Below are 72,089 nucleotides of genomic sequence, written 5' to 3'. Positions count from 1 at the left end.
AGATCATCAATTAAATAGATTGTAATGTTCACATGAGTACTTGCCAAGCAGTGTGTCATACCTTTGTGCAGTGGCTGTGCTTGGTATCAATGTCACATGTGTGGGCTGACAATCTGGGCTGCAAAGTATAGATCAGATCCTATTCTTCTCCTATTTTGCAGACCTGCTTCAATGGCTCCTATTCATTTAATGAAACGGGCTTTGAAAAAACGGCCAATGCATAGACAACATACGGGTAACATCCTCATGCCCCCCGTGTGCCTCCCGTGCCTATAATTCACGTCCGGCGTGGATCTCCACCATTCTTTAATTGATTATTTATTCTAAGACTCAGTGGTTAGCGCCATTGCCTTGTAGAACTGGGAGCACAGGGTTTGAATCCAGCCAAGATCAATGTCTGCAATGTGTTTGTATGTTCACCCTGTGTCTGGGTGGGTTTCCACTGGTTTCCTCCCACATGTGAAAGACAGATAAATAAGGCATTTAGATTGTAAGCCCTACTCTGAAAGGGACTGCGGAATATGTTGGCGCTATATAACTAAGCAAAATAAATAATAATAGATAACATTTTAAATTCCTGGAAAACCCCTTTGAGCATTGCCCACTATGTGCTAGATATTCACACAGCAAGCCTCTTTATATTAAGTGTGCAAATGTGTGCTTATGTAAAGGTACATATACTCAAATTAGTGTGCAAATGTGTTTTCTGCATCTGCAATGATCTGCACAATTTGCTTATGAAAAGTAATTATCTTGCCTGTAAAGTTTTTCTTTCACCAGCAGGTGGCAGACAACACTACATCAATACTAACAATAGCTTGCGTGTGGAGGTAAATGATGAGGTGAGGGACCAAGTATAAGGTTTTATACCCATAACCTTAGCCCCATGTGCAGACCCCTGCTGAGAGGAATAGGGGAACAACAGATCACAGTTGGAAGCAATGGTAGAAGAGAGCTGTGACACATTGGTGAGCAGAACCCAGCAGACCACACAGTTAACATGCCCAGAGCCAAGGTAGCGCCACCTACTGGATCCACACCACACTAGGGAGAACCTACTTTAAACCACTCCATTCTAGAACCAACCTGGAAGGCCAGAAAATGAAGAACAAGTTAAAGCAAAAGTCCGCCTCAAATTCCTCTTCATTTTCCGATGTGTGATCCCAGTCTTATTGTCTCTCAGGGAATGGAAACTGGAGGTCAGTCTGTCTATCAAGCAGAAAAAAATTGTACTGAATCTAGCTGTGCATGGGATTCTCTGCTGAAGCATCATGGGACTGATAGCAAAGCACAGAGGAGGAGGTAGCAGGGTAAAGGCTAAAATTCAGTGGCTGTAATGCAAGAAGTACAGTGTGCATAAACAAGTGCAGAGTGTTATATAGAATATTTTGGGTGTGCAATGATAGAAAGTTGTGTTTCTGCTGGAGGTCTTCTACGATTCATAGCATTGAGAAGATTCCTTTATATTGCATTAACGAGACTACACATTAATATTATAATATAGATATATATATATATATATATATATATATATTTATATATATATATAGATATATATAGTATTATTATTATTTATTATTAATAATAATAATAATAATAATAATAATAATAATATTTTACTAGTAGCCTTTATAGCCTGCTGCCTAGGAGTTATAGTAAGGACTGAGACTGCAATGGATATATTAGGGACAGATCTGTTAGATGGTGGAAATAGTGGTAGTTCAGTCTTAGAGAGATCTAGTTTCATAAAGAGCGAAGGCATGATATTAGAGACAGCAGAGAGACAGTCACTGGTGTTCTGTATTAGTGCAGGGGTGACATCACAGGAAGATGTGTATAATTGGGTGTCATCAGCATAAAGGTGGTACCTGAAGCCAAATCTGGTGATGGCTTGTCCAATGGGGGCTGTGTAGAGAGAAAGAGCAGGGGGCCTAGGACCGAGCCCTGAGGAACCCCAACAGCAAGGGAAAGAGGGGAGGAAACAGTGCCCACAAATGATACACTGAAAGTGCGTTCTGAGAGATAAGAGGAGAACCAGGAGAGCGCAGTGTCGTTCATACCGAGCAGACCTACAGTCCTATGAAAAAGTTTGGGCACCCCTATTAATCTTAATCATTTTTAGTTCTAAATATTTTGGTGTTTGCAACAGCCATTTCAGTTTGATCTATCTAATAACTGATGGACACAGTAATATTTCAGGATTGAAATGAGGTTTATTGTACTAACAGAAAATGTGCAATATGCATTAAACCAAAATTTGACCGGTGCAAAAGTATGGGCACCTCAACAGAAAAGTGACATTAATATTTAGTAGATCCTCCTTTTACAAAGATAACAGCCTCTAGTCGCTTCCTGTAGCTTTTAATCAGTTCCTGGATCCTGGATGAAGGGATTTTGGACCATTCCTCTTTACAAAACAATTCAAGTTCAGTTAAGTTTGATGGTCGCCGAGCATGGACAGCCCGCTTCAAATCATCCCACAGATGTTCAATGATATTCAGGTCTGGGGATTGGGATGGCCATTCCAGAACATTGTAATTGTTCCTCTGCATGAATGCCTGAGTCGATTTGGAGCGGTGTTTTGGATCATTGTCTTGCTGAAATATCCATCCCCGGCGTAACTTCAACTTCGTCACTGATTCTTGAACATTATTCTCAAGAATCTGCTGATACTGAGTGGAATCCATGCGACCCTCAACTTTAACAAGATTCCCGGTGCCAGCATTGACCACACAGCCCCAAAGCATGATGGAACCTCCACCAAATTTTACAGTGGGTAGCAAGTGTTTTTCTTGGAATGCTGTTTTTTTGGACGCCATGCATAACGCCTTTTTGTATGACCAAACAACTCAATCTTTGTTTCATCAGTCCACAGGACCTTCATCTAAAATGAAGCTGGCTTGTCCAAATGTGCTTTTGCATACCTCAGGCGACTCTGTTTGTGGCGTGCTTGCAGAAACGGCTTCTTTCTCATCACTCTCCCATACAGCTTCTCCTTGTGCAAAGTGCGCTGTATTGTTGACCGATGCACAGTGACACCATCTGCAGCAAGATGATGCTGCAGCTCTTTGGAGGTGGTCTGTGGATTGTCCTTGACTGTTCTCACCATTCTTCTTCTCTGCCTTTCTGATATTTTCCTTGGCCTGCCACTTCTGGGCTTAGCAAGAACTGTCCCTGTGGTCTTCCATTTCCTTACTATGTTCCTCACAGTGGAAACTGACAGGTTAAATCTCTGAGACAACTTTTTGTATCCTTCCCCTGAACAACTATGTTGAACAATCTTTGTTTTCAGATCATTTGAGAGTTGTTTTGAGTAGCCCATGATGCCACTCTTCAGAGGAGATTCAAATAGGAGATCAACTTGCAATTGGCCACCTTAAATACCTTTTCTTATGATTGGATACATCTGGTTATGAAGTTCAAAGCTCACTGAGGTTACAAAACCAATTTTGTGCTTCAGTAAGTCAGTAAAAAGTAGTTAGGGGAATTCAAATCAATAAAATGATAAGGGTGCCCATACTTTTGCACCAGTCAAATTTTGGTTTAATGCATATTGCACATTTTCTGTTAGTACAATAAACCTCATTTCAATCCTGAAATATTACTGTGTCCATCAGTTATTAGATATATCAAACTGAAATGGCTGTTGCAAACACCAAACTATTTAGAACAAAAAATGATTAAGATTAATAGGGGTGCCCAAACTTTTTCATAGGACTGTATGACTGCCAAAGAGAATGAGAGTACATTACTCCACAGTCTAAGATTACGTGAATAGGATGAGCTGCAGTAATACTTGTAGACTCCTTTACACAGAAGCTGATGTGCCTGGTTAAGCGATGGTGGGAACAGGGCGCTCTCAACACATCCTCTTTAAAGTTAAGAATGGAATATCTATATGATCTACAGCTTTAGCAGAAGTGAATTTTTTATTTAAAGGGGAAGCGTAATAAAAAAATCAAAATGTTTGACTAAAGTTTATTTAGTTTTATTAAAAATCTGCAATCAGAAAAATAGATTTTATAAAGTATTATGTATTCACTGGGTGGATTTATATACTAAAATATAGGGGATTCTGTTCATTCCCTTTCACTCTTGTGGTTGTAGCATTTGAGTATCAGGATAACTACTGTGTCTGTAGCCAAGTGTATAAATTACAGAATTCGCACTGTGATACTAACTATGATAGAATGAATAAAATGCAATGGTGATACATAAAAAAATAAATAAAAGCAAAATAGGAAAACAACACTGTCACCTATGATATTACAAAGCATAGATAACCATGAACTAGATTAACGCCCCCTGTCCTGGTTTATATCTCTTACTTTCATCCGGTTTTTTTTTCTGTTTCAGAAACAGAATTAGGGTAAATCTTGACACTATTAATCCAATTCTTGTCACATCCAAAATAACCAAAGTTTAATGGAACAAATAATGTAATGGTATGCTTTATGATAAGCCTTATTGAAACCCTGCGCAGAAGCATCTGCTGGTGGACCGGATGCTGCAGATGATTTGCCATTGAGACATGTAAATGTTTTCATAAAGGCTTTATTTATATTGAATATTATGATGTCTGCTAGATGAGCACAGGATAATCCCGCTGTTTGTCTAAATTGGCAACTTATTGTATTTAAACAATTCTAGAATGTTTTTGGTGTTCACACTGCGCCATCTAGTGGGCAGTTGAATGTAGTAACAAATGATCTTATACATTGCAGAGTTCTAACTACATGGGTGTCCAGGCTCTGACACCGACTGATGAATGAGGGGATTCAGGCACACATTATCCAGCCAGATTAGAGAGTATATGGCCACTATTCAGCAAGAAGAAGTCCAACATAGTACAGCAACCCTGTGTTCAAGAAATAGATTGAAGCTGGGGGCACATGGGGACGATTTTCAAATCCCCTAGAGAATGACCCTATTTTAAAAACTGCACCCCTCAAAGAACTTGTCAAAGGGTGTAGTGGGCATTAGTATCCCAGACATGACTACACAGCAGATAGTGAAGTGGGAATAGGCAAGCTGTGCACAGGGTCGGCATTAGGGGGGGCAAACTGGGTAATTGCCCAGGGCCCTCGTCTCCTAAGGGGCCCCGGGTTCCACAGCACCAGATGTTTGGTCTGGTGACCTGGATTGAGGCAGCCTTAGTAAGGTGTCGGTGTGCATAGCATGCCGATACTATGAGCATCTATTCTAGAACAGGGAGCTATAAAGTCCCTGCGCCAACACAGCTGACAATGTAGAAGACAGGACTGGATGGGGGGCAATTACTTCACTATATCGCACCTCGTGCGCAGGGCCTACTCTGGAGCTACTAGCAGGGAGAGACCGCGGCTTCAGGATTCAGCGGGGGAGCATGGATAGGTGAGTAAAAGGTTTTATTATTTTATGAGCAATAAAAGGGAACTATAGCTAAAAAAAAGTGGAGCATATATTTATAATAGTTCCCCTACTACATTTACTATTAATAGTTCCTTTTTATAAATCCCTCTTTATATAATAGATCCCCTAGTATTATTAATAATAGTCGCTCCATATATATTTCTATCTATATGTATTTATAAGGAGAGACAATTATTAACAATGCTGGGGGATCTATTATATAGGATAGGCAGCACAGTGGCTCGCACTGAAGCCTTGCAGCTCTGGGGTTCTTGGTTCAAATCCTTCCAAGGACAACGTCTGCAAGGAGTTTGTATGTGCTCCCCATGTTTGCGTGGGTTTCCTCTGGGTACTCCAGTTTCCTCCCACACACCAAAGACATACTGATAGGGACTGTAGATTGTGAGCCCTATATGGGACAGTGACTGTCAATGTCTGTAAAGCGCTGCAGAATATGATGGTGCTATATAAGTAAGCATAATAAATAAATAGGAGGGGTATGTATAAAAAGGATCTATAATAGTACAGTAAATCTAGTGAGGGAACTATTATTAATGGGGGGGGGGGGGTAATAGGGGGCGTTCACACTACCGCTGCTGTCAGCCCAGGGGTTTCCATCCTACACCCCGGGGAAACTTGACAGGGGATGTCTTGCCAGAGGACAGCTTTAAACCCCAGCTATTTATAAGGGGGGACTATTAATAATAAAGCCCGTGGGGGGATTTTTATTAATGAGGCTGGGTAAACTATTATTTATAAGGTGGGGGGGATTTATAATAAGGAACTATTACTTATAAGGGAAAATAATTAGGGCCCCTTCACACATAGTATACGTGCGCTGATTCTGAACATGTAACACGTTCCGAATCAGTGGCGTTAAAACAGATCCCATTGCTTTCTATGGGAGCTGGCATACATGGGCTCCCCATAGAAATGAATGGGCTACTTTTTTCCCTATTGCTTTCAATGTGATACGCGCATATCACATTGTAAGCAATAGGGAAAAAAGTAGCCCATTCATTTCTATGGGGAGCCCATGTATGCCGGCTCCCATAGAAAGCAATAGGATCTGTTTTAACGCCACTGATTCAGAACGTGTTACACGTTCAGAATCAGCGAGCGTATACTCCATGTGAAGGGGCCCTTACTGATAAGGGGGTTATTATTTATAAGAAGTAACTTTTATTAGTAAGGGGGATTGATTTATTAGGGGGCAGTATAATAACTAATAAGACAATACAGAGGTGCTTTTCAGACACAAACTGATTTTTGATACTGATGATCTATCCACACGATAGGACATCAGTATGTGATCGGTTGGGGTCCGATCGCTCTAGCAGCCTCTGGGTGCTTATAGCTGGACAGCATGCAGCACTGCTACTATTCAAGTAATAGGAGTGGTACAGCAGCGCCATCCACTATATAGTGGTGGTTATGGGTAATTGCAGTGCTGTTCCTATTGCTTGAATAAAAGCGGTGCAGCTTCCTGTCCACAAGCAGTGTCTGGTACCCGGCAGCCGCTAATACAGCTGATCTGTGTGGGATTCAGGTGTCGAACCCTGACAGATTGCATACTGACATACCGATGAGCTGTCCTGTGGGTAGATTATCAGTATAAAAAATAGGTTAGGATAGAAATATGTGCAGTGCATGAAAACCTCATGGAGGCCATCACCGTGTGGAGGTAGTGTGATACCGAGGCCTAGTATAGAGGTATTGTTGGCCTATACATCACATGTTTTGTTTGGTAATTGTCTGTATAGTGGTAATAATTCTCCCCAGTATAGCAGTATACACATAGTGATGCACACATGATGGTTTCACAACTATATATATAGGTTTAAATTTTTTTTTCTTAATCTTTTAAGACTATATCAATGCCGCTGGAAGTGCAGCCCTGACTTCTGAAATGACTAACTGTGACAGTGTTGATATGTCAGGATTTGAGGCTCCGCTTTTAATTTTGCCCAGGGCCCCATTTTGTCTAAAACCTGCCCCAGCTGTGTGTTATCGTGGGGTGGGTGTCACTTCTGGTTTATTTTTGCATTGTAAGCTCTAAATCTGGGGTGTCCCCTAATATACGCTCACACAGCTTATACATTCACTTCCTGTCGCTGCCAGTTTTGTTCTAATTTGGGGGGTTTTGTCTTCACATTATATAAGCTATAGTTTTTTTGTATTTTTCTGGTGATGCGGCCATATGAGGGCTTGATGTTTGTGGTCCAAAAATACAAAAAAAAGCAGACAGCCCAAGTGCTGTGATTGAGTGGTTCACTTACATTTTCCAATGATGATGCAATGTAGGAGGTCCAGTTCTTCTGAGGTAGGAGTGGTATGGTGCACGGAAGAGTTCCCCCCGTCTGAAACTTGTATGTAGACACCAAAAAAGCTGATTCCTTCCAGCACAATGCCGAACTCCAAAATATATTAAAACTTAACTTTTATTCATGATAGAAACACGGTCCTTGAAACAGGATAAAGGCAGGGAGGGTATTCCTGAGCCTACACGTTTCGGAGTAATCCTGCTCCTTAATCATGGCTTAAAAACATAGAAATGAGAGTCTTACTTATATATAAACTAAAAACAATGAACAAGACATGGCCTCTCCCGTCTACATACTGACAGAATGCATCATTAACATAATTAATGCAATTGTATGAATACATCTGTGTATGTTAGGAAAAGAGACTACTAGGGTGATTCAACAGATATTAAAAATCACAGGAGGTTAAATATGTAATATGGGAATGCTGCAGAAAGTACGCTTTGTTCAACATATAAAAAGTATCAAAATGAGTATATATTGATTGTATCGGCATGATAGGACTACGGATCTATGTGTCGCTAGATGCCCTTATCAAAGATGGCGTTATATGTTTCCTGCGCATGAGATTTATATTTGCCCTGAGTAGGGTGTACATAACTTCAACTTTTGGGTGCCTATAACATATTGACTAACTTTTATTAACTCTTTCTGGGTGGATTTAAAAAATCCCCATCAATTCCGGTATTGTGTTTTACCTTTTAATTTTTTTCCACATAGCGTACAACATAAGTAACATGTTATCTTTATTCTGGGGGTCGGTACGATTACGGTGATACTTCACTTATATTGTTTTTTTTTATGTGTTGCTAGTTTTGCAGAACAAAAATGCATTTGAGAACATAAATCAATTATTTTTGCATCACCGTCTTCTGAGAGGTGTAACATTTTTACTTTTCGGTTGACAGAGTTGGTTGATGGCTTACTTTTTGGGAGGACAACCTGTGCTTTTTATTAGTACTATTTTGGGTACATGTGATGTATTGATCATTTTTAGAGCACATTTTGTAAGGTTAGATTGCGAAAAATCATTACTTCTGGCGTGATTTTTCTGTTTTGTTTTTTTCCCCCGATGTTCATTGTGTGCGTTAAATGATGTTTCAGTTTTATTGTACATGTTGTTGCCGCCATACCAAATATGTATTGTTTTGTATTAATTTTTAGGTTTTTGTTTTATATAACTCATAAAGGAAAAGGGAATTTGGGGGCTTTATTTATTTATTTCACAGACTTTATTAAAAAAAATTTGTACTTTTTTTTTACATTTTTTTATTTTTCCCATAAGGACACCTGAATCAGCAATCAGAGCATCGCTGTTTCACTATTATAGACTGCAATTCAGGTGTATTACAGTCTATGGCAAAAGTCTGCATAGGCTGATCTGGGGGCTAATAGCAGCCTGGGGTCACTGGCCAGACCCCGGGTTACAGAAGATACCAATGAACACCCCTCGATTTTCGCCCAGGGGGACATTAGAGATTGTGGAACTCCTTAGATGCCATGGTCATGTTTGACCGCGGCATCCAAGGGGTTAAAACCCCTGATCGGAACTTAGTTCCAACCAGAGGTTATGGAGTCGGGTGTTAGCTGTCAGATAAAGCTAACACCCACTCCCAATGCTGCCCGTGGGTGAGTGGCTGCTGATATGCAGTAACAAACTTTCCTTGATATGATTAGCACTGTGTTCACAGAGCCCCAATCCCCAACTTAGTAGGGTCCGTTTATAAACATTGGTGCTGCAAAAAAAAAACCAGCAAGTGCCAACATTTACATACCGTGAACGGTCAGGAGGAGGTTAAACCCATCTGCTTGAACTCTGTCATGGCTTCACAAGGGTGAAATGGTTATATAGGTGTCGATTATCAATCTCAACAAATGTGCCCTGTGATCATAGAGATGTAAGCACTAGATTACAGGATCACACATCTATGTGTGCACAGTTTACACAAGTGGAGCCATGGCATCATTATTAGAGATGAGCGAACAGTAAAATATTCAATATTCGTTACTCGTTTGGAATAGCCACTCAATATTCGACTATTTGATCAAATCGAACCCCATTATAGTCTATGGGGGAAAATGCTTCATTTCAGAGGAGCCATGGCATCAATATGCAATGGTTCCATAGAATTAGCCTATTAAGAATTGTCAATGTATTTTGTAACTGCTTTGTTATAAATAAAGGATTGATAAAAAAAAAAAAAGAATTGATGACATCGCAATGGCTTAGAACCCGGCTGATGATGTCACAATCAGCTCCTGCCTGTAAAACAGGAGAAGGACCTGACCACATTCTCTTTTCTCTTGTGTATCGTGAATGCTAGTTGTGTTGCAAAACTCTGCTAGAAAGCTACACGCGCGAGAATTCGAACGCCCTTTACTGGAGAACACGGTAAGTTTCAACCTATACTATTGATACGTCACAGTGATCAGAAGACAGTGATGGGATTGGGGGGGGGGATCCAAATGCTGAACAACTAAAAGTTTTAGGGTATCTAGCTGGGGTGGGGATACTGGAACCAGTAGTCTTAGGGTCCATTCACATGGAGTAAACGTGCGCTCATTTTGCCAAAATACACCTGTACACGTGTAAAAATAAGACTCCTATTAACTTCAAAGACATTTTTACACGTGTAAAAAATATGCCAAAAAACGCGACGTGTTTTTTCACGTGTTTTTTATACACATGAAAAAAATGTCATTGAAGTCAACGGGAGTCTTATTTTTACACGTGTATTATTTTACACGTGTATTTTGGCAAAATGAGCGCGCGTTTACTCCATGTGAAAGGACCCTAATATTGACTGAATGGCCACAGATTTCTGAGCGCTGCTGTGTGGTCATCTCCTGCAGCTCAGGGCCATGATGTGAATAATGGCATAGGTACAAATATATCATAAGGTAGTGAAATTCATAGGACCTGGTAGCTTCAGGAATCCTTTGGGAAGACAGCTCCATCAAAAACTGTAACATAAAGCAACGCCTTCTGATTTTCTGATAGCCCAGGTTATGTCGTGGTTCTGCTCTGGACTATCAGAATCTGCATTATGTGAAATAAACTAGATTAATAGGAATGAAATGTCGTCTAATCTTTTTCCATGTTGTGTCTCTCTAGTATTTATAGACTCAGGCCTGTAAATATGGCGTCTCTCCATGATGGCGAACCAACAACTCCATTGCTGATGGAGAATGTGGATGAGGAAAAACAAATCGGCACTCATTCACATCAAATGGATGAAGAAAAAGGCTATTGCTCTGAACCGCAGGACACTCATGCGCTGACTGGAGTCTCCTACATGCGCTCCGTCATCACCGTAGCGATTATGTCCTTCGTAAGCCTTATTCATTACATTGAACGCTTCAGCGCCTCAGGTATGTGGGGGAGGGGTAAACGGTATTACTTCTAGTGGTGAGATTTATCAGGCCCATAGCAATGTGGTGTCTAGAATAGGTCACCCCTGGCCTGGGATTCTTACCAAATGTAATGATCTTTGTGCCTGTTACTGTGCCCACCTATTAGCACAGATCTGTCATAGTGTATAATGATTGTCCTCTCTCTTTCCATGTGACAGGGGTGCTACCGGACCTTCAAAAAGCCTTCAATATGAGCGACAGTGTATCTGGCTTGTTACATACAGGTATATTTTACCATAGAATTATATTCTGTAAATCCCCTGGAAACCGCCATTGTCAGGACTAAACCAATATTCCAGAGTTGTCGGTCAATCTATTCACGGAATTCTTATGACATCACAGAAGAATAAGAATGTGAATATGGATCCCTATTGGTGTAGTTCAGAAAATGGCTGCCTGAAAATCTTTCTTGTTATCTGGACAGGAGGGATTAAATACAGGAGTTAATGTACTAACAATGTCCTTAAGCAATAACTTGTTCCGCTGACACATTGCCCTGACACTTCTTCTCCTTCTCTCCCCTTTAGTATTCATCGCCAGCTATATGCTGTTTGGTCCGGTCTTTGGCTATATGGGCGACCGCTGGAATAGGAAATACATAATGTGCGCAGGAACCTTATTCTGGTCCATTATGACCCTGAGCATCTCATTCGTTCCCAATCAGGTAAAGATATCTCAGCTACTATATCTCTCTATGACAAGGTACACTTGCCATGCAGGCACAAAAAAAAAAAATCACAAAAATTTACTAAATTTCTTTTTCTGTCCCATTTTAATTTTTATTTTTTACAGTATTTCCTGCTCCTCCTGGCAATGAGAGCATTGGTAGGAGTCGGAGAGGCAAGTTTCTCCACCGTTGCCCCCTCCGTTATTGCTGACCTCTTTGTGGCAGACCAGCGTAGTCGCATGTTTTCAATTTTCTACCTGACTATACCTGTAGGCTGGTGAGTATCCTGTGTAAATATACAGACTTTGTGGAGAACTTATGACCAGATGATCTAGAAATTATAAAGACTTCATTTCTCTTACAGTGGCCTCGGATATATTATCGGCTCCAAAGTAGTCAGTGCAGCAGGTGGTGACTGGCACTGGGCCTTCCGGGTAAGTAAAAGGCTATAATCTATTTCCTAAACTTGTCCCTGGTTACTTCCACTAGGTGATGATCCCGCTATTTATATCCTCTATCTATCTATCTATCTATCTATCTATCTATCTATCTATCTATCTATCTATCTATGTAACATACGATGTCTTCTTCCTCCACCACGCAGGTTACCCCTGGTCTGGGCGTCATTGCTGTCCTGCTACTACTTATCTTTGTGAAAGAACCGCCAAGAGGAGCCGCAGACGGGAAGAACAAAAACAAAGCCGTCAGCTCCAATAACTGGATTTCGGATGTGAAGAAACTATTCAAAAAGTAGGTGTTTTCTGTGTAGTGGATGTCGGCAGCGATCCTCCTTGTGTTTTTTATGATTATTAAATCCTTCTTTTTTTCCCTCTCTACAGTCGTAGTTTCTTGTTTTCCACTCTCGGATGTGCGACTGTAGCGTTTGTAGCCGGCGCCATAGGTCTCTGGGCTCCTTCTTTTTTGACACGTGCACGAAGCCTCTTACTAGAGAAGGAGCCTTGTCAGACTGGAACGTGCACCTATAATGACAGGTATGCATTTCTTCTTCCGGCGCTGTGGAATGACTTCTGTTTAATATCTTCCTTGAAGATACATTAGATGAAGCTTTCATCATACTGCGCCTTATTAAACAAGGTTGTCTTGCAGTTTCTTGAACTTTCTTTACTAACCTCTATAAACACTTTTCTTTGCAGTCTGATATTTGGCGTGCTTACAGTCATCTCCGGCATCCTGGGAGTTCTAGCAGGGGTGGAGATCAGCAAAAAATATAGAAAAACCAATCCCCGTGCAGACCCGTTGGTCTGTGCGTGTGGCCTGCTATGCTCCGCCCCTTTCCTGTTCTTGGCCCTGGTTCTGGCAGACATTAGTCTTGTGGCCACTTATGTAAGTACCTGAGGTATAGATTGTTGTCATCCACTTATTGGATTCTGGATCTATTTATTCCTTTGTACAGTATACTGGCTGTGGACAGGTGTAGTTTTGTACTTACACGTTCCAGCACTTGTATTGTGGCCTATATTAATTCCCCAAATGTTTCACTTCTGCAGGTCTTCATATTCATTGGAGAGACTTTCCTCACATTCAACTGGGCCCTTGTGGCAGAAATCCTCCTGGTGAGTTCTAACAAGCCATGAAATGATATTTTAGCCGTTCTTCTGTCTTCCCTCCGTTACCCATCAGATGCTCCTTCCCGGTAGATTGGGAGGTTTACTTTTTATGTTTTTAATATTTTGTCAGTATACTATGCGGTCACTTTGTACAATGGCTCTTGTTTTGGTTACAATGATTCCCTTCGGCCTACTCACAATATTCTTTTATTTCAGTCAGTGGTTCCTCCTACAAGAAGAGCTACAGCAGGGGCTGTGCAAGTTACTGTGGCCCACTTGCTGGGCGATGTCGGGAGCCCCTACCTCATTGGATTTGTAAGTAGTTGTTACATATTGTTTCCTGAATGTTGTATATACACATCACTATTACCGTATTTTTCGGACTATAAGACGCACCCAGGTTTTAGAGGAGAAAAATAGGGAAAAAAAATTTCAGGCAAAAAATGGTAAAATATTTAATATATGGGAGTTGTAGTTTTGTAACAGCTGCAAGGCCACATTGACAGGTGACCCTGCAGCTGTACGGGGATGTATAGGGCGTTTTTTTTGTGGGGCCAGGTGTACTTTTTAGTTATACCATTTTGGGAAATGTTTATTGCTTAGATCACCTTTTATTTAATTCAGAGGCAAAACAGAGAGAAAAACCCGGCAGTTTAGCACTTTTGATTTTGACGTTCACTGTACATAAAAATATTAGTAGACAGGGCATTTTCAGACACAGGGATACCTAATGTATATGTTTCACAGTAATGTTATACTTTTATATGTATTCTAGGGAAAGGAGGTGAACTTTTATTTATTTTATTTTTTATTATATTTTTTTAAGTGGTTTTTTTTTTTTTTTTTTTTTACTATTTTATTATCCCCCGCCTAGGGGGCTTGAACCTGCAATCATTTGATTGCAAGTCCCATAGACGGCAATACAAGTGTATTGCCGTCTATGGGAGATTCTATACATTACTATCGCGGAGGACCAGCCGCGATAGTAATATATATCTATGACAAGCCTCGGAGCCTTCATTAGGCTCCCGGCTGTCATCGGAACAGGTCGGCTCCTGCGGCCTCGCCGTGCAGGAGCCGGCCTGCATCACTAAGGTATGGGGCTGGTGGGGGGGGGGGCTAACTGACTGCCGGGACCTGTGGAGGAGGAGCGGATTTGCAGCATGGCCGCGCTACTGCCACCGCTGGTTTTCTTCAGCGGCAGTAGCGCGGCAATCTGCAGGCCCCGGCAGCTAAGACAGTCCCCGGCATCCGCTGGTCTATTACAGCAGATGCCGGGGACTGTCTTAGCTGCCGGGGCCTGCAGATTGCCGCGCTACTGCCGCTGAAGAAAACCAGTGGTGGCAGTAGCGCGGCCATGCTGCAAACCCACTCCTCTACCCACATTCAGACTATAAGACGCACCCTCATTTTCCTCCGAAATTTTGGGGGAAAAAAGTGCGTCTTATAGTCCGAAAAATACGGTACCTCACTGGTTCCCTGTGTAAGTATGAGGCCCAGGTTTCAGAAACACAGCTTTTTTGTTGCAGATTTTGCTGCTTTTTTTAGCCAAAGCCAAGACTGGCAATGAAAGGAATTGGAAATATATAGGAAGTAATTGTACTTTGTACTTTTGCTCAATCCACTCCTGGCTTTGTGTTTCCGTAATGTACGCCTTATCCTAAAGCTGAATTTTTCTACCTCCCTCCATGTTTACAGTGAGCACTCACAAAGTACACATATAGTACATGTACAGCATTGAAACAATAGTATACACACAGCACCTGTACAGCCCACATACAACACCCACACAGAATATACACATATAGAAATTATATTGAAACAAACTAGTTGTAACTTGCAAGTCTGACAGTAGAACACCAAAGACAAAACCTTCTGGTGCTATATATTAGATTATCTGCTCCAGGTGGATGCCGCACGTCTCCAGCTCCAGCCATTGTGTAATACTGGGGCTGCTCATAGTCTGTAGGATGGAAGCTCCTTCTCTATATACGGTGCAGCGCTTCTGCTACCACGTTTGTCTGGCCACCAGAGTTCCTAACAAGCACATAGCAGTTACTGTTGGAAAAAACCTTTTTGCTTTTTTTTGTATTTTTCCTCTTTACTAACTATACATGTATTATTAATCAAGTATGTATCACCTCTCATCCTCAGATATCTGACCTAATCCATGGAGCAGCGGTAGAAACAACTCTATCAAGGTACCGCAGCCTGAAATACGCCCTCCTGACATGTGCATTCATGGAAGCTATTGGAGGAGCCTTCTTTTTGGTCAACGCCCACTTTATTGAGAGGGACCGCAAGGAGGCAGAAACGGAGTCTGAAGGTGAGTACAGAATATCTCCATTGTCCTCTCAATTCTCCTGCAGAATTACAATAGAGCCCTGCCTTGGATTCTCATTGGTTCTATAGTCACAAATGTGAAATCCAGCATCTTTGTAATATCTGCAGAGCAGTCTGTGTCTTGCAAGATTTGCATGGCTCACTTCTGCTATGAATAACACACTGCCTCTGTGATAATGTTAATCCTCTTCTCTTCATCCCTTAGACTAGCTCCACCATCATGACTGCCACTAGAGGTGAAAACTCTCCTGCAAGACATGAAGGCCACCATATGAGGATTTGATCTGCGACATGGGCAAGCACGGTGGCTCAGTGCTTACTGCTTGCTTACAGAGCTGGAGTCCTGGGTGGGTGAGAATCCATCCAAGGGCAACACCTGCAGTGAGTTTGTATGTTCTCCCCGTGCTTGCGTGGGTTTTCTCCGGGTACTCCGGTTTCCTCCCACAAAAACTTGACTGAAGTTAATAAATAAGTCAGTCAGTCAGTCAAAAAAAAAAATTGTACCTGAGTCTTTCTATAATTCTTTACAGAACTTAATAGATCAAAGGATGAATAGACAATATATTATAAGGGTTTTCCTGGATTACAATAACCTGGCTGCTTTCTTTCAGAAATGGCACCACACCTGTCTATAGGAAGGGATGTGGGACAGCAGGTCACTTTCATTGATTGGAAGGGGCTGAGCTGCAATACCACACACAAACTGTGAACAGGTGTAACGCTAGAGGCTTAAGGTGTGGTCTTTGACTCTTAGGCTGGGGCCCCATGTGATGGAAACGTCACATGGAAATCTACGGCGTTTTACAGTAATGGCAAAGTGGATGGGATTCTAGCGAATTCCATGCCTACTTTGCGGTAAAAACCGTGGTTTGGACATGCTGCGATTTCCAAAACCAGTGCGGTTTTAGAAATCGCAGCGTGTCAATTATACCTACAGACTTCATTATGGTAAGTAGAAAATACCATAAAACAGGCTTAAGTGGGTTCCCAGTGATCAGACTTACATTGTATTCAGGGTATCTGACAACATACTTCCCCACCTTGAGTGAAGTTAATATAGACGTCAGTGAATAAAATAGCATTGTATCAGAAACTCTATAATTCTTCATAGACTTTTATAGCAATAGTAAAACATTTTGCAGAATAGCTGCAAAATCTTGTAGATATCTTTCCTAAAAGAGTGGAAGCTGTTTAAGTTGCAAAAGGGGCCAAGTCTATATTCATTCCCATGTATTTACAGTGAGAGCTTGTAAGGGGGGTCACGTGAGCTCCAGAAGAGGTGTGCATTAGTGGGAAGAATTGAGCTGCCCTGTTTCTCCAAAACTATGCCATACCCCGAAACTAAACCCTAGCTTGATTTTGCAGGATTTTTTAAGTAGACTTGAAATATAAGCCCTACTCCAAATATGAGCCCTAGTTATTACAGTTAGTACCTCCAGCGCTAGGTTATGTTATTGACGTCACTGAGACAGAGACTAAACTCACTGTAGCTCCCAACCTTCCAGGACAAGTGCCCTGATACCTCCTGCCATGGCAGTGCAAAATCTGTTCACCCATTCCCAAGTACTGCATCTTGCCTTCTGAATGCCATCTTCCAGGGCCCCCCGCCAGGGCCGCTACTATGCTGTGGGCTTCATTATCTAAATGACCAGATGTCAGGTGCCACTCCTGCTCACTCCCACAGATGCAGCCACTCCACTATAGCACATCCCTTTTAGCATAAAGGAGAGGAGATAGAGAGGGTACAGGGCCACTGCCACACAAACTTTTAGAAAGAGAGTGATAGTAAGTTTAAGACCCACTGACTCTGCAACTAGAGATGAGCGAACACTAAAATGTTCGAGGTTCGAAATTCGATTCGAACAGCCGCTCACTGTTCGAGTGTTCGAATGGGTTTCGAACCCCATTATAGTCTATGGGGAACATAAACTCGTTAAGGGGGAAACCCAAATTCGTGTCTGGAGGGTCACCAAGTCCACTATGACACCCCAGGAAATGATACCAACACCCTGGAATGACACTGGGACAGCAGGGGAAGCATGTCTGGGGGCATAAAAGTCACTTTATTTCATGGAAATCCCTGTCAGTTTGCGATTTTCGCAAGCTAACTTTTCCCCATAGAAATGCATTGGCCAGTGCTGATTGGCCAGAGTACGGAACTCGACCAATCAGCGCTGGCTCTGCTGGAGGAGGCGGAGTCTAAGATAGCTCCACACCAGTCTCCATTCAGGTCCGACCTTAGACTCCGCCTCCTCCGGCAGAGCCAGCGCTGATTGGCCGAAGGCTGGCCAATGCATTCCTATGCGAATGCAGACTTAGCAGTGCTGAGTCAGTTTTGCTCAACTACACATCTGATGCACACTCGGCACTGCTACATCAGATGTAGCAATCTGATGTAGCAGAGCCGAGGGTGCACTAGAACCCCTGTGCAAACTCAGTTCACGCTAATAGAATGCATTGGCCAGCGCTGATTGGCCAATGCATTCTATTAGCCCGATGAAGTAGAGCTGAATGTGTGTGCTAAGCACACACATTCAGCACTGCTTCATCAAGCCAATACAATGCATTAGCCAGTGCTGATTGGCCAGAGTACGGAATTCGGCCAATCAGCGCTGGCCAATGCATTCTATTAGCCCGATGAAGTAGAGCTGAATGTGTGTGCTAAGCACACACATTCAGCACTGCTTCATCAAGCCAATACAATGCATTAGCCAGTGCTGATTGGCCAGAGTACGGAATTCGGCCAATCAGCGCTGGCTCTGCTGGAGGAGGCGGAGTCTAAGATCGCTCCACACCAGTCTCCATTCAGGTCCGACCTTAGACTCCGCCTCCTCCGGCAGAGCCAGCGCTGATTGGCCGAAGGCTGGCCAATGCATTCCTATGCGAATGCAGACTTAGCAGTGCTGAGTCAGTTTTGCTCAACTACACATCTGATGCACACTCGGCACTGCTACATCAGATGTAGCAATCTGATGTAGCAGAGCCGAGGGTGCACTAGAACCCCTGTGCAAACTCAGTTCACGCTAATAGAATGCATTGGCCAGCGCTGATTGGCCAATGCATTCTATTAGCCCGATGAAGTAGAGCTGAATGTGTGTGCTAAGCACACACATTCAGCACTGCTTCATCAAGCCAATACAATGCATTAGCCAGTGCTGATTGGCCAGAGTACGGAATTCGGCCAATCAGCGCTGGCCAATGCATTCTATTAGCCCGATGAAGTAGAGCTGAATGTGTGTGCTAAGCACACACATTCAGCACTGCTTCATCAAGCCAATACAATGCATTAGCCAGTGCTGATTGGCCAGAGTACGGAATTCGGCCAATCAGCGCTGGCTCTGCTGGAGGAGGCGGAGTCTAAGATCGCTCCACACCAGTCTCCATTCAGGTCCGACCTTAGACTCCGCCTCCTCCGGCAGAGCCAGCGCTGATTGGCCGAAGGCTGGCCAATGCATTCCTATGCGAATGCAGACTTAGCAGTGCTGAGTCAGTTTTGCTCAACTACACATCTGATGCACACTCGGCACTGCTACATCAGATGTAGCAATCTGATGTAGCAGAGCCGAGGGTGCACTAGAACCCCTGTGCAAACTCAGTTCACGCTAATAGAATGCATTGGCCAGCGCTGATTGGCCAGAGTACGGAACTCGACCAATCAGCGCTGGCTCTGCTGGAGGAGGCGGAGTCTAAGATCGCTCCACACCAGTCTCCATTCAGGTCCGACCTTAGACTCCGCCTCCTCCAGCAGAGCCAGCGCTGATTGGCCGAATTCCGTACTCTGGCCAATCAGCACTGGCTAATGCATTGTATTGGCGTGATGAAGCAGTGCTGAATGTGTGTGCTTAGCACACACATTCAGCTCTACTTCATCGGGCTAATAGAATGCATTGGCCAATCAGCGCTGGCCAATGCATTCTATTAGCGTGAACTGAGTTTGCACAGGGGTTCTAGTGCACCCTCGGCTCTGCTACATCAGATTGCTACATCTGATGTAGCAGTGCCGAGTGTGCATCAGATGTGTAGTTGAGCAAAACTGACTCAGCACTGCTAAGTCTCTGCATTCGCATAGGAATGCATTGGCCAGCCTTCGGCCAATCAGCGCTGGCTCTGCCGGAGGAGGCGGAGTCTAAGGTCGGACCTGAATGGAGACTGGTGTGGAGCGATCTTAGACTCTGCCTCCTCCAGCAGAGCCAGCGGTGATTGGTCGAGTTCCGTACTCTGGCCAATCAGCGCTGGCCAATGCATTCTATTAGCCCGATGAAGTAGAGCTGAATGTGTGTGCTTAGCACACACATTCAGCTCTACTTCATCAGGCTAATAGAATACATTGGCCAATCAGCGCTGGCCAATGCATTCTATTAGCTTGATGAAGCAGAGTGTGCACAAGGGTTCAAGCGCACCCTCGGCTCTGATGTAGCAGAGCTGAGGGTGCACAAGGGTTCAAGTGCACCCTCGGCTCTCCTACATCAGAGCCGAGGGTGCGCTTGAACCCTTGTGCAGCCTCGGCTCTGCTACATCAGAGCCGAGGGTGCGCTTGAACCCTTGTGCACACTCTGCTTCATCAAGCTAATAGAATGCATTGGCCAGCACTGATTGGCCAGAGTACGGAATTCGGCCAATCAGCGCTGGCCAATGCATCCCTATGGGAAAAAGTTTATCTCACAAAAATCACAATTACACACCCGATAGAGCCCCAAAAAGTTATTTTTAATAACATTCCCCCCTAAATAAAGGTTATCCCTAGCTATCCCTGCCTGTACAGCTATCCCTGTCTCATAGTCACAAAGTTCACATTCTCATATGACCCGGATTTGAAATCCACTATTCGTCTAAAATGGAGGTCACCTGATTTCGGCAGCCAATGACTTTTTCCAATTTTTTTCAATGCCCCCAGTGTCGTAGTTCCTGTCCCACCTCCCCTGCGCTGTTATTGGTGCAAAAAAGGCGCCAGGGAAGGTGGGAGGGGAATCGAATTTTGGCGCACTTTACCACGTGGTGTTCGATTCGATTCGAACATGGCGAACACCCTGATATCCGATCGAACATGTGTTCGATAGAACACTGTTCGCTCATCTCTATCTGCAACATCAAATGTGAATGTAAATTAGGGTTACTAACCCTAACCATTTTACAGAATACGTCTGGAGCAAATAAAAAAAAAGATTCTGATTTGCTCCAGTGCCTGAAATATAAGACCTACCCCAAAAATAGTCTTACTTTCAGAGAAACATGATAGCATGATTTTTTTATTTATTTTTTTTAGTAAAAATTAAGCAAATTTGGAATGTTTAGGCCATTTAAATAATTTTTTCACTTTTGTATTTTTTTCAACTCTTTTACTTCTTCAAACCATATTATTTTGTTCACAGAGCTGTATGAGGGCTAATTTTTTGCAGGACAAATTCTACTTTATACTGATACCAAAAATGAGGTGGAAACTGCATTTGCATAATTTTCTTATGACAGTGTTTACTATGCAGCTCAAAAGACATGATCACAAAGTTACAGGAAGGTGGACATGTCTATTAATAACCCATTGAGACACATGTAATCTTTGTGTACTATCAATAAATATATGCACTTGCTTTTCAGGGTGGGCAATCCCTATATTTTATTGGATTATATTTTTATTAACATTTCCAGCTTCAAAGCAGATTTTTGTTCCTTCCAGTTCTGGTGATATGTGCATGCATGTCTAGGCCTTAGTGATGTGAATGAACTCTGCACATGTTGAATTCTTATTTTAGGAGGTGGGGTGCATATACATTTTTGTTTGGTTTCCACTTTTAGAAACATATATATATATATTTTTTTTTTATAAAACCATTCACTTTAAATCAAAATAGGATAATGGTGCTTGTTCATATACAGTACCAAGTGGCATTTTGACAATGTTGCAAGTATATACTTTCAAAAAAATTTATAGGAATAGGGGGTTAGTATAATTTTTTAACATTGCAATTTAGTTTTTTTTGTCCATCTCAAAACTGTGAAATTGCCCTGGCTACCAGAGGTGCAAAATATCCGGATACCCCTGGCAGCGAGAGGGTTAAAATCCGCATGTATGCTGACCCAACAGTGATTTTTTTTTTTTTTTACGAAAGTTTGCCACAGATTTTTGTAGAAAATATCTGCCACATTTGCACTTATTGTAAGTGCAACAGAACTTATTTACTAGATATTCATAATTTAGAAATCTTGGAAAAAACAGCGCGACAGGTCTATCCTAACTAGGAGAATCGTGTGCAATATGCTTTTACTTTTCAGTTTTGTTTTTCTTAGAATGTATTGGAATTTCAATGCATTGAGGCAAATTTGAAGTGATGCAGAAATTTCTGCACTTGTCCCATTTCATATTACGGAATTTGCAGAAATTCATGGGTTTCCTACCAAGACAACATAATTTTGACAAATATGTTACTTGAAAAAATTTACCATTTACTTCAACTGCATTAGAATTGTTGTGTTCAGAATTCATTGTGGTAATGTACAGAACCAAAGTCAAAAATGTTGTCTCTGTCCAAATATTTATGGACCTAACTGTATATCCTTTGTGGGGAAGTTACATCAGTAGAAGCAGTGGTGCAGACCCAAACAGTCAAGACAGGGGCACAAATTATGCTGCAAATTGGTTTATTTAGAACAAAACAGGAAAATTAATAAACTTTAACTTCAGGCACAAAATGAGCAAAACAAAATACAGCCTTAACTTCAGGCAAAAATAAAATAAAAACCCTGCACGTCTGAGCAACTAACTAAACAGAACTGATAACCAATGGCGTAGCTAGGAATGGCGGGGCCCTGTGGCGAACTTTTGACAGGCCCCCCCTGACCGGTTCCCCCACACACATTCCTGCATGCACTATTATGCCCCATAGTGGCCCCTGCACACAGTATTATCCCCTGCACACAGTATTATGCCCCATAGTGGCCCCTGCACACAGTATTATCCCCCATAGTGGCCCCTGCACACAGTATTATGCCCCCTGGTGGCCCCTGCACACAGTATTATGCCCCCTGGTGGCCCCTGTACACAGTATTATGCCCCACTGTGGACACCCATGAACAATTATACGGATAATAATAATACGAATATAATAATAAAACAGATATAATCGGAGACCGAGGGGGGATACCAACATAAGAAACACTATTACTTACTTCTCCCTGGCTCCGCTGCACTCTTAGGTGGTGTCAGCCATCTTCAATGAAGTCCGGGACGTCACATGACTCTGGATACAAGCCCCGGTCATGTGATGTCACATAAGTAGGCCCAAAGTCTGTCTGGAGCCCAGAAAGGTAAGTGGTTTTTTTTTTATGTTCTCTTACCTCCTCTGGGCCTCTGACCATTATACTCAGGGGTCTGAAAAGACCTCCGAGTATAATAATAGTGTTTGTGGGGCCCGTGGCATCACTTACAGATCCCAGCTAATGCCAGGATCGGTACGTAAATAAGGCACGCTACCATCTGGAGAAACTCCAGCAGGTAACGGACTATTAAAAAAAAAAACAAAAAAAAACGCAGCAGTAGCGGCTGTCGCCAGGCCCCCTAATGTCCCAGGCCCTATGGCACCTGCTATCGCTGCTACCCCGGTAGTTACACCACTGCTGCTAACCTAACTATACGTGTAGCTTACTTCCATCCACATAAACAAAACAGGCACAATATTGACTCACTGGACTCAGGGTTACAGGACAGAGTCATACACCTCCTTTCACCTCATGGAACTGCACTGGAATGCAGGAGCTACAGCCTTTTTCTGGTCCAGTAATGAGCCAAGGATCTATACCTGGGCTGAGGCCTACTCCAGATCCACCCTGGACCTCACATATGTCAGAAACCTGGGGCTGATATATCTGGGCTCCAGCACTCTGCAATCTACTATCTCACATCTTTAATAAATAAGTTTGCATAATCCTCAAAAGTGCAGTATATAGAAATAGGGAGCTACACTGTCTGGACTGGTGAACGCCTTGTTCTAACAGGTTTGATAGGAGATAACCCGATAATCCCTCATGGTCAACACTGATTGTGGCATCTAAATGTTTAGACAGAGGGAATCATTACTTCTGTCATTCCATTGTACTCAAACGCCTTGACTGTCACACAACTCGGACTACAGAATCATTTAAAAAAAATAAAATAAAAAAAAAAAAAACACACCTCTTCAGTGTGCAAAAGTAATAACAGGGAAAAAAAAAATAGAATATCATTTATGCTGTACGGTGAGCATTGTAAAGACTAAACTCCAGAAAATTGGGGATTTCATGGGTTTCCATCTGAAAGATCCTATCTATACTGCTAGTTTAAGTAAATTCTAAATTTTTCCTAAATACATTGCTTTAGCAATGCTGCTTCCTTTGCCTGCTATGATAGATTATTCCTCCCCATTGTTTACACAGCATTTCCTTGGTGCCAGGCCTATACTGGATAAGACAGGAACAAGGGATTAGTCACTGCTCTCTGGAAGGGGTTCTGAGTTCTCCCCTGTTATGTACAACTCTACAGGACAATCAGTTGAGACTAGGTTCACACTTGTGTCAGGATCTCCATCATTCATGTTCACCAGGGAACCTGAACGACAGAGAGCCCATCTACCAAAACAGCGGTTACCCTTGGACCCCCTAGACTATAATATGTAGAAAGTGTTGTGTGCAAATTTATACAAAAGTATTGAAGATGACACATCCAGTGTAGTAGAAGTAGTAAGCATGGACTGGGCTCTGATGCTAGATGTTAGGCCACTTTCACATACTATCATCACATCCACACACCCTGATGCAAAATACTGCCACCAACTGAAACATAAATAACAGTGCTATGACACCAGTACCGGTTTCTTCTTCCCCCTATTAGGATAGGTATTGTACATTTGTAAAGGTGTCCACAGCCTTACACAAAGTACACACTGCTATAAAGCGTTTTCCCAGATTACATTTGCTCTAGTTCTCATGACCGATAAGATCTTAATGGAGACAGTGGGTGGGAGCGGGGGAGGTAATGCTTCCTTAATTCTGAATAAAGATGAACATACTTAGAAGACTGACAACTTAAAGAGAAAAGGAAGCTTTTAATAAGGCAGATCACTAAGACAGGAAATCATTACTAAAGGACAGACCACGACAAGATGAGAACCAAGATAACTCAAAGAGATGATTTACTACATGAGAGACATCACACATTAACAGGACATTAAAAATTCATTGACTTCTTACAAACTGCCTGGTTACATGTAAACTATTATTGTGATATTGAACGCTACACAAAGGTCTTCATGGAGAAATACTGAATCAATCAGGTAAAGAGACTCTTACATAGCCCATCAATTATATTTGCTCATGTTAGGGCTTGTTCATCCGGTGGGGTGGATTTTGGCACCAAGTGACGCGGGGAGCCGCGTCACACTCGGGTCAAAACTCGCCTGCCATGACAGTCGCGGCTTCCCCCTCCGGAGTCGGCTCAAATGAATGGACCGACTCCGGAGGTTGCTGCCCCCAGGCGGAAGCCACGGCTCGGCAAGCTGCGGAATCCGCCTGAAGTAAGGGCAGCTCGTTGTTGCTGCTAGTGGAAAAAAGAACATTTGTGGTCTCCATAAACCACCATTGTACGGAGGCGGATTTTGAGGCAAAATCCGCCTCCTTGCCCCCGTGTGAACTAGCCCTTCGTATCCATTGCAAATATTTTCACTGAACTCTGTACTAAATTTCCACAATATTGTGTCAAAGTGATATCCATGTGGTAAGTTTAACCCACTGTGTGTGTTGTAAATTGTAGCCCTTCAAGGGTTTTGTTAGTGTGTCGCGATATTGTACTGAACAGGTTGCTTAGAAATTGGAGTCCTAAAAATTAGAGCCAAGCTAAGCATGGATATATCTATACTCTAACTTGATACTAAATTTCCTACAGTATAACTTACCATTTAATATGACAAAAGCATTGAATAGGTCAAGCTCTTAGCAAAAGTATATTTAATACCCTAAAACTCACCATACACAAAAAGCAGCTGCCTGGCCATGCGGTTTTTTGAGCCAAAGACAAGAATGTCTACAGAAGGAATGGCAGATATACAGGTAGCTCTTATACTTCTATGTTCTGCTCCATCCACTCCTGGCTTTTGCTCAAAAAACCAAAGCAAAAGCTGCAAGAAATAAAGCTGCATTTCCGCAACGTGGGGCCTCAACCCTAAAGATATTTCAGGACACACTTTGGAGGAGTTTATGATGGTTTACATTATTTTCCTGGAATTAAAGAGTTGCAATAGAACTTAAATACAAACAAAAAATCGTGAGTTTATATTGTGTTACGTTGTATTCCCATCTTTTACTACATGTGGACAAGGTGTGAGTGGGGTAGGGTACAGCGCTTACTAGAAACTGTTGTAAATTATAGCCGAATCTAAACCAGCTTTCAGCCAGCAAAGATTTGAGGGCCAGAGATTAATATCTTGCTCATGCACACAGGAGATCATAAAGTACTAATCTGGATAATTCTCCACCATTGTGATGAAGCCACAAAAACCAAAAATAAAAATCCATGTTTGGTGAGGCCAATACCAGCAGAGTCCATCTGGGCATCTCTGTATCACTGAAATTTCCCCATTGTGGGACTATTAAAGGATTCTCTTATCTTACATACGCTGTTGGCGGCTGCTCCCTTACACATCATGTGGTCTTTTCTATTTATGACCACACATGTCAAAACTTCTATGATGGACTGAAGAGTGTACATTGCAATTAAAAGAAAAAAAAATTAAATTAAAAAAATTATAGATGTTCAGACATATATTGATGTGGAATTAGAAATGTGGCAAATCCGGCATGTGAAATGACTTGATGGACCAGCAATGTAGGAGTATGTACATCAGCATCAAAAATTGGCAGAAATTGGGGTGGTGGTGTCATAGCAGGGGTGTTGCACAGGGCTGTGGAGACCAAAGCACAACTCTGACTCATTTTCCACAGCCTACTTTTTTCATAAATGGCTGACATACATGGTTAGTCTGAAGCAATAAATCTCCTATACTGTGACTCATATAAACCTAGTCATTTTAGGTCTATGATAGTAAATATGCAGAAAACTATACATCTTATTGATTATGTACTATTCATTTTATTTTGAATCTGGGGATGGCGACCTTTTTCTTACTCCGAATCTACCCAAACTGGCCCTGACATTGAACTGCCCAGGAAGTAGTGATCATGTATTCATTGAACAAGTTCAATGGAAGCCTTTCTTGAAGAGAATATTATTACGGGTTATAAGTTATAAGTTTTAAGGACACGTGGATCCAGGGTTTTATACTGACTGCCAGATTGGAGTCGGGAAGGAATTTTTTCCCCTGAAATGGGGCAATTGGCATGAGCCTCATGGGGGTTTTTGCCTTCCTCTAGATCAACACTGTAGGGGATTGTAGGGTTATAGGTTGGACTTGAAGGACTGATGTCTTTATCCAACCTCATCTCTATGTAACTATGTAATTTCCCCTGCATAGTAACAGGTGTGAACCTGCCCCTTTCGCCGACAGAAAGCGCCCCGCCTCCCCAATCCACCGCTCGGTGCTAAGCCAGTCCAGGACAGCTTGACCTGGACTGGCTTAGGTAAGAAAAAATGCCGCCCTCCCTGGGGCCCTGGCATAGCGCCGCCTGAAGCGGTCTCTTCAGGTCGCCTCATGGGAGGTGCGGCGCTGCATAGGAAATAACCAATACCTCTGCCTTCTGTATTGATAGATTAACCAAGCCCCAACATTTATAAGGTATAATGAACTGCAAATATTTTATGGAAATTTACAACAATGTAGTAACACAAAAGCATACTTGTAAAGCACCTCAAACAAGAGATGCAGTCTGGAGTGTTTTATTTGAAAGAACACATGCATCATCTGTTACAGGAAATATATATAAAAAATACAGTCTAATCTCCAGTTTTCACAAAACACATAGCACTGCCTTCTAAAGCAACAACTTTCATATTTAGAAACGTGTGCCAAAGTACCACCATTGGAGTCTGGGGTAGGACATAGTGAACAGCACCCCAGCCACAAAAAAAAGACACCAGTTTACGTTCCACAATGCAACAGACACCAATGAAATGCAAAAACTTAAAATATACAAAAACATCCTAAAATCTTTAAAAAAAAGTTTCAGTAGTTAAAATAAAATAAACACAAAACACATCAGCAATGTGAGTTACTGTATCAAAAATACAAAGGTCAATAAAAATATTGTTAAAAGCACAGTGAAGCCTTCCCATTGAAAATGACCATTCACAAAATAAAAACTAGAGCAATGTACAAAACACTGGATTTATGTTGCAAGGTGTTGACCCTCAAGGCTTGTATATTTGTCCTGTAAAGAGAACTGCACCTGGAAACAAAGACAAGATATGTAAGTGTATATTATATTGTAGAGCACATTTATAGAAAATATATAAACCTTTATAAGCCAGTCTATTACAAACATACACTGTTACACCAAAGAGAATCCCTGTATCATGTCTGTATCCCCACCGCACTGCTACTGCTCGAGACAACACACAATGTATCCATGTCCTCAAACTTCAATTGTATTTGAGATTAAATGGATGATACAGGTCAGTAAAGCTGGTCATGCACTTTACAATGCTCCTTCCTCCGCCAGCTATTCCTCTAACCCTCCATACACACATGGTTGAGCAGAGCTTACATGTGTGCCCAGTAGGGAGAAGGGATGAAGCAGCTTCCAGGAACCTCTGGCAGCACATTATCTCCCTGGACAGCAACGGATCAGCATGTTAAAATGATTGTTCTTTTCCCCAGCATTTGCTTCCAGTCAGTTGGGTTATTGTACATCCCTACCTATTAGATGCTCAACTGGTCAGGCTGGTACGAGCAGTTATCAAATGAGTATAGGCACCATAAGAGTAGCTTTTAAAGGGAGTCTATCATTAGAATCTAGAGATGAGCGAGTACTGTTTGGATCAGCCGATCCGAACAGCACGCACGCATTGAAATGAATGGATGCACCTGGTACTTCCGCTTTGACGGCGGCCGGCCGCTTAACCCCCGCGTGCCGGCTACGTCCATTCATTTCAATGCATGCGTGCTGTTCGGATCGGCTGATCCGAACAGTACTCGCTCATCTCTATTAGAATCCTTTTTGATCTAAGACCACTTCGGAATCGCCTTTAGAAAGGCAACTCTTCTCCTTCATTATTCTGATCCACACTGCCATTCCGGTGTAATTTCATTTTTCCTCCATATGTAAATGAATCTTAAAGTACAAGGGTGTTCCCTGAAGACTCCAGTGACGCCTCCATCTTCTTTGGCTGACATCTCTGTCGCATCATCCCCAAAGTCATCTCGCAGCGAGCCTATGTTAAGGATCGAAATACCACATATGCTCAGTCAGCTCTACCATCGGGCTTTGGGCTCACTGCACGTCTGTTCGGCCATTTTACTGTGGCCGCTTACAGGTGCAGTATGTTCATGTAAGCGGCCACAGTAAAATGGCCGAACAGACGTGCAGTCGGCTCTGCCCAAAGCCCCATGGCAGAGCCAACTGAGCACATGCGGGATTTCAATCTTGAATGCAGGCTCACTGGAGGATGACGCGGTGGAGAGGTGTTGGCCGAAGAAGATGGAGGCGTTGCCTGAGAGTGAGCAAAGCAGGAACACCCCCTGTGTTTTCTGAAGACTCATTTGCTTACCGAGGAAAAACTAAATTTTACCAGAACAGCAGCACAGATCAGAAAAATTAAAAGGTAATAATTAATGTGGTCTTTGTTCAAAAAAAGATTCTAATGATACAATCCCTTTAATGGTTTTAAGACTGTGCATTGACTTTGCATATCTGAGCAGCACACGCTTCATATGTTACTACAGCCGGACCTCCTACCACCATCCTTGCTGATCTGTGTGTACATGGTGCACAATGAGCAGCTTGCACAGCTATGAGGAGACAGCTGATCTGTGGCAGTCCTGTTCAGACAGATCCCCCCAATCTAAAATGTATGTCCTATTCTATAGGTAGGACATAACAGTTTTAAAAAGCTGGAAAACCTCTTTAAGAATCATATACAGTTAATGACGGACTTAACAGATTTCATTCTGACTGGCTGATCTAAAATATTAGGAGGTATCCCAACTGTAAGGGGAAAGAAAAGCCATTTCAGATGCACATATAAGGAAACTCTCTATACAAAACCATATTGTTTGGATGCCCATGCCTTAAAACGTAATAACCTACAACTAGGTATAAAAATATATCAGTCCTCACCTGTGGGATTGTGTCTGATGAAAAACAAGAATGGTCTGTCCACTATAAACCAGGGAGGAGATGACCTCGCTATCAAAATTGCAGCTGGAAAATAAAGTCAACATTTACTGATTTTAGGAATAAATCATCATATATTATTATGATGCACAACTGGGATCAGAATAAGGCAAATCTATGACAATGCTCATAAACATGGTGGGCTCTGTGGTGATCTAGGTCTTCAATAAGCGCTGTCCACAGATTCTGGCACAGTTGGAATTTACTCTCTAGCTCCCACCAGTGCTGAGCAATCAATGCTGTTAGTTTTACCACCCAATATGTTAATTTGGCTCTGTCAGGTAGGCGGTCCTGAGCTGGAATAGATAACCTGAAACCTCCCCCTTGACAGTACTAATAGCATGATTGTTAAATTGCATGATTGTTACAGAATTGTGGAGGCTAGACAAAAACTAGTTCCACTGTGCTGGAAGTAATACCTTCTGAAGGATGCTAAGAGGGGGTGAAGGAGGTGAAGGATGCTAAAAGTGGGTGAAGAAGGTGAAAGATCATCTTTAGAGGGTCACTTTTATGTGCAAACATTCTGCTAGATCACCCCCACCGATCACATTTTGCTGAGGAATATGACTTTAAAAAAAAATAAAAAAAATTAAAAAAAACTTTAGATGGCTGAAGAAAATAGAGCGTCTTCTGTAGGAAAGTATATCATCATGCTAGGAGCCAGCACTGAACACCGTATTATATCTAATGTAAAGCACCTCTGCAGTATGGTGCCTTTGGAGACAATAGAATACAGAACTATATGGACTCTAGAATGCCGCCATATAGGGTCCCATCCATGAGGCCAAACACTATGAAGGTGTATCAGCAATGTTCAATAATACATGAGAATTTATCATAGCGGGACTTACCAGTAGCTGCTGAGGCCTTGGTACCATCTTCTTTCACTTCAATTTTAGCTTTCTGTAGCATATGGGAAACATAAACGTGTTCTGATTCTAAAATAGAGAGACAGTGAATTAACACAATAAAGCAATTGCTAGAAATCTCTCCTGTACACTGGCGTATTACGCATTTGGACTCAGGACATAATAGGACCATCTTAGCAGCCTCAAGGTAAAATTGTTATCACTTGATAATTTTCTTAAACCAATGTAGAAGACCAGTACAGAAATATTAAAGGTATTAATGACAATTTACACACTTGAAATGCTTTGCACAAGGGTTAAATGTACAATTCATTTCCAGGTCCACTAGATGGCAGCAAACGATCTGACACCAATGTACTGTATATAGACTCCATCAGTATTCTACAGAATGCACATGGCCTTAAAAGAGTTTATGACTAGAGATGAGTGAACACTGTTCAGATCAGCCGATCCGAACAGCACGCACCCATAGAAATGAATGGAAGCACCTGTGACACTGACTTTGCCGGCGGCCGGCCGGCGTCACAGGTGCTTCCATTCATTTCTATGGGTGCGTGCTGTTCGGATCGGCTGATCCGAACAATGTTCGCTCATCTCTATTTATGACTTTTCCACAAATTCATCATAACTTATGGAAACTTAAAAATCTATGATCAGCCAGCTTAAGTAATGAAGTCAGACCCTCTTTGACAATCTGAAGACTAGAGGAGGCTCACGTGACTGCCAAGCATCACTAAATTCATGGACAGTCTAGTGGGTGGTCCATACAAAAAAATAAAAAATAAAAATTGATACTTATTTATTCAAGTTGAAGTACCTTGTACATAGGTTATTTGGATGGAATTTTAAATTTACTAGTAAACCTGATCATATTGGTATTCTGAACTGAACCCGACCTATAGATTAGTGCTATTTATATTCAACTTTCATTATGCTCATATGTTGGCTGTACAATTTTCGGATAAGATGTCCAGAAAAAAAAGGGGGGGGGCTAACAACTACTGCAACCACCGTTTCAGTTTGTAGGCACAGATACCTTATTTTGCTGCTGACTTCTACCAGTTTTGGACAGCAGATGGCCTCAGTGTACAGGGAGCTTCTAGTGTCATGGACAGACAATGTAAGGCCAAATTCATATCTGCGTTCGGTATTCTGTTCAGGGAGTCTGCTTAGGGACCCCCCAAACGGAATACCTAACGCATTGACAAGCAGCGAGTTTCTGAAAGCACACAGACCCCATAGACTATAATGAGGTCCATGTTTTCCGCGCAGTGTCCACACAAGTCACGTGGAGAGGAAAGTAGTTTATGAAGTACTTTTGTCTCCCCATGAAGTACTTTTCTCTATGGGGTCCGTGTGCTTTCATAAGCTCAACACAAGTCAAAGCGTTCGGTATTCCATTCTCCAAGCAGACTCCCCAAATGGAATATCGAACACAGTTGTGAACCAGGCCAAAGACAGTATTTCAGCTGCTTCCAACTTACTAGTAATCTTGGTAAAATTAGCCTTATAGGAGTCAAACATATCAGTGATCCCGAGGTTTCTTAGAGGTTCCTTCAGATCAGCATCAGCTTCCACTGTAAATCTAGAAAGAACCAGCATATAAAAAGCATTATATCATATGGGGCTTCTAGTTCTAGTAGTAAATGTAACGCAGTTCCTTATGAGTTTTTGTAACTCAAGTGAGCGTTCATTTGACTTTTCATTGGCTTTCAATGTCATTTGTGTTGTCACGTTATCAGTGTAATGTTAAATTTCACTACATCTGTACAAGTTACTATGTGATATCTTATATCTAAGAGCTTACTTTGGCAAAATGAGTTGTATTCTCTTAGGGGTCATTGTCATCCAGCTTTGCAGAGTTTTTGTGCTAATGTGTGGTATGATGGCAGACAGCGGGGTGATCTCATCTGTAGGTAGCGCTACCAGCATGCTCACACTCCCGCCATGGTAAGGCAGCTCAATTACATTGTACCACAGACCACTGGGGGTACTCGCCGATCCTGTAGGTTGATACAAAATGTATATAAAATTATAAAGGATTCTACAAAAAAAAGTGAAAGTTCACTTTTCAACAATCTTACCAGCAAGCTAAAAATATTTATGACCTATCCTGACACCCCCACAAATCTGATGTTCTCAGCAGCTACACAGAGAATGGAGCAGGGTGTCTCTTATCTCTGTAGGGTACTTCATGAATATTTTTAACCCGTTAAAGCATTTGGATGTACATTTAAGGGACTCACGCACACAAACCTTTGAAACCTTGAGTTAAGCAATCCAATTTTGCATACCACGCATGGCCTATTGCTGGCCTATTCATAGAACCCGCAGATGTAAAATTGATGGCTTATTCTGACTGCTGGAACCCCAGCAGATCAGCTATTCCTGGAGAGCACAACTCCTAGTAATGTTTACATGCTGGGACTCATGCTGCTCACTCATCATACAATGTGTAGCGGTAACATTGGTGTTACATAATGTCACATGCATTTTTATGGTCTGTATTTTTATGGTCTGTAAACCAAGCCTTAAAAAGACCATGTAAGACCCGGTTCACATCTGCGCTCAGGTTTCCTTTCAGGGAGTTCACTTAGGGACTCCCCCAAATGGAAACATGCTCTGAATAAAAAAATGCAGAGAAAAATGCTGCTTGCAGGACTTCTTGCTCCACATTTTTCATGCAGAGAGGGGAACGGAATGGCCCAAAGGCAGATGTGAACAGGGCCTGACCCATTAAAGGAATACCAAACAGAAAACGTGTGAGGTAGACACATTTTATAGAGTTCATCATAATATTGTACCCAATAGGATTTCTACAAGATGGTTTCTGGAATAAGCAGATACATTTTACTTATTTCTTCTTACTTACCACTCCGGAACAAAGAAAGCTGGGCTAACATTGGTACGTGATAAGCCTTTCCCTCGGGACCATAGAAAATCCGCTTTTTAGTGTTCTCTGGTTGGAAACGAGATTTCCACAGGCCCTTGAAGTACAAGGCATTTACTACAACCAATCTGGTCAGCGAGCTGTCTAACAACTCTGGAGATATGAGGTTGTCAATCATACCTGGAAGACAGGAATAACATGAACCAGAATGACCAGAGAACAGCAAACTACACAGAATCATCTGCCTCACGATGTATGTGGACTATGCCCCAGATATGTGTGTGTCCTATGGACCTTATTACTATACAAAATTAATGGAAATTTGCACCTATAGCCTAATAAAATAAAATTGTGAAAATAATTATATGAATATATGATGCTATGGGTTATGTAACTGACCTGATTCATGTACATCACACCCAATATTTATTCACTGCCATTTTGACAAAGTGAACCATTTATATTGTTATGTTCATGGTTTTTGGACATAACTAGCAAGGTCACAGACATGGAAGGAACAACTAACGGGGCCATTTTCACCGATACAGAAGGTACAAATACTGATAACTATGGTTGATGGAAGAGGATGTGAGGATGTTCCCGCTTTAGCGTGGCGTTTCCAGCTCGTGGGGCCTTAGCCTTACTTTGTAACCTTTTATTGCATGTAATTCTTATTTTATCTCTTTGACTTTTGTTTGTAAGTACTGAACCATTTTGTAAAAAAGCTTTCAACTTAAGGTTAGTCCCTGTATGCTGCGGGTAGTAGGTAACAGTGTATCTGGGGTGCGTGGATTTGTTGGGGTGGATTTATGCTCAGTTTTTACAACCTGAATGATGGGTGAGTACAAGATTGAGCAAGTGGAGTAACTTAACCCCTTGCAGAATCATCCATGTCACATGCTAGGACAGTATATACATTTTCAAGTTCTGAACTTGTTGCCTAGGATGGTCAGAGTAGTGTGGCGCCCCATGAGTACTTGTCACACCCCCTCAAACTAATATAGAATAATTTTCTCTCAATAAAATGTTTGCTTTAATGCAATGTCTATATTTCTATACGTTTCTACATGTCTATATTTCAACATTGCTTTTAAGTGTATTTTAATAAGTCTGCATGCTCTTCAATATAGTCCTTTTTACACGTCATTCTTACATATTCTCTGTGCACAAGGCTCACATTAGTAAGTGCAGCACATCTGTGAGCTACTTACCCTTTGTCTCATTCTTTACCCACTGGTTGATCATAGAGGCGGCTGTGTTCTTGTCCTGGAAGTCAGCACTTCTCACTTGGCTGTGAAAGACCTCTTTATTTTTGCTGACAAAGGGTTCCTCCATCTTGAATCCGCTGTTGGCAAACACTGCATTGGCTGTGCTCACAATATCTTTATTCTTCTTTGCTACTATTGCCCTGTTGATCCTCTTTAGTATTTTCCCAACAACTGAAAAAATATTTTAGAATCTGTCAGTCAAATAAAACAGGGAAGCATAGAAGGGAAAAATAATGCAAAAGTTGGATGAAACAATCTAAAAGTTAAAACAGGACACACACAGCATTCTGACCACTTTGGGAAGTCTACATATAGACAAAATAGTCTATATTCAATTGATGACAGCTTGGTATTCCCTAGAACTGACATGCTCTATGCTGTTATTATTATTAGTAATCTAGAAAATATATATATATATATATATATATATATATATATATATATATATATATATATATAGCAAAGTTATCCCAAAGTTTTTCATTGCGTACAGATACAGCAAACTTTAAACTGGCACTTATAATCTTTATTCATTGTATTTACAGTGCACTCATTGCACTAGGTGAACATCTTACCGATATGTATGGGGGTCCTCTGACATACAAATTAATACTTTCCAGTGCAGTAGATTGCTGAAAGCCTGACTGTTCTACCTCCCCTGCTGATGCTCAATTCTGTATGAAAGCAACATTGGAGTCAGTGACATCACAGAATTTAGGCTGGATTCACAATACGGTTGTTAATGTCCATTACTTTCTTCTTTCGTAAGATGGACAACTTTTTCTTCTGTAACAAAAGTGTCAACGGGGACACAGACGCAGTCCATTCTCTGCCACAGTTAATGTCCGTTACTGCCATCCTATGATAGAAGACAGCAATGGACATCAAACAAAAGGTAGTATATACTCAGCCTAAGTAGCTGCAGGAGAGTATGAGTGCAGAGACTTACAGTACCCTGCAATGGTAATATTTGGGACACCAAGGGGATCCCATATAATGACAATGTAAAGATTGCCACATCTGTATGTAGTCAGTCTCCAAACAAGAAATGACTGCCTGGTTTTTGGAAGATTCAGGAGGATTTGCTAAGGACGGTTAAGCTTTGAGTATGCAAAATGTTATTTTAAAAAAACAAAAAAAAAACATTTGCATTCATACAGAAGACGATTTTCAAGCAATCTATTGTCAAATCATGAAAATGAATAAAAATAGGAAGCGTCCTATTTTTTTGATGGACTGTTAAAATGGACAGTCAAAAAATGGACATATGAAGAGGAAAAGACCTCATTTTACAGTCACTGCAGTGAATGGGATTCTAGCAAATTCGAACCACACATTACAGAACAATATGTGCAGCGGAAATGCTACGATTTCCAAAACAGTTGCAATTTTGGAAATCACAACATGTCAATTGTATCTACGGAAACGCTGGCAGATTTCCTATAGCTATAACGGAAGCAGAATAAATCTCTGCGGACTTTGTAAACAGCGCTGCGGGAAAGACCACAATGCTTTGCCACCGTTTTACCTTCAGCACTTTTTACTGCAGAATGCTACATTGGGCCTTAGCCTAAAACAGATCTGCACCAAAATCCTAGCAAATAAAGCAAATTCAGAAGTTGCCCATTTCTCAGCAATGGAAACAAAACATAGCAATCCGTTATTGATGGCTGTTATGTATCGGTTTTGCACCCATTCAATTTCCATTTTTGATGGCAGAGTCTCATCCATTTTGTATTTATAACAGACCGTTAAAGAAAAACTGATTTTTTTTGTTTTAATTTTATTTGCCCAACACCCTAATCTAGATAGATAGGGGGTTTCTTGGCCCACATGCATACAACACCTTAAGGTGGGTCGGGGGAACTCTCAGTCATGGAGATTCCATAAAAGCCTATAAAATATTATGTATGCAATACAGTTTTCTTGTAAACTATCCACATTCAAACTATGATAGACAAAATAAAAACAGACCATTGACTTTATACCGCATTGCCGTGGTCAGCTGCTTTTTCGTCTTGCCATCCGCACCCAGCTGAAGCATGCCGAGCACTGACGCAACTCCATGGGGGGAGATGACCACATTTTCATGAGGCTTGCTCTTTACCACTTGGTTAAACACCTGGATTCCAATGTCCGAGCCAAGCTCCTCGAGAGAGATTTGGTTAATCTGAGACTGCGCAGAAGTCAAGGATACCACCGTAAATAAAGCCAAAAAGAACTTCTTCATGATCCTTAAACGCTATCTGGTCCACCTGAAAAAACATATAAGGTGTAGAGTTAGCATAAACCTCCCATTGTCATTCAGCATAAGATTCTGTAATAAATAACATCTACAAGAGGATGTGCATGTCATGAATAACACAAGTCATACATCAATATAGCCACAATTTTCTCATTGTAAAGACTGCAATGGGTCTTGAATCTGGAAATAATAGTTTTTTGCATCATTCACTTCTGACAACACAACAACTTTCAAATTAAAAATGTTGAAATTCTGTAGTTTCCCAAGCTCTAAGTAGAACAAGCCAGCAACTCTGAATCTGGTACCCAGCCAGGTCAGGAAATAGAGAGAAGAGAAGCCTAGAAAGAAGATTGAACTAGGAGGACGTCTACTCACTAAAATGTCTGGGGAGTCAAAACTGGGAACCAGGTCAAAAGCTTTGATTAGAAGAGTATACTGCCAAGGCCCAAAGTAGTACACAACACTGTGTGATCAGCCAGAGCCATGCTACAGCATTAGGGCTTATTCACACATCATGGATGAAAATCAATATTCCATCTGTATTTTCCATTAACACCCCATTGTTTTCCATAGGTCTATTCAAACTTTTTTGACCACATTATATATGGGAGTTTCTTGGACATACACATGCTCATTCAAGTTAAATCAGTCAGTGAAAATGCGGACATCACAAACATGCCATCCATTTTTCACAGACTGCTCTTAGGACATGCTCCAAGAATTGCATTTTTACAAACATGTCCCCTTTTTCGATGGGTTAGACCTTCTGATTTTTTGCTTTTTTTGACAAATGATGATATGTGGATGGAAGATCACAGACAGTCAAAGTTGATGACAAAGACATTGGCACATTAGTAATACACTTTGTCCACCCAGTGGACATGTGAATGACGCCTTAGTAGTTGTTTCAGTTTTGCTCAGGTTTGTTGAAAGTCATTTAATGGGAGTCTACCACCACTAAAGTCATTTCTAAGGCAGTTCTAAGGTTGTATGGGCATTTAGTAACATTGGGAACTTACATTTGTGTATGTCAAGGTCTAACCTTATTGTCAAGAAAATCTACTTTTACTCGGTGTAAGTGGCTTAGCAGTCATTTTAGTGGTGGTAGACTCCAGCTAACATTTATATGTATACTACAGATAGGGGCAGTGGGTGCTGACAAAGACTGTTTATAATCTGAGAAGTAATGAGACACCAATTTCACATGGATGTTTGTCTATGGTGTATTTTTTTTTTTTTTTTACGTAACCCACATTTTAAGAAGAAGTTGCTTCCAAAGAGATAACCTCTTTAATGTATGATATTCTGCAGTATACCAGTGAACACGGTTTTATGTTTTTATCATCTGTGCATACATATCTGTATATAATTGTACTTTATGTTTTTAAGCTATCCCTTGCGTTTCCCCCTTTGTAAGGTGTGGACTGGTATACCCCTCATCTGCAAGAGGACTTGGTTCAGGGCTAAGGGGAGAAGTTTGGAAGTCTCCAGGGTCAGTTGATGCTAGTCTTTGAAGCAAAGCGGACCTGTGCGGAGACCATTTCAGCCCCTGTGGGAACAGTGATGAGTTATTTTCAGAGATAGTGCCCATATATCATTGGTATAACCCTTTGTCAAGGAATGGTGCTGTCAGACCTCATATGAATGCCCACATTTGTAGGAGAAGTGGAGGTTTCCCAGAACCTCAGAGCCTAGACTTGGTACCAGATGGAGCGAGGGTGCATCTGTTCCTGGGCATCCCTTTTACCAAGCCCACTACTCACAGTAACACTTCGAATTACTACTCCCATCTGGGAAGTAGAATTGATCCTTTCCTTGAATCATTGCTGTCCTTACCATCTGGGCTCTTCCAACCACCATCATCTGGCTCAGGAGAGGAATGGACCCCTGACCAACTGCAAGTTCCCTGGAGAACCACCATCATGTATACTATAACCCACCCTCAACCTTACACCAACTTGAGAGGTAGGCTGAAAAAGTTTGTTGAATATACTTGACTTACGGTTGACAACACCACTACTAAACCCATTCTCCAGTGCCCTCCTGGCGATTGTATTTGGCAATTTCATAGTGTTCACATAATTTCCTACCAAGAACCTTACAACCCAAGAATAGAGCAGTGCTGCGCTACGCTGTTCACATAACTCCTATAGGAGATTGGAAGCTTTACTAAGAGCACAGCACTGCTGAGCTACAGTTTCCATAACTTCAAAGCAAAATAAATCTAGCTACGCCATTTCTATAGCTTTCAATATCTTCAGTGGGAGAGACTGGAATAGTGTAGAGCAGCAATGATTTGCTTTACCCCTAAGAATCGAGACATGTGAGCCATTCTCATTATGGTAGCGGTTTGCAATGTCCAGTCTTCTGGTGGATTTGATTCCAAGAAGCCGTAACAGTAACCAAATGGTAAAATATTAGGGCATGGACCAGCATCTTTGCAGTTTCTGGGGTGAGGAAGGAGCGGAATCGATGGATGTTCTTGAGTTTGAGGCAGCAGGAGGTGTTGAGGGTTTGAACGTGTGACTTGAAGGATAGGTCAGAGTCCAGGGTTATCAAAAGGCAATGGACCCATGGGACAGGGGTAAGCATGGTTCCATTAACTTTGATAGATGGGTCAGGTAGAGGGGTCGTACGAGGTGGGGCGAAGATGATGAATCCTGTTTTCTCCATGTTGAGTTTAAGAAAGCGGAAGAAAAGAAAGGAGGCTACGGCCATTAGACACTCTGGAACTCTGGCCAACAGAGAGGTAATGTCTGGTCCAGAGAGAGATCTCTGAGTGTCATCAGCATAGCAATGGTATTGAAAACCATGAGCTAAGCCATTACAATGAATTGGACCAGGTATGTTGTTCTTGTAGCTTAGTAGCTAATACTGCACATTGCTCACTGCACTTACAATGATTACTTTGCCCATAGGGGCTCATAATCCAATTTTTATGGTATAACTTAGTGCAACCAAAATGTAGAGTTTTGACTCTGTAGAGTGTAATGATTTAGCCTATGTATACATGATGCTATGTAGTGTATGGGTCAAATTAAGAAAATTGAACATGGCACCTGTCTCATGATCAAGTGTGTGACATATAATGCAGAGAGTGTTCTATAACTCTGTGACTTAATGAATGCTCAAGACGACGACTGATTCATTCTAGAGAGTTAACCCATGGATACATCACACAGGGCACATCCATGGGCTCCACTATTCCACTCTGCAGAGACATAGCAGAGCAGCAAACTCAAATGTATTGGAAGCGGCCTGTTACATAATACAGCTAAAAATAGGTACAACTTTCTATGCTTGTTGTATTTTAATCCACGATCCAATTACCATGCCATTACTGAACCATGTTATTACTGCTCTGATCCCATTTATTTGAATGGGAACTAAGCTGCCATTGTGTAGCTGAGCAACAACATAGTATATAGAGTTCCCTGCTTCAGGCATCGAACACTATGTTCAGAACAGTTAAATCAGAGTGGGGACTGGGTGTTACACCCTCACCGATCTCTAAATAAAAGCCTATCCTAAGGACAAATTATTACATTTAGATCTTGAATAACCTCTTTAAAGATGTTCAATAATACAAAAGAACACAAGAAATCAATATGGTGTATATTACAGTAATGTCTCAAAATGCAATACACTTAGCTTCAATGGGAAAGAAACATTAGAGCAAAACATTCACAATGGGCAGTTACTGAGACGTAAATAAGACCACCTAGAAGAACAAAAGCTCTATGTGCGCCTCTCCTGGAAACGACATTAGCACATGATTTATAGCTAGAACAACATTGCACACCACATTACCGGACACCTGAAAGGTCACACACCGCAGTCTGAGAAATCCCACTTCATCAGAAACTGTTATGTAACCTCTACTGGACATGAGCAATGGACTAAATTAAGAATCGCAGACACCTCTCGACCCACCCAATAGGATTGATTCATAACTTTGTTTAGGCTGGGCTCAAAATACTCTGAGATGAAAAACAGGGAGAAGGAATGAACATTGAACATAGAGTTATAGCTCATAGAATCCGCTGTTCTGTATCCCCTCCTATGAACATTTTTACCAGACATGACCTATCCATGAACTACATGGATAATCATCATGTAATACTACAGTGCCCCAGCAGGAATATCAGGCTAGACAAGACTATCCGCAGGTAACCAGAGGTTACAGAGAAGTCAGACCCGCAACAATAAACAGATCACACCACCAGTTTGCTGGAAACAAGATAATGTCTTGATAAAATAGTCAATTTACGCTAAGGGCCCCTTCACACGGAGTATACGCTGGCTGATTCTGAACGTGTAAAAGTTCCAAATCAGCGGTGTTTAAAACAGATCCCATTGCTTTCTATGGGAGCCGGCAAATGTGCGCTCCCCATAGAAATGAATGGGCGGCTGCTTTTTTCCATCCATTTCTATGGGGAGCGCACGTTTGCCGGCTCCCATAGAAAGCAATGGGATCTGTTTTAAACTCCGCTGATTCGGAACATTTACACATTCAGAATCAGCCAGCGTATACTCCGTGTGAAGGAGCCCTAAGGCTGCACATTTTAGGTGGCAGATTTTACTGCAGTTTGAGCCAAACCTAGTAGCGGCTACAAAAGAAACAAATATAAAAAGGAAACAACTCATTTCTGCTCAAAAAAACCACAACAAAATCTGCAAAAAAAAAAACAAAAAAAACATTTCCATAGACATGATTGACATGCTGCAGTTTCCAAAAAAGATGACAATTTTGTAAATAGTGGCATTTCCGCTGTGCATATATAGCTTACAAGAAGTGAACTATGCACAGATATGAATGGAAGTGGATCCACAGAGGCACTTCCTTCACCATAAATTAAAAAAAAATAGAAAAAAAAAAGTAAATCATACAATATAAACATCTCAAAAAATCTGAGGATAAGCTTCTGACTTTTGGGCAGTATAAAAATCAATCCATACTGTATATAAAGAACATTGGATTCATATACATTTGTGGCGTTACAGCCCCTTCCCAGGAAGCATCAAATAAGCAGTCTGTGTCCATAAATAGTAGCAGCAAGAACACAGCACAGGAGCTACGTCTGCCTCACAGCACTGGAAATCTGTCTTTGCCGTGAAAGCATTGCAGGTTCAACCCTTTTCTCCTACATTAGAGTTTGGAATGAAGCCAGATCCCTTTTAAGAGATATAGATATTGTGTAGAGCCCCCATCTCCATATTCTGTCTATTAGATAGTGGATGGCGACTACAGCGAGCCATTACTCTCTCTGGGGACCAATCTCATCTGTACAGTCCATACACTGACAATTTATTCCAATTTCATTGATCTCTGTAATTCTTTCGAGTATTCTCATGGTAAAATAGACATATTTACCCCAAGATAATGAAAGGGCCCAGGGGTGCAGGGAGAAAAGCCAAAACCACATGATCATCAAATCATCAGTCACCTAAAGTTGATGTCACTTTAGCCATTTCACCCATAGTGTTTGCATCTGAAAGTGCCAAGAGTATGTGTTAGATGCCATTTAAACACACCTGCCACCTTTCTGGGCAGGCTGCATTCCTGCTCCAAGTTTCCCAGTAACCATATCTCAGTCCCTCACACAAACATGAGTCTTGTAACAGTCTCTGGCATGGCACTTGAGACTGAAACCAACACCCCCAACCCCCACACATGTGGTCTAAGATCTATTAGTATCAAATCTGTTGTATTACATAACATTAAGGCTAAGGGCCCCACGCAACAAATTGCTGCGAAAACACATTCTCCCCCCACCCCCACAGAGTTTTTCACAGAATGCCCGCTATAGTCTTTCAGCCTCTATATGGGAAAACACCATTGCCGTAGGTAAAATGGACATGCTGCAATTTGCAAAAATGTGATCATTTTTAAAATCACAATTCCGTTGCAGATTTTTTTTTCTGCAATGTGTGGATGGGATTTGTTAGAAGGGAAATTTGCATAGGACTAGTTTGTTTTTTGTTTTTTCCAGTAGTCTCTAGGGAACAAATACAGCTCAATACCTAATCAAGCAAGGCTGGCTGCAGACAACAGTAGCTGAACAGCCAACCTTGAATTAAAAGGCACGGGCGGCACACGAGGGACACGCAGATGTCACCGTGTGCCGCTCATGCACCGGCCTTACTTTCTCAGCCCCTTTCATTAAATGAATAGGAGACACAGAAGCAGGACTGCAAAAATCAGACAGGAATAGGACCTTTTCCATATTTTGTGACCTTGACTGTCAAGCATCACACGTGACCGTGTAAAAACAGAATGGGTCAGAAAACACGGCTAGCACACCGACTCACCCACGGTCGTCTGCGACCGATCTAACAGAAGTAGAGCTGTAGCCTTGTCCACAGCATAGCAATAGTGTGTAGGAACTGTAGATCTGCCCCCACTACTTGAATAGGAACACACTGCTTCCCCTGCAGTAGCTTCTAGCTCTTATATTAGCTGATCTAACAGATCTAACAGATCTGTCCCTGATATATCCATTGTAGTCTCAGGCCTTACTATAACTCCTAGGCAGTATGCCCGCTGCTTCGGGGTTATGTTTGACGCAGACCTTTCCTTCACCCCTCATGTTGAATCACTCGCACGCTCATGTCACCTCCACCTCAAAAACATCTCCAGAATACTCCGTTTCCTTACCAGAGATACATTAAAGACACTTATTGTCTCTCTGATTCATGCTCGCCTTAACTACTGTAACTCCTTACTAATCGGTCTTCCCCTTACTAAACTCTCCCCTCTACAATCCATTCTGAATGCAGTGGCCAGGCTCATCTATCAGTCTAGACGCTATAGCGATGCCTCTGGTCTGTGCCAGTCATTACATTGGCTGCCTATTCATTATAGAATAAAATATAAAGTTATCACTCTCATCCACAAGGCTCTCCATAATGCCGCACCACCATACATTTCCTCCCTCATCTCTGTCTACCGCCCAACCCGTGCTCTCCGTTCACTCAATGACCTAAGACTTTCATCATATTATCAGAACCTCCCACGCTCGTATACAAGACTTCTCCCGAGTTGCACCACTTCTTTGGAATGCTCTACCCCGGACAATCAGATTAACTCCCAATTTCTACAGCTTCAAACGCAAACTAAAGACGCATCTTTTCAGACAGGCCTATCACAATTTATAATGTAAACCCTTAACCCTCCTCTGTCCCCGCTCCCACATTACCCCACATGATATGAGGTTATCTCATGCTAACTTTATCTGTCCAAGCTCCATCCACATGTTAAAGGACACGACTGTCGACGGCTCAAAGTTTTATGTTTCTGTAATGACAGTCACCTCTATTACAAAAGTGTCTGACCTCTGCATAAGCAATGCCACCCCTGCTACCTCTTGTGTCACCCCCTCTACCTCATAGATTGTAAGCTCTTGCGAGCAGGGCCCTCAGTCTCAATGTGTGAAATGACTTTCTTTGTAATGTATCTTTCTGTATTTGAACCCTACAAATTGTACAGCGCTGCGGAATATGTTGGCGCTATATAAATAAAATTTATTATTGATCTATGCGAGGCCAGGAGTGGACAGTAGAACTAAAAGTATGTATTTAATATTTTCCATTCCTTTTGTAGTCACTTAGCTTTATATAAAAAAAAAAAAAAAAAAAACGTGGGACCTTAGACTTACAGCACAAGTGTAGAGGAGCTGTTGACTTATGCCATTGGAATAGCATTCTGCTTAGATTTACTATCTGCATATGCAACTTATGGAATATTATTTATGCGACCATAGGAAAACTCACAGCTGTTAAATCACTGCACAACAGATCGGAGTTTGGTCTTGGATTTTGGTCCAATAAATTTGTTTTATTGTCAGTAGAACAGGATGTTTATGGGTCTGAAGAATAAAATAACAGCTCCCCATCTACTCCAAAATTCCCAGACGGTTTCTTGCAAGAATGAAAAAGTGCTGAAGTACATTTTCTTCTTCCTCAAAAGGCTCCACAAACTTATAGCTTGCTGGGATGGAATTGTACGTCAATATCCAGAAAGCCTTCATGTCAAAAGACTCCCTGTTCCATTATGTGTGGCCTCAATAAAACACATATTTCATGGCTTGGAAGCAATTTTCACAAGTGTACCATTTATATTTCACAAAGGATACGTGAAACGTAAAAGAAACTTTGTTAAGTGTCAATGGCATACCCGTAGTGTGTTCAGAGATAGTAGCCACACTCAGCGTCCTGGGGTCTAATGGAGCCCAAAGGTCTTAATGCCACATAAGTCAACACCAAGGCAGTTTGGGGGCCCCATTACAAATTTTGCTCTGAGGCCCAGGAGCTTCAAGTTACACATCTGAACATTGCTCTTTAATTACACTGAATGGACACTTTATTAGGAAAAGTCATCTAGCAGCAAAGTGGATCAGCAGCAGAATGCACTTGGAGTGACATCGCAATGCATACTGATATGCATTCACGTCTATGGGGACTTTGCATTCATTATATTCTGATGACACAGACCAGGATAGGACCTGCACTATAACCATCTGTTATAACCATCTGTGACATGTTGTGTCATGAGAACACAAACTCAGCCTCACATTGGAAGTACACTCTGTCATGTGCATAGGGCCATAGACAGAAATGGCACTCAGACTAGTCTTCTGTTATTATAGCCAAATCATGTGAAATAATGATAACATGGGCATCTGGAAAAGTGTTGTAGTCACCTGCAATTTACTTGACAATGCTCCACCGGTTTGCCAGGTAGATCTTCCTCTGTTCCCTTTCTTCGAGTTTTTTTTCCCCCCTAAATGTTTAATCCATTTAGTTCACATTTAACCAGGTCTTCTCCAGTGAAACCACTACCAACCAGTGCAAAAACATTTGGTCAGTCTCTACCAAGACTACAGCTGATCACAGTGCTCCAGGATGACACTCATCACCTTATCGACAAACTGTAACAAGTAGACACCCCCCAGAACAGAGAATTGGAAAACATTTTCACAATAAACTGGGAGATCTGTTAAAGGTTTATTTCCATTTCGCCAATAACTGCCAAGATGAGAATAACTGTCTACAAGTCCCAGATACATAAATCAAGAAGAGCTACTTTATTCTGTTCCCATAACCACCACTGAGGAGAACTGAAGCTATATAAACCACACAGCACCTCTACCTACACGGTTTCCATTACTCTGAAGTTAGAGAAACAATGCAGCTCAACTGTGCAATGTGGTCTCCATAGCTCCCAATCTTTAGGGTAGAGTAGCAATGCTCGAATATCCTTCGATGTCACAAGCATGTGTTCAGAAGGGAAAGAAGCAGTTATTTGCATATCAGCAGCGATTTCCCAATATGGGAATAACTATTAAAGGGATTATCCAGCTTCCAAAAATCACATACTACTGCAGCACTAAATACTCACTGATACCTTGGGTACCCTTTACTTGGCTTTATTTTCCTTGCTGCTCCTTGTATCCCTGTTATTTACATGCAGTGAATCTGTGAACAAACTACATTTCCCATGATGAATCTCCCTGCACTCACTTTCTGTATGCTCCTCCCTTTTTCCACCCTTTCCTACAATCAAATCACAGATAAGCTATTCCCACATCCAAGGTGATTGATTTGCTGCTTTGAAACATCACTCTGAAGTCATTGACCTGAAAATAAAATCAGATTAATTGTGCCAAATATAAACAGGATATATATTAGGAAGTGTTTTGTTCTGCTGCATCCTGCTACCTGGATAACCCCTTTAATCTTTGCTCATTTAGTGGATTGAGTAAATTTGCCTTTATCTCATGGACCTTCATCAAACACTAAGCGCACTGGGATGCCTGGAGGAAGCACTGGTGTGGGAGCCTATCAGTGCACCAAAACAAGTGCAGTTTACATCAGTAATGTAGCTCATTGACACTACAAGATGGTAGGCAGAGCGCACAGGGACCTGTGAAGGATTAGGTGTGTTGTAATGTATCCACTCTTGGTAAATTACAATGTATCTACTCAATTAAACCTGTCACTTAGGTATTGGGTTAAATCTTTATCATGACACAAGTTGCATTTTTTTTTTTTTTGCAGCCTGTCAATACCATTCATTACTATAATATATACCTTTGTTTTCTCTTCACAACATGTTTTATTCTCTAATCAATATTAGTGATGAGTCAGTCCAAGCTGAACGTGCACAGAATAGCAATATAATATTTTGTTAGCCTCTCATAAAACGTACTCACAGTAGACAGTGAATTATCGCTTTACCTACTTCTGCACCGAGACAATATTTCCTGCCAGAGCTTTTAACGTCTTGAATAGGAACAGTCAATATCATAGAAATAAAAGGACCCCATAGATTTAGCCTCAGAATACATCACCTTTGGAATATTTGCAAATAATGTGTCAATCTATTAAACATTAGTAGAATGAAAAGTAAATATTCTAGACCGTCATATTCACCCTTTGGTAGTCAAGGGCATATAAAAGAATCCTGTGACGATTGCAAAAAGAATTCAACCTTTTTTGTGGATTTCGTATTCTGATTTTTGTGAGGTCGTATTCGGCTTTCTTGCCCATAGGGCAACATTGAAGCTTGTGATTCACAGTGATGCTGTGATTTTATAGGCAGCCCAGCGTTGCTGTGGAGAAATAGCCCAATAGTTGTCTACAAAGCGTTTGTGTCATGTCCATGACATGATTATTTCTAGACCATTTCCCTTGGCGTACGTCACTAGAGTAAGCACTGTGAATGATTTCCCCATACTTTTTACACATATTGCAAAAGGCACATTAGCAGTTGGTGAAGTATGAGATGAGCCTGACTTAAAAGGAAGGAGTTAAATACTAATTTTAAACTGAGATTTTGATATTAACCCCACCACCACCACCATTTCCCATATCACAATTTTATTTATTTTAAATATAGTTCTATGCTCTGCAATTTTCACTGTGGCCACTAAGCCTAATAGACTTACTTGCTAATTCTGTAGAGATTGGGACAGTCACCACATTCCAGATAAGACAGAAAGGATCACAATTAGAACATCACATATCGATACAGAATACCCATAGGGACCCACTATTATATCTGCTACTGGGTTAGTGTCAGTTCATAGCATGATGGTCTCGTGGTGTAGGTAAGAACTTTCAGGAATAAGATAAATAAAGTTACATTTGTGACATTATAATAAGAGGTCATATAGTACAGTGGATGGTGTATTCATCTAAATATAAGGATCCTATGGACGTCAGTGTCAGGGTAACTATTCAGGGATGGCAGAAATATACAGATGGCCATAGTTTTACCTGCTAAAGGATGGAACTTTACTCACACACAAGCAAATTCTTTGGTTACACAGACAATGAGCATGATAAAAGAAAATTATGAATATATAATATGTAAATTCAAGGTCTCCACACTGTTCCATTGAAAAGGGGTAGAAAAAAAAAGGCAACAAGCTTGATTGTTGTAACAGTCTCACAGGACACCAAGTTTCCTGTACAGTAGCAAACACATACTGATGGGAATTTAATAGGACTGGTAAATCTTACATCACTCTTAATAGATTCCCAGACAGGCGTACTACTCACTAGAATTACTAAGAAGCTCCAAACTTTTGTGTAAAAATATGCATGCCTTCAGAAATTGTGTCATACCATGCCTGATGAAGAGACCTAGTAGTCTCCAAAGCTTGTAATCTGTCATTGTTTTTGTTAGCAAATAAAAAGGTATCAATTACTGAGGCCTCTCAATCTTTCTATTTCATATCCACTGGCTAATACGGTACAAGGATAACTTTTTCCTTATAAGAGGCTCCAGTCTTGTAGTAATTCTAGCACATGTAGGTGTGCCTGATTGCAAACCTATGCCATACAGGAACTGGTATAAACTTGCTACATAACTCATACCAGCATTCAGATAAGAGTTATATTAAATATGGGACTGGGGAGGCCACACTTACCTAGATTAGCTCCTCACTCTTGCATAAGAGAAAAAAAAAAAAAAAAAAAAAAAAAAAAAAGAGCCCTTGGCAGAAATCCAAAGTAAGGACTGGCTCCTGCCATGGAACGAGACACAGATTACCCCCATTCAATGGGGTCAATTTGTGTACTAGAGCCAATGACACACACACACACACGTGACCTGACATTGGTTACATTACAGTTCTAAACTGTTGCATACAATAACAGTGCATGCAATACAGCGTACACTGCTTTAAGTGACAGGAACCAGCATTAAAGGCGCAACTCTTCTGAGCAGACTGCAGTACACAAAACACACATCACAAGGCATGCTTATCATTTACGTAGGAAAATTAACTAACCCATAGTATTAAGAACATAGCACTGGATAAGAATATAGAAGCACTGCGCCATGACAATGCTCCTTTTTTGGAAAAGGGGTGGCAGACTTCTTTTCACTATATAACTAATAAAAGTAATGCGACTTAATTGAGAATGGGCTTAGGGGAAGCAATTACCCCAAAGTAGCACCTGTCGTCTTTTACTTAAAGGGGCTGTCCCATCTCAAGGATCCTATCTATACTGCTAGTTTATGTGGATTTAAAACTTTTCTTAAATACATTTCTTCAGCAAAACTGCTTTGTTTGGCCGCTGAGATTATTCACTTTATTGTTTACACAGCGTTTCCATAACCACAGACTTGGGGATGGTATTATCTCTCCGCCCAGGACAAGTGACATAGTTCCCTGCTCCAGGAGGGTGGGAGGGGGAGCCGAGTGCTTGGAGGAGCTTGTATTTCTGAGCTGTTCATCTCCGGCTCTTCAAGTTATCAGTCTGCTAATTAAATTTCGCTGATAAGGGCTAAGATAGGGAGTCCCAGTGGCGCAACTACCACCATAGCAGCGGAGGCGGCTGCCACAGGGCCGGGACATTAGGGGCCTGGTGACAGCAGCTACCATTATACCCGGGGGTCTTCCCTCCCCCCCTTCCCCCCCCCCCCCCCCGAGTATAATGATTGGCGGACCGGGAGAGGTAGGAAACATAAAAAAACATGTTACTTATCTCTCCATGATCCTGCCAGGCCTCCTCCCTGACTTCTCTGACGTCACATGAACCCAGCCTGCGTCCCAGGTCACGTGACGTCCGACGTCATTGAACAAGGACAGCAGCAGAGAAGGCAACGGAGAAGACTGTGTAGGAGCCGGGGGACAGGTAAGTAACAGTAAATTTTTTTTGTTTTTATTCCCCCGAGTCTCCGATTATTCTACTCTGGTGTCTGAAAAGACCCCAGAGTATAATAATTGTTTATGGGTGTCCACAGTGGGGCATAATACTGTGTGCAGGGGCCACTATGGGGCATAATACTGTGTGCAGGGGCCACTATGGGGCATAATATTGTGTGCAGTGGCCACTAAGGGACATAATACTGTGTGAAATGCATAGGAGGGGGGGGGGGGGGGTCGGTTGAGGTCTTCGGTTTTGGTCGGGGAGGGGGGAGCCCATGTCAAAAGTTCGCCACGGGGCCCCGCCATTCCTAGTTACGCCACTGAGCAGTCCATTACCTCTGTATGTAAACACAGACCTAAAACGGTGTTTATTGCAAGCTGATTCTTGTTCCTGTAGCATGTAAATTTGGGATTCATCAAATCCAGCTCTGCTACATCAGCTTCATATTGTGCATCTTCCAGTGGAGCAGGGAACTACGTCACTTCCAGTACAACTATCCCTCATTACTGACTGCAAACATGAAGAGAGATAGCAGAGCTGGCTTTGCCTGTGACACAGCAAGTGAAACCTCAACCACCAATTCACCAAGAAAACCAGGAAGTGAACAGAGCACACAGCATGCAGGTTGGTGAAACAAACGAATTGGGAATACCCCTTTAACTGTGATCAGTTCATTGCAAATGTCATTTGCCATTTGGTAAAGCTTAAGCCAGTCAATGGGCACTGTAATCAGCAATGACACCAATTAGTATGAATAAGAGCCTGTTCAGACTGCAAGAACCTCCTTTAATAATTGCAGTCAGGTTTGCTTGCACTTTTTTTAAACATGAGATCAGATTATTTAACATCTGTTCAAATCTGGATTCAATTGCAGATATCATCATAGCTGTGTTTTCCTAGAACAGTGAGAAACACACCCCAAAACTGACAGATGCCAGATAAGCAGCACTCAAAGGAAGATCAAGCAAAGAAGCAGATTCCTAAGAACCTAAGCTCACGTCATAGAACATGGCTACCCCAAGTCACAGCTTAACATTGAAGGTGGGAATTCGTAGAAAGAATGATTCATATAATTAGTGGATTGATAGACATAGAAATGGGCATTTTTCCCCAGTTCCAATAGCAATACATAAGACTGAAACAATCCTATTGTAACAAGATTTTCCCAGACATGATGGCAGAATTAAACCATATAATAGAAAAAAGTGGCCATTGTGCTAGGTATATATAAAGTCAGTAGCTGGTTGTAACACTAATGACAAGGTGAAAAAGCCTGGCTGGTCATTTTCTAACCATAGTGAAACTAGTTAGTGGTTGATATAATCCTAATGCTATGGGCCATGTGAAAATAACCAGCACAAGAACATCTCCTGCAACCCTTTAAAGTAGTATTCCCATCTCAAGGATCCTATCTATACTGCTATCTTATATAAATTGAAGAATTTTCCTAAATACATTACTTTAGCAATGCTGCTTTGTTTTCCTGCTATGTGAAATTATTCCTCTCATTCTTTACACAGTCTTACCATAGTGCCAAACCTGTGTGATAAGACAGGACAGATGACATCACTCACTGCTCTCACTGTTATCTACAGCTCTGCTGCTCAGCTAATTATAGTTTGCAGATAAAGCCTGGTCTGTTATCTCTCTATGTAAACACACAGATAACACCAAGTGTGTTCCCTAAAAACCATGTTATTTGATCTGCATTTTTATTAGATTTCTAGTCATCATAATAAGTATTGTGATACTTCATAGTGTCCTGTTCTGTAAACTGGAGGATGCAGGGGGAGGGTGGCTTTAACTGCTTGATAAGGAATACAGTGAGAAGAAGAGACAGCAGGCAAAGCGGCTGAAATAGAGAGATGCAAAAACCCTTATAAGGGCAACTTTACATGGGTTTTTTGGTCAGGAATTTGAGGCCATATCTGTAAAAGATTGATTTCAATGGGAGCTGTTCAGTTCTTTTATCAGGTGCCGTTTGACATCCTCATTCTTTCAGGCGGATTCACCTCGCGACATCCACCTGAAGACAATCCTTCCTCCCTACTAGGCCAATTCATTTGGGCCTAATCTGAAGCGGAGTGTGCGACTGGATGCCGATGCAATGCACTGGCATCCAGTCTCAGCTACCTGTGTGAACCTGGCCTAAGGCTGGTCTTACACGACCGTAATGCCTTTGCGGTCCGCAAGTTGCTGATCAGCAACACTAGTTGCTGATCATCAACTTACACTCCGCAGGTGTCCATGAGCTGCCGCACTCGCCCATAGAGTTCTATGGGCGAGTCCGTGCAGTGCCGTGAATTGCGGTCATTACGGACATGCTCTAAAAAGTGCAGACCTCGGTTGCGGCTAGGCACACCACGGATAAAATATCCGGTGGTGTAAGAGGCCGCACTGAGTATAATGTGTCCGCAAATGGTCCACAATTGAAAACCCTCAATTGCGGACCATTTGCGGACTTAAACTACGGTCGTATAAGACCAGCCTTGGACTGAGGCCTTTTTGCGGTGGTTTTTTTATCCAAAAAAGGAATGGGATATATATATATATATATATATATATATATATATATATATATATATATATATATATATATATATATATAGTTCTTATACTTCTCCCTTAGGCTCAAAAAACCACAGCAAAATCTGCAACAAAAAAGTAGCATGTCCACAATGTGAGACTTCAGCCTTCGGGTATGCCTACAAAGACATTGGTGGAAATCCAATGCAGAGCCTCCAGTATCTGTTACGGGTCAGGATGCAGATAATCCCCATTCAATATTGCAAATATACTGTATGTGTGGCCGATGTAACTTTTTATAGCACGTTGGAGGGCAGATTTGTGACGTTTTACGGATTCAGTGAATCTAAAATTAAAGTAACTTTGCGAGTAGGCTACCATGTCGTATCTTCAGCTCCTATGCAAAATTATATGTTTGGATGGTCACACACATTGAAACAATAAAGAAACTCTCTGTAGTCTCTGAAGTTATTTATTTCATGTGTCTGTTACGTTTTGCTAACCTCCCAAGAGGTCGGGGAGAGATGGAAGAGCGTATGACTGCAGTTTGTTAGTAGTCTAACCCTGGAAACTCCTACATTACAGTAGGTCAGCAGCTGTGAACAAGGGTCTCCGGGTTATCAGTTGATGAGCTGCCACATTATACAACTAACCCCAAAGGCTTTCAAGGTGTCACTGCTGATCTTCAATTTATATCTTATCCTAAAGGAAAGGTCATCAATTGATGAACCTGGAAGACCCATACGACAAGGAATACGTTTTTTGACTTTATATGTTTTCTAATGGGAGCAGCTTGAAAATGACAAGGATTAGAAGGTAGAGTAGATGTTCTATGGTACCTTGTCCTGTTTGGGACATTGCCAAGAACATGTAGTCAATGTGAACCTTAGCGCTACTTAATGTTAATGACATTTATGTTGGAAAATGTTTTTATGACTGTAGGTTAATGGTTTTTGACGTTAATAATAAATCTTGTGGTCACTGCTAAACTAAGTTGTCACTTACTAAAGTAGTGTTATTGGCATGGAATTATTGGCAGGGTAGATAAATAGCAGGTCTGCAAGTATAACAACCATAATATGTCCGGATTATGCAGACTGTATTACTACTACAAATCCTATCCCAACTGTAGGGATAATGACCATAATTTATAGCATCCTAGATCTAGGACTGGAATTGTGGTTGTAACATGGCCTATAATATAGACACACAACGTGAACCCAACAGTAGCGCACGCCTTGAATTTTCTTGAACCTTTCCTTTAGTTTCCCAGAATTCAATACCCTGGATCCAAGTCTACAAATCACTTCCCTTCTTCCCACTGGTTTCTCTCCCTCTTACGGTGTACCTTATGAGATACACACATATACCATGCTGTGAGTGCTATTACTGTAGTCTTTATTAGAGATGAGCGAACACTAAAATGTTCGAGGTTCGAAATTCGATTCGAACAGCCGCTCAATGTTCGTGTGTTCGAACGGGTTTCGAACCCCATTATAGTCTATGGGGAACAGATACTCGTTAAGGGGGAAACCCAAATCCGTGTCTGGAGGGTCACCAAGTCCACTATGACACCCCAGGAAATGATGCCAACACCTCTGGAATGACACTGGGACAGCAGGGGAAGCATGTCTGGGGGCATCTAACACACCAAAGACCTTCTATTACCCCAACATCACAGCCTAACAACTACACACTTTACACACTCAATACCACCTCTCTGACAGTAGGAAAACACCTTGAAACATGTGTATTTGGCACTTGCAGTGAGGAGAGCTTGTCACCAGCAGTGAATTTGGCCCTTGTAGTAAGTTGAGGTTGGCACCAACATTTGTTTTGAAAATCAGGGTGGATTGAGCCTCTAACCAGCAGAGTTTGGGCAAATTCATGGTGGAGGGAGCCTCTAAACACCCCAGTTTGGGCAAATTCATGGTGGAGGGAGCCTCTAAAAACCCCAGTTTGGACCAATTCATGGTGGAGGGAGCCTCTAACCAGCCCAGTTTGGGCAAATTCATGGTGGAGGGAGCCTCTAAGAAACCCAGTTTGGACCAATTCATGGTGGAGGGAGCCTCTAACCAGCCCAGTTTGGGCAAATTCATGGTGGAGGGAGCCTCTAACCAGCCCAGTTTGGACCAATTAATGGTGGAGGGAGCCTCTAACCAGCCCAGTTTGGACCAATTAATGGTGGAGGGAGCCTCTAACCAGCCCAGTTTGGACCAATTCATGGTGGAGGGAGCCTCTAAACAGCCCAGTTTGGGCAAATTCATGGTGGAGGGAGCCTCTAAAAAACCCAGTTTGGACCAATTCATGGTGGAGGGAGCCTCTAACCAGCCCAGTTTGGACCAATTAATGGTGGAGGGAGCCTCTAACCAGCCCAGTTTGGACCAATTCATGGTGGAGGGAGCCTCTAAACAGCCCAGTTTGGGCAAATTCATGGTGGAGGGAGCCTCTAACCAGCCCAGTTTGGACCAATTAATGGTGGAGGGAGCCTCTAAACAGCCCAGTTTGGGCAAATTCATGGTGGAGGGAGCCTCTAACCAGCCCAGTTTGGACCAATTCATGGTGGAGGGAGCCTCTAACCAGCCCAGTTTGGACCAATTAATGGTGGAGGGAGCCTCTAAAAAACCCAGTTTGGACCAATTCATGGTGGAGGGAGCCTCTAAACAGCCCAGTTTGGGCAAATTCATGGTGGAGGGAGCCTCTAACCAGCCCAGTTTGGACCAATTCATGGTGGAGGGAGCCTCTAACCAGCCCAGTTTGGACCAATTAATGGTGGAGGGAGCCTCTAACCAGCCCAGTTTGGACCAATTCATGGTGGAGGGAGCCTCTAAACAGCCCAGTTTGGGCAAATTCATGGTGGAGGGAGCCTCTAAAAAACCCAGTTTGGACCAATTCATGGTGGAGGGAGCCTCTAACCAGCCCAGTTTGGACCAATTAATGGTGGAGGGAGCCTCTAACCAGCCCAGTTTGGACCAATTCATGGTGGAGGGAGCCTCTAACCAGCCCAGTTTGGACCAATTCATGGTGGAGGGAGCCTCTAAACAGCCCAGTTTGGGCAAATTCATGGTGGAGGGAGCCTCTAAAAAACCCAGTTTGGACCAATTCATGGTGGAGGGAGCCTCTAACCAGCCCAGTTTGGACCAATTAATGGTGGAGGGAGCCTCTAACCAGCCCAGTTTGGACCAATTCATGGTGGAGGGAGCCTCTAAACAGCCAAGTTTTGGGAAATTCATGGTGGAGGGAGCCTCTAACCAGCCCAGTTTGGACCAATTCATGGTGGAGGGAGCCTCTAAAAAACCCAGTTTGGACCAATTCATGGTGGAGGGAGCCTCTAAAAAACCCAGTTTGGACCAATTCATGGTGGAGGGAGCCTCTAAACAGCCCAGTTTGGGCAAATTCATGGTGGAGGAAGCCTCTAACCAGCCCAGTTTGGACCAATTAATGGTGGAGGGAGCCTCTAAACAGCCCAGTTTGGGCAAATTCATGGTGGAGGGAGCCTCTAACCAGCCCAGTTTGGACCAATTCATGGTGGAGGGAGCCTCTAACCAGCCCAGTTTGGGCAAATTCATGGTGGAGGGAGCCTCTAAAAAACCCAGCTTGGACCAATTCATGGTGCAGGGAGCCTCTAACCAGCCCAGTTTGGGCAAATTCATGGTGGAGGGAGCCTCTAAAAAACCCAGTTTGGACCAATTCATGGTGGAGGGAGCCTCTAAACAGCCCAGTTTGGGCAAATTCATGGTGGAGGGAGCCTCTAACCAGCCCAGTTTGGACCAATTAATGGTGGAGGGAGCCTCTAAACAGCCCAGTTTGGACCAATTAATGGTGGAGGGAGCCTCTAACCAGCCCAGTTTGGACCAATTAATGGTGGAGGGAGCCTCTAACCACCCCAGTTTGGACCAATTAATGGTGGAGGGAGCCTCTAACCAGCCCAGTTTGGACCAATTCATGGTGGAGGGAGCCTCTAAAAAACCCAGTTTGGACCAATTCATGGTGGAGGGAGCCTCTAAACAGCCCAGTTTGGGCAAATTCATGGTGGAGGGAGCCTCTAAACAGCCCAGTTTGGGCAAATTCATGGTGGAGGGAGCCTCTAACCAGCCCAGTTTGGACCAATTAATGGTGGAGGGAGCCTCTAACCAGCCCAGTTTGGACCAATTCACGGTGGAGGGAGCCTCTAAACAGCCAAGTTTGGACCAATTCATGGTGGAGGGAGCCTCTAAAAAACCCAGTTTGGACCAATTCATGGTGGAGGGAGCCTCTAACCAGCCCAGTTTGGACCAATTAATGGTGGAGGGAGCCTCTAACCAGCCCAGTTTGGACCAATTAATGGTGGAGGGAGCCTCTAACCAGCCCAGTTTGGACCAATTCATGGTGGAGGGAGCCTCTAAACAGCCCAGTTTGGGCAAATTCATGGTGGAGGGAGCCTCTAACCAGCCCAGTTTGGACCAATTCATGGTGGAGGGAGCCTCTAAAAAACCCAGTTTGGACCAATTCATGGTGGAGGGAGCCTCTAAACAGCCCAGTTTGGGCAAATTCATGGTGGAGGGAGCCTCTAAACAGCCCAGTTTGGGCAAATTCATGGTGGAGGGAGCCTCTAACCAGCAGAGTTGGTGGAAATCAGGGTGGAGGGAGCCTCTAACCAGCAGAGTTGGGGGAAATCAGGGTGGAGGGAGCCTAGTATTAGCAGAATTGTGCAACGCTTATGGTGGATGAGTATGAGGATGCGGAGGAATTGGAGAGGTTGAGTACAGACATGGAGTTTCATGTTGGGGTGCTTTACACAGGTGGGCACAAAAATGACGGCTCTACCCAGTGGTGGTTCATTTTTATCAAAGTGAGCCGGTCGGCACTCTCAGCTGACAGACGGGTGCGCTTGTCAGTGATGATGCCACCGGCTGCACTGAACACCCTCTCAGATAGGACGCTGGCGGCAGGACAGGACAGCACCTCCAAGGCATATAGGGCAAGTTCAAGCCACAGGTCCAACTTCGACACCCAATACGTGTAGGGCGCAGAGGGGTCGGAGAGGACAGGGCTGTGGTCGGAAAGGTATTCCTGCAACATGCGCCTATACTTCTCACGCCTGGTGACACTAGGACCCTCCGTGGCGGCACTTTGGCGAGGGGGTGCCATCAAGGTGTCCCAGACCTTAGACAGTGTGCCCCTCGTTTGTGTGGACCGGTGAGAACTTGGTTGCCTACTGGAGGAACTGCCCTCCCTGCCGCCAACGTCACATGCTGGAAACATCTCCATCATATTCTGCACCAATTGCCTGTGGCAAGCATTGATGCGATTGGCCCTCCCCTCTACCGGAATAAAAGACGAGATGTTGTTTTTATACCGGGGGTCAAGGATAGCAAAGATCCAGTACTGGTTGTCCTCCATGATTTTGACAATACGCTTGTCGGTTGTAAAGCACCCCAACATGAACTCAGCCATGTCTGCCACAGTGTTAGTTGGCATGACTCCTCTGGCCCCACCGGAAAGTTCAATCTCCATTTCCTCCTCATCCTCCATGTCTACCCATCCGCGCTGCAACAATGGGACGATTCGAAGTTGCCCGGAAGCCTCCTGTATCACCATCACATCATCGGACAACTCTTCTTCCTCCTCCTCCTCCTCCTCCATTAAACGCAGTGAAGCGGACAGATGTGTGGACCTACTCTCCAGCTGTGACGGATCGGATGCTATCCCTAACTCCTCTGTGTGATCTGAGTTATCCCTGATGTCAATCAGGGATTCTCTCAGAACACACAAGAGCGGGATTGTAAGGCTCACCATCGCATCCTCAGAGCTCACCCTCCTTGTGGACTCCTCAAAGACCCGTAGGATGTCACAAAGGTCTCTCATCCATGGCCACTCATGGATGTGAAACTGAGGCAGCTGACTTTGTGGCACCCTAGGGTTTTGTAGCTGGTATTCCATCAAAGGTCTCTGCTGCTCAACCACTCTATTCAACATCTGAAACGTTGAGTTCCAGCGTGTGGGGACGTCGCACAAAAGCCGGTGTTGTGGCACATGCAGGCGTTGCTGGAGAGATTTTAAGCTAGCAGCGGCTACTGTCGACTTGCGAAAGTGGGCGCACATGCGCCGCACTTTCACCAGTAGCTCTGGAACATTGGGGTAGCTCTTTAGGAAACGTTGCACCACTAGGTTGAAGACGTGGGCCAGGCATGGAACATGTTGGAGTCCGGCAAGCTCCAGAGCTGCTACCAGGTTCCGGCCGTTATCACAAACGACCATGCCTGGGCCCAGGTGCAGCGGCTCAAACCATATTGCCGTCTCATCGAGGAGGGCATCCCTCACCTCGGAGGCAGTGTGCTGTCTGTCCCCCAAGCTGATCAGCTTCAGCACAGCCTGCTGACGTCTACCAACGCCAGTGCTGCAACGTTTCCAACTCGTAGCTGGGGTCAATCTAACAGCGGAGGAGGAGGCGGTGGCGGAGGAGGAGGCGGTAGAGGAGGAGGAGGAGGGGGGTGTTCTTCTCGTGTCCCTGCCAGGAATGTTAGGCGGGGAGACGAGGTACACCGGGCCAGTTTGGGAAGCAGTCCCAGCCTCAACTACATTCACCCAGTGTGCCGTCAGTGAAATGTAGCGTCCCTGTCCGCATGCACTTGTCCACGCGTCGGTGGTCAAGTGGACCTTTGTGCAAAGCGCGGAACTAAGGGCCCGCCTGATGTTGAGTGACACGTGCTGGTGCAAGGCGGGGACGGCACACCGGGAGAAGTAGTGACGGCTAGGGACGGCATAGCGAGGTGCCGCAGTTGCCATCAGGTCCAGGAAGGCGGGAGTTTCAACAAGCCGGAACGCCAACATCTCCTGGGCCAGCAGTTTAGCGATGTTGGCGTTCAAGGCTTGCGCGTGTGGGTGGTTAGCAGTGTATTTCTGCCGCCGCTCCAATGTCTGAGAGATGGTGGGTTGTTGTAAAGAAACGCCTGATGGTGCCTTTGATGGTGCAGGAGAAGGAGATAAGACAGGACCAGGGGAGGATGAGGTAGAAGTCAACAAAGTGGCGGAGGCAGATGAAGTGGTGTCCTGGCTCGTCCTCTGGAGTGCATCGCCAGCACAGTCAGCAGTGGCAGTGGCAGAGGCAGTGGCAGAGGCAGTGGCAGTGGCGTGAACGGCAGGCGGCCTTTGTCCTGCCGTTGCTGCCTGCCACTGATTCCAGTGCTTGGATTCCAAATGACGGCGCATTGAAGTGGTGGACAGGTTGCTCTTCTCAGAGCCCCTAATCAATTTCGAGAGGCAAATTGTGCAGACAACACTATATCTGTCCTCGGCGCATTCCTTGAAAAAACTCCAGACCTTCGAGAAACGTGCCCTCGAGGTGGGAGTTTTTCGGGGCTGGGTACGAACTGGAACATCTTGGGAGATTCCGGGTGTGGCCTGGCTTCGCCTAAGCTGCTGACCTCTGCCTCTGCCTCTAGCTACCCTTTTTGGTGCTGCACCTGCCTCAACATCCACACTACTTTCCCCGCTTGACATCCCCCCTGTCCAGGTCGGGTCAGTGTCCTCATCATCCACCACTTCCTCTTCCAACTCCTGTCTCATCTCCTCCTCCCGCACAATGCGCCGGTCAACTGGATGCCCTGACGGCAACTGCGTCACATCATCGTCGATGAGGGTGGGTTGCTGGTCATCCACCACCAAATCGAACGGAGATGGAGGAGACTCTAGTGTTTGAGCATCTGGACACAGATGCTCCTCTGTTAGGTTCGTGGAATCGTGACGTGGAGAGGCAGGTTGAGGGACAATGAAAGGAGCGGAGAACAGCTCTGGGGAGCAGGGACAGTTTGGGTTATTGTTCTGTAAAGCTTCGGAATTTTGGGAGGAAGGAAGACAAGACTGTTGGGTAATAGGAGGAGAGGAGGCAGAGTCTGACTGGCTGCTGGACAATGTGCTGTAAGCGTTCTCTGACAGCCATTGCAAGACCTGTTCCTGGTTCTCGGGCCTACTAAGGTTTGTACCCTGCAGTTTAGTTAATGTGGCAAGCAACCCTGGCACTGTGGAGTGGCGCAATGCTTGCTGCCCCACAGGAGTAGGCACGGGACGCCCTGTGGCTTCACTGCTACCTTGCTCCCCAGAACCATTCCCCCGACCTCGCCCACGGCCTCGTCCACGTCCCTTTCCGGGAGCCTTGCGCATTTTGAATTCCTAGTTAGAAATTGGCACTGTATACCAGTAGTAAAAATTGTGGGTGCACGTAACCCCAATATATTCTTTGAATTCCCAGTCAGACACTGGCACTATATGGCAGTAGCAAGAAATGAGGGTATTTGTATTCCCAATATACTCTTTGAATTCCCAGTCAGACAATGGCACTGTATACCAGTAGTAAAAATTGTGGGTGCACGTAACCCCAATATATTCTTTGAATTCCCAGTCAGACAATGGCACTGTATACCAGTAGTAAAAATTGTGGGTGCACGTAACCCCAATATATTCTTTGAATTACCAGTCAGAAACTGGCACTATATGGCAGTAGCAAGAAATGAGGGTATTTATAACCCCAATATATTCTTTGAATTCACAGTCAGACAATGGCACTGTATACCAGTAGTAAAAATTGTGGGTGCACGTAACCCCAATATATTCTTTGAATTACCAGTCAGAAACTGGCACTATATGGCAGTAGCAAGAAATGAGGGTATTTATAACCCCAATATATTCTTTGAATTCCCAGTCAGACAATGGCACTGTATACCAGTAGTAAAAATTGTGGGTGCACGTAACCCCAATATATTCTTTGAATTACCAGTCAGAAACTGGCACTATATGGCAGTAGCAAGAAATGAGGGTATTTATAACCCCAATATATTCTTTGAATTCCCAGTCAGACAATGGCACTGTATACCAGTAGTAAAAATTGTGGGTGCACGTAACCCCAATATATTCTTTGAATTCCCAGTCAGACACTGGCACTATATGGCAGTAGCAAGAAATGAGGGTATTTGTATTCCCAATATATTCTTTGAATTCCCAGTCAGACAATGGCACTGTATACCAGTAGTAAAAATTGTGGGTGTATATAGCCCCAATTCTATTGCTAGGGGACTTGCAGGGTATTTCTGGGGTGAAGGTGGGGGGGCACACCGTTGGAACGGGTATCGGGGTATATATCGGGTATACGGGAATACACTGACAGTGTATTCCATTCAGGATCCTGGGAAAGCTGGGTTGCGGCGATTGAGCCCGTCAGTGCCACGTTACACTGACAAGCTTCTCCCTGGAATTTAGCTCTTATAAGAGCTGTTGGTTGTCTTCTCCTTCCTATCCTAGCCTGTCCCTGCCTACCCAGAATCTAAGCCCTAGCTAGCTGGACGGAAACCTCCGTCCTCGGTGAATTGCAAGCTCAGAATGACGCGAAGCTGGGCGTCGCTGTTCTTTTAAATTAGAGGTCACATGTTTTCGGCAGCCAATGGGTTTTGCCTACTTTTTTCAACGTCACCGGTGTCGTAGTTCCTGTCCCACCTACCCTGCGCTGTTATTGGAGCAAAAAAGGCGCCAGGGAAGGTGGGAGGGGAATCGAGTAATGGCGCACTTTACCACGCGGTGTTCGATTCGATTCGAACATGCCGAACAGCCTAATATCCGATCGAACATGAGTTCGATAGAACACTGTTCGCTCATCTCTAGTCTTTATGCCACATCAAATACATAAAACGACTAGTTCTCCAGCGCCATTGCTGCTTGAAAGGTAGCTCCTTGTAAGTGCTGTACATGTCTGACTTATAAAGAAAATGTGGAATATGACTTAGGATATAAATCAAACTAATGTATCTCTTCCAAAAAGGAGGAGACGCCCATCTGCAGACAGCAGTCTCAGGGTTCTTGTCAATGCAGAGGAAAGGTGAACACTAGATGAGAACCAACTTGCATTCTTTTTCCCCATAATTTCCAAGGAAGCATGCATGGCCATTAAAATTAATACAACAATTAATTAACGTTATTTATTAAAAAAAGAGTGAAAACTATCATTTCTTTCTTCTCTTTATTTTCAAATTGTAAATTTTTTTCAAATTCTATTTTCTGTACATGATTATGGAGCTGCCATCTGGCCTAAGCATCTCCATCTACATTAAGGCCCAGTTCACATCTGCACATGGGTTTCCATTTGGAGAGTCCGCTTGGAAACCCCCCCCCAACCCAAACAAAAACCTAATCTGCATAAAAATAAAAAAAAGTGGTTACCTCGAGAAACCCGTGGACCCCATAGACTATAATGAGGTCTGTGTGGTTTCCGCACAAAAAATGCAGAGAGAAAATGCTGCTTACAGGATTTTACTCTCCGCATCTTTCATGCAGAGAGGGGGGACGGAATGACCCAAATGCGAATGTGAACCGGGCCTTAGTGATATACTTTACACTATAGCCAAGAACATAGACAGCAATAATCTGGTGCCCAGCTTTTAAGGAGTTAAATAAATAAAAAAATAACAGGGAGAAGTAGTATATAAGCTATAGTCATCTATAGTCATCTACTGTCAGGAGACAATGCAATAATGGGTCAGTGGTGTTATCTTCTAATGTAATGTGTTATGTAAATAAAGTGATTGCTGGGAAAAAAAAAAAAAAAAAAATCAGACCCCAAAATTTGTCAGACATGCAGGACTTTGTGTCCAGTTTTTTTTAAAAAAAAAAAAAAAAAAAAAAAGGTTTCGTCGTGGAGAGCACAAAACGCTCACCAGCACTCACAGCCACACAGGTTTCCGTCTTCTGCTGGCAGAAGACGGAAACCCAAGTATGGAGACTGAACGCTGGTGTGAACCCAGCAATATTTAGATTTGTGGCTAGAATGAAAATTAGCAGGAATTAGAGTGTGTTTTTTACCTATTTGGATTTTTTGAAAATAGTGATATGGTAAATTAAAAATAAATGTAAAAATTTGAGACATTAATTTATCGAATATTTGACAACAGGGCCGGCTGTGCAATGAATAAGTTTTCTATTGATGAGTTGTATTTGCTGCCTGTAACTAAATGGAAGCTAAAATTGTAGAATATGCATTTGTTTTTCAGTGTCCACAGGAAATCTGCCTCTATGATAAAAAAAATGTAATCACTGGTGAAATAGCAGCAAGGAAAGATTCCCTGTTCTCCTCTGGTACAAGACTTTTAGAACCCAGGTAAGACTCTAATACTGCCTAGTAAATCCTACAGTAATCGGCAGATTTGCAAGGTGAAGAAGCGCTGCAAACATTTGTTCTCTCCTCTTAATTAATGAGGTACAAAACATAAAACTCCACGTTCCTGCGGTAAACAAGTGAGAAGTAAGTAAACCGAAATGATGGCCTTGCTGGCTTTCCAGAATGTGGTAGAGACGTGCTCAAATTCTAAATGTGAAATTAGCATTTAAAGTGTTTGCGGGTGTTTGCAGACTGATGTTAGTGTGACCCTGGACAAGAACAAAGAGGCAATTCCTCCATCCTTTTAGTATTCCTTAAATAACAAATATTTGCGTATAACATCACAATGGACGTCGTAGCATTCCAGGCCAGTACACACGCTCTATTCACTTTCATCCAGTATTGACATTTTAAAAAAAGGCCACCTGAAACTGAAATCCAAGGTGAAAAGCCAAAAAGAGTTTCGTGACGTTCAGAAACAAAATAGATCATTTTTAATGAGGCTATCAAAAGCCATCAAGGGGAGTCTACCACCACAACAAGGACTTCTGAACCATCCCATATGCAGTTGTACGGGCTCTTTTGTGTGTTAAAGTGCAATCTTACTACTGGAAGAATCAACTTTTAATCCGTATGTAGATAAGCTTAGACTAAGTACTCCAGTAATTGCTTAGCCAGAAGCTTATCTGGACAACTTGGGGCTCAGAAGGTTCCTACAACCCGTGACATTTTATTGTAATGATCTTATGTTTCGCATGTGATGATTGTCTACCTGTGTTTACTGGGCATATACTTATCTAGTGCACTTTACTTGAGCTGTATTTTATCTGCCATTGATGTGTATACAGGTAGTTAATGTTATATTCTCTTTGCAATGAGTGACGAGGTCCCGTTTCCTCCTTAAGGCTAAGGGTTCCACGTTTAGAAAACGCAGCTTCTTTTGTTGCAGATTTTGCTGCGTTTTTTGAGTGAAACCTACGAGTGGCTAAACAAGGAATGGGGAATACCTAGGAAGCTCTTATACTTCTCTCTTCTGCTCAAGCCACTGCAGACTTTGGCTCAAAAAAACCGCAAAAAAAAAAAAAAAAAAAAAAAAAAAAAAAAAAGCTACGTTTCCACAACATGGGGCCTCAGCCCAAGACATTTTACAAACTTTGTACAGGCTGAGAAGTCTATTGCGGCTGAGGTTAGGTGGACAAATTCTGCTATACAATCCTGCATTGGCTACAGCTTTATACTGGGTGTACACTATAAATAGAATGGTGTTTGCCACTTCATCAGTTTAGGTTCTGCTGCTACTCCATCACCCATGAACTGTATCGGCAAAACCCTCCTAGTCAATTGTGTTGTCAATATATGTCAAGTTTGATGTCTCTGGATGTCTTCTGGACCATATTGTCCCATTTGGAACCGTCGTATAAGGCGGAGTTGCACCTTCCATGTTATGCCACTGTCTCTTCAGTACATTAATACCACTGGTTACCGGACATAAGGACGGTCATGTACTATGTGCAAGCCTACTTTGTCTAAAAATTTCCCGATAGTTTGGTGTGGTAAACAACTATATTGCGGGAAGAAGATTTAGAGAGTGAGGGGCTCTTAAACGCAAATGAGCTGTCCAATGTACCCGAGGCATGGCTGAACCTCTTCAAGTACAACCTTTGTTACCCCCCCCCAGCGTCCATGACACCAGGAGCACCTGTGCAGCCATATGTACTAGTAGGTGGCATCACTGCAGCAAGATTGCACATTTACACAAAGAGATACATTCACTACGCCAATAACTGACCCTACAACAACATAGAAGTGATTTAATAGCCATTTCATTTGTGCAAGGAATTGAATGGCTCAAAGAAAAAAAAAAAAAAGGCAAGTTTCCGCAATGTTGGGCCTTAGCCTAAAGGGGGTTATCCCTGCCTAGAAAAACATGGCTGTTTACTTTCAGACACTTTACCACACCCGTCCATGGGTCAGGTCTCATGAAGTAAATAAAGCTTAGGTGCAATACCCTATATAAGCTGTGGTCTTTGAAAGCAGCAATGTTTTTCAAGTTTTGGACAAATGATTTAAAGAGGACCTTTGGGGCCCATGCAGTTTATATACCGCTGAAAAGCCGACTGAATTCAACGCACTGTCGGCTCTTGCGATCTGTGCCCCAGGTGAAGAGCTATCGGTGCCAGTACAGTAGCTCTTCACCGTCAGAAGGGCGCTCCTGACAGTCAGTCGGGAACATCCTTCCTCACAGCAGCGCCTATAGTGCTGTACTGTGAGAGCGGGGAGGAACGCCTCCCTCCCCTCCTGATAGTACTCATCCATAGACTAGTACTGGGGGGCGTTCCTCACTGCCCTCACAGTACAGCGCAATAGATGCTACTGTGAGGAGGGGTGTTCCTGACAGACTGTCAGAAATGCCCAAAGAGCTACTGTACCGGCACCGATAGCTCTTCACCGGGGGCACAGACCGGGAAAGCCGACAGTGCGCTGAATTCATCACATGTGCTCCAGAAAAGTGAAAGGTCCTCTTCAAGCCTATGGAAGAATACTGTCATGGGGAAGGGGGGGTGGGGGGGGGTGGATGCTCTTTAAGTAGCTGCAGTCTGAAAGAATGGCCAGACTAAAGGCCCGCCTTGAAAGGGAGGCCGCATGACGAGGGAGACAGGAGTGAAGAGAAAGAATGTAAAGGGTTGAATCGGGAGCCGTTAGGGGAGGAGCGGAGGAGGGGAGGGACGGTATAAAGGGCAAGGGCGGGAAGATTCCTGCCAGTCAGGGAGAAGAGGCTGATCAGTCAACAGCCCCCGCCCACCCTCCCTGTTTTTTAGTGATGGTTTGGGAACCTTCTTGTCACTGTAGCCGTTGGCAGGGTGGTCCTCGAGGCTGGTGAGGCATGGAAAAATTGTGGGGATGGGGGGGGCCCCGTGGGAGGGGCTGGACCCCCAGGCCATTTGTGGAATAACAGTAATTTTGGGAATTTTAGGAATGTGGATGGGAAGAGAAGCACAAGGGAGCTATAATAGCTTGGTGCCCTCGAGCTAGTAGAACGGCTGGGGGTAAGACTTTATGGTGCTGAAGGCTATGTTTTGGGTCAATATCGATTGGTTTTGTGGGCCTCGAGGACCTTCTTAGTCAGGTAATGGGATTCAGTGGTTATACAGTTAGGGATAGGTATTGAGGATGTTTTATGGAAAATTCTTGGGATGGGGATATGTTTATGAAATTGTTGGAACTTTAATAATTTATGTTCTCAATAAATACGGCTGCTGTGGCCGATTTAATCCGAATATTGAGTCTTGTCTTTATTTAGGATAATACAAGAACGACTTGGCGCACCTTTGTCATGCTTATTTGGCAAACAGCTCCCAATTCCTCCACCAGTCTTGAAAAAGATATGTCTGGTCCCTGTATTTGCCAAAATGCCATATGTTGTCATGCTCTCTCTATTAGTCAATGGACATGAAATCTGAACTTGCAATAAAAGGATATCATAGTGACGTAAGTTTTTAAGGTTAAATGAGGACACCGATCCATCAAGTCCAACCAATAACCCTACAGTGTTGATACCAAGGAAGGCAAAAACCCAATGAGTCTGATGCCAATTGTCCCATGTCAGATGGAAGTGGGGAACAAAAAAAAAAAAAAAAAAAATTAGTCAGTATAAAACTCTGGATCAGCGGGTACCCAAAATCTAAAATCCTTAAAGAGGACCTTTCATGGATTTGGGCACAGGCAGTTCTATATACTGCTGGAAAGCCGACAGTGCGCTGAATTCAGCACACTGTCGGCTTTCCCGATCTGTGCCCCGGGTAAAGAGCTTTTGGTCCAGGTACCGTAGCTCTTTACAGTCAGAAGGGCGTTCCTGACAGTCTGTCAGGAACATCCTTCTCCACAGCAGCCCCTATAGTGCTGTTCTGTGTGAGCGGGGAGGAACGCCCCCTCACCTCCTGATAATACTCGTGTATGGACCAGTACTGTAAGCAGAGGGAGGGGGTATTCCTCCCCGCTCACAATGTACAGCACGACTGTCAGTGAGCCTGTCAGAAATGCCCTTCTGACTGTAAAGAGCTACGGTACCAGGACCGATAGCTCTTTACCCGGGTCACAGATCAGACCCTTTTTCATTTTGCACAGTGAAGGAGTTTATGGGAAGTTTGTACAAGTACAATTTGTCTATTGAGTTTTGTTTTGTTTTTTTAAAAAAAAAAACATTTAAATCAAAAACACATATATTTTATTTCTGCTTTAAAGGCAATAGAGCTATTTGTCATAATTTAAAGCTTGTCTGTCATCAGAATACCCAACATATCAACTCAGACCAGCAGATAGATTCATCTGAAATCGAACCTAAAAGAGTTTCCCATTGTGAATCGATGCCTCAGTTGTCCATGTATAATGACCTTTCCTCTTAGGAGCAATGAGGGTGTCGCCTTTGCTCCAAAGAGCTCATTTGCAATATCTGGGCAATAGAGGCACCAATTCACAAGGGGAAAACCCTAGCATTCAGGAAACCCTAACCCATCTATAGGGCTGGATTGATAAAGTGAGCCTGTCACCAGAGCTCAGCATAAGTCATCAGAATTAATCCAAGTTGGCCAATTAGCATGTGACACATAGGAGGATTACAACCTTTTAGACTCAATAGAACTGGTATAATGGACAGATATGTCAATTGATTCAATGAATGCATAAAATGCAAAGTGTAGGAGGAGATATTAATTCCAATCATTTTTTATTTTTACTTACATAGCACCAACATAATGCACACACTTTACAGATGTTATCTAGGACATCATATTAGTAAGCCCAGGCGAAAAGGAAAGAGAAAAAAAAAAACTTTTGCAAGAACAGAAGGTCTAGGTATCTTCTATATTGGTTTGCAGTTTGTGCCTTTTATGAAATAAAGTTTTTTTTTCCTGGCTATCATTCCTGTCCATTTCCTATGAATTTATCACATGCCGGTACCAAAAGTCCCAGGTTTACCGGTCAAGGGCAATCACACTATCTCCACATCCAGACTGGAGGTTTTGTTAGTTTAAATTGCATTAAAAAAAAAAAAAAAAAAAAAAAAGCTGGAGCAAACCACTAACTGTGATGCCATTTTTTTTTCCTTAAAATGACAGACCAAGTTATAGTCAGTGGGATTTGTCAGTCACCATAAGACTAAAAAGTTGCACAGACCAGATTTCAATAAAACCTCATCTGTGAGTTGTTTAAACCTAAGACCAGCATATAGCCTCACATGAAGGCTGAGATAACCATCACAGTACATGGCTTTGCCGCAAATCCATATTGTGTTGTCGGCTACGTCTGGCCGTACACCATTTGCTCATACTCACATCACCAACGCATTAACTGTGTGAACACAACAAATAACACATGGCTGCACACAGGACTCTTCCACTGCCAATTTCCCATTGGTGAATGCACGAGGCGGTGATGTCCGCCATGTCCCAGACATCCACCCTGCAGTGTCGGCAAGTATGGCTAAATAAGAATTGGAAAACATGGGCACAGGGATTGGCGAGAGTACATTGGATTTACTGTTCTATTGGGAGGCTTTTTTTGGAGGCGGATTAAGTTTCAAAATCAGCAGTAAAAAACAGTCTGAACTGACTCAAAAAGAAAAAAAATAAATCTGCTTCAAATTCCTGTAGCAGAAGTTTTCTGCTTGAAAAATTCAGCATCAAATTCCTATGTGCAAACATCCCTTTAGTCATGGCACCTGTAGCCTCAGAATTGTGTGCAGTTATAACTGGTACGTAGCTTGTCTTCACCCAAACTGCAGGGGCTGTATTGTCAGGGCAGGTTCTGGGTTCGAATCCAACCAAGGGCTACATGTGCATGGAGTTTGCATGTTTTTCCTATGTTTTGTGGGTTCTCTCTCACATGCCCATAAGGATACTGAGTATAGTTGAATACCAGTGCGTCGCCACCCTTACAGTTTTAAATCTGCATTCTGTACATAAGGAGTCTTTACCCAGGGGCAGAGCGACACTCTGTAACTAAATGCAGTTATAACAGCGCTCAGTTCTGGGGCCACAGGTATACAAGTAACTGAAATGCTGAGTAATTTCAGGCTATTTCCCATTAAAGACTGAAGTTTTGCTGATAATAAGGCCAGTAATTGCAAAAGCCTGGAATCAAGGAGTATGATATACCAAGGCTTTGTTTACATGGTGCTTTTTTTGCTAAAGAACTGCATGCAGTTTTTAATGGCAGCAATGACTAGAACTATATATTACTGTATTATAACGAGAACATTACTGTATATTTCACTATTGAATTGAAAACTTTTGCTTTAATATCCATTAGCATACAGGTGATCTACATAACAACATGCACTACTCCATACTGCCATTAAAAACACAAGCCGATTTTCAGCAAAATAAAGGGATATGTAAAACTTATAAGGGAAAGCACCTGTGGCCCCAGACTAGAGAACAGTTATAATAGCCGTCAGTACACAGTGTGCACCACCAAAGCCTGTGGTATTTCAGTTACATAGAAATGACATACAGGTGGCGAGGATGCAGCAATAGCCTAATGCCAGATCTTAGGCTAGGGCTACTTGGCAACAACATCATAAGATTGCCATGTCGCCTTGTGCTCCTTCACACATGTTACTGAATTGCGTTGTACTGTGACCCCGAGGGTGCAACCCCATTCACTAACATGAGTGAAGGAGTTGCAGGCGACACAGCGACCTCTTGGTTGCACAATAAGAGACATGGCCAAGGATGCTTTGTGACCCCAGCCTTAAAAAAGGTCCATATTAAAGTGCTGTGACCCTTTGGGCTTTGGTCACATATAGTGAACATGCTGTTAAATTTCCAGCAATGAATCCGACCAGTGTATTTTCCTGAAAGCAGTTGTGTGGCTGTGTGAAGGCATACCTGTATACAGCACAGTTGGCAGTATCCGGATGAGGTTTGGAGAATGGTCCTCTCCTATGCTGTATCCAGCCATTGCAATAGGTTAGCTGACGGATTGTGAGCCCATCTTCAGAGTTGAGGCAGTAGTCCATTACAATGGTTGCTATACCCTGGACAGCCATTCTAAAAGTCCAGCCCTAAGGCTCTGACCACACACCGAGTCTCTCAGCTGGGTTAGTCCTTACATCAGTATACAGATTTGCTCAAGCAATTCTTCCACTGTCACCCAACCAGTCACACATATAGTCAACTTTTTAGACACATGAAAGACAGAAGGGGCAGATTCCAAAAATCTTAATGGAGACCTAACCCCTCGGCTTCAAGTCTATCCACCATTGTACCCAATTATTAGCACGAGCTAACCACAGCCAAAAAAATAGTCAATAAGCTTAAGTCACAGACGCGCTGACTATAAGGAATAGGATACAGATATAGCAGTGCTGGAATTGTTTTAAGCCTTCATTCACACACCTTGTTAGCAGGTTTCCCTGTAGTCCTGTGTAAAACTATTGTCACATTTAATTGTGAATAACATGAAAAAGTCAGATTTACTACATCATTTCAGTACTCTGTATATCAGGAGGCTGGATCATAGACAAAAGAAAGAAATAAGACTGATCAATGAAATAGTTAATGTGAAGTAGCTTTTCCTGAGATGACACAGAGGACCCCAGACTACACAGAGATTGCTTACATTCTTAAGCATCTTAAGACACAGACAGCAACTTAACACGTAAAGAAGCTTTCTCACCTCCTTGTTGTGCTGCAGTTTGTCTCCTGCGCCTGGCTTGAAGCTTTGCACACAACTGATGCTTCTCTTGTGATTTTCCTCCAGCCATTCACTTTCTGCCTCCTCCTCCTCCCCCCACCTCTAGGTTATTAAAGTCCACCCACCCTGCCTTTCCTCTCTGACACAACCCCTTACTGTTTTAACTTGGAGACCTTTGTAAGGAAAGGGAAATGTTACATTTTGTAATCTTTTGCTACGTAATACAGGTACTTAGGAAAATATTGATGGAAAGGTATACATGAGATTACATAATAGTCTGTGTCATTGAGTTA

The 72,089-nt window shown here is 42.8% G+C and overlaps 2 protein-coding genes across 2 annotated transcripts; one reads left to right on the top strand and one right to left on the bottom strand.

Moving 5' to 3' along the window:
• The first annotated feature begins 10,722 nt into the window (after window positions 1-10,722).
• On the top strand, window positions 10,723-16,263 carry LOC142196915 (protein spinster homolog 1-like). Its single transcript, XM_075266895.1, has 12 exons — window positions 10,723-11,087; window positions 11,288-11,353; window positions 11,657-11,793; window positions 11,922-12,073; window positions 12,161-12,230; window positions 12,401-12,546; window positions 12,636-12,788; window positions 12,951-13,140; window positions 13,305-13,370; window positions 13,581-13,679; window positions 15,519-15,690; window positions 16,238-16,263. Exons 1-12 carry the CDS (start codon window positions 10,814-10,816, stop codon window positions 16,261-16,263), a joined length of 1,551 nt encoding a protein of 516 aa, XP_075122996.1. The 5' UTR covers window positions 10,723-10,813.
• An 11,148-nt stretch (window positions 16,264-27,411) lies between these two features.
• On the bottom strand, window positions 27,412-71,878 carry SERPINE2 (serpin family E member 2). Its single transcript, XM_075268873.1, has 9 exons — window positions 71,779-71,878; window positions 37,019-37,299; window positions 34,988-35,215; window positions 33,759-33,956; window positions 32,694-32,889; window positions 32,371-32,471; window positions 30,869-30,955; window positions 29,961-30,044; window positions 27,412-28,070 (listed from the first exon to the last, which is right to left on the bottom strand). Exons 2-9 carry the CDS (start codon window positions 37,272-37,274, stop codon window positions 28,033-28,035), a joined length of 1,188 nt encoding a protein of 395 aa, XP_075124974.1. The 5' UTR covers window positions 37,275-37,299; window positions 71,779-71,878; the 3' UTR covers window positions 27,412-28,032.
• Window positions 71,879-72,089: the final 211 nt, after the last annotated feature.

The sequence above is a fragment of the Leptodactylus fuscus genome, chromosome 3, assembly GCF_031893055.1.
Source record: "Leptodactylus fuscus isolate aLepFus1 chromosome 3, aLepFus1.hap2, whole genome shotgun sequence".
NCBI classification, from domain to species: Eukaryota; Metazoa; Chordata; class Amphibia; order Anura; family Leptodactylidae; genus Leptodactylus; species Leptodactylus fuscus.
The sequence above is the reverse complement of the archived record's forward strand: the minus strand, read 5'-3'. Positions and strand labels throughout refer to the sequence as shown.

Excerpts from the sequence above, each read along its gene's own strand:
- LOC142196915 (XM_075266895.1), top strand. The coding sequence starts at position 10,814 with ATGTTGTGTCTCTCTAGTATTTATAGACTCAGGCCTGTAAATATGGCG. Across the intron at positions 11,354-11,656 it reads ATCTGGCTTGTTACATACAG|TATTCATCGCCAGCTATATG; the intron begins GTATATTTTACC and ends TCTCCCCTTTAG. Across the intron at positions 15,691-16,237 it reads GGCAGAAACGGAGTCTGAAG|AACTTAATAGATCAAAGGAT; the intron begins GTGAGTACAGAA and ends AATTCTTTACAG.
- SERPINE2 (XM_075268873.1), bottom strand. The coding sequence starts at position 37,274 with ATGAAGAAGTTCTTTTTGGCTTTATTTACGGTGGTATCCTTGACTTCT. Across the intron at positions 35,216-37,018 it reads AATGCGGTATAAAGTCAATG|TTGTTGGGAAAATACTAAAG; the intron begins GTCTGTTTTTAT and ends ATATTTTTTCAG. Across the intron at positions 33,957-34,987 it reads GGTAAAGAATGAGACAAAGG|GTATGATTGACAACCTCATA; the intron begins GTAAGTAGCTCA and ends CCTGTCTTCCAG.